The sequence below is a fragment of the Grammomys surdaster genome, unplaced genomic scaffold (assembly GCF_004785775.1).
Source record: "Grammomys surdaster isolate TR1022 unplaced genomic scaffold, NIH_TR_1.0 126113, whole genome shotgun sequence".
In the NCBI taxonomy this organism is placed as follows: Eukaryota; Metazoa; Chordata; class Mammalia; order Rodentia; family Muridae; genus Grammomys; species Grammomys surdaster.
Genome location: NW_021620921.1, coordinates 4716325 through 4784859, shown reverse-complemented (window position 1 = coordinate 4784859; position 68535 = coordinate 4716325). Strand labels below are relative to the sequence as shown.

At 43.2% G+C, this 68535-nt stretch overlaps 1 protein-coding gene across 2 annotated transcripts; it reads left to right on the top strand.

The window, feature by feature from the left end:
* The first annotated feature begins 9330 nt into the window (after positions 1–9330).
* Positions 9331–61350, top strand: Sh3bgrl2 (SH3 domain binding glutamate rich protein like 2). Of its 2 annotated transcripts, none has more exons than XM_028756198.1 (4): positions 9331–9478; positions 37587–37772; positions 53645–53725; positions 57143–61350. In XM_028756198.1, exons 1-4 carry the CDS (start codon positions 9434–9436, stop codon positions 57152–57154), a joined length of 324 nt encoding a protein of 107 aa, XP_028612031.1. In that variant the 5' UTR covers positions 9331–9433; the 3' UTR covers positions 57155–61350. The 2 variants fall into 2 exon arrangements, with proteins under 2 accessions (XP_028612031.1, XP_028612030.1); XM_028756197.1 differs by lacking the exon at positions 9331–9478 and adding an exon at positions 9571–9671.
* The last annotated feature ends 7185 nt before the right edge of the window (positions 61351–68535 follow it).

The following is a 68535-nucleotide window of genomic DNA, read 5'->3' as shown; positions in this document are numbered from 1 at the left end:
GAGGGGAGGGGAGGGGAGGGGGGGAGGAAAGGAGAGAAGCAAAAAAATGCATAGATTGTTTAATGGCTCTCAACCTGTAAGTCATGATACATTTGTGGTTGAACAACCCTTTCACAGGGGTCATCTAAGACTATCTATCTGTGTATCAGATATTTATATTAAGCCATAATAGTAGCAAGGACAGTAATTTTATGGTCAGGGTTCACCACATTATGAAGAACTGTTTTAAAGGGTAGCAGCATTGGGAAAGTTAAATGACTGGTCTGTTAAGGACCAGATAGTATCTCTGATTCTATTTTGTATGTGAATTTTCACCGAACTTTTGATTATGAAAATATTACTTTGATTCAATAACCATTAATACTTTGCCATTTTTTGATTCTTTGGTATGTATGCATTGACAACTGGATTCATTTTTTGTATCAAGGAATAGATACCTTGGAATTTCACCGCTGCAAATTTCATCATGAATTATAATAGACATAAGTGCTTTTGCTCTAAGCTGTTGGTGCCTCCCTTGGGCCCACACAGTCACTAAAGCATGGGGAAAGCCTGGCATGGATGTCTTCATTTCCACTGTCTTTTTTGCTTCAGATCAGACTCCTGCTTAACGTTGAACAGGCTTGTCAATCACCAAGGTGTGTCCACTTTAAAACAGGTAATATCTACCTTGAGTCATTTCTTTTTGGTGCTGATATGGTCAATTTCAGAGTCATTGTTCTAAACCAATACACACCTTAGAGTAGAAAAACTCCAAATCCAAGACCCCTAAAAATGAGAGGAATTTTCTCCGATGGAGAGGCAGAACCCTAGAGCAGAAGTGTCATCTCACAGGAACTAGATTGCTCTCCTGCTAATTCTCCCGATGAGAAGAAGATCACTACCACAATTTTGAGTCATATTTGAAGCAAGCTTTAATTTAAATACTGACCAGGGTGATGGACTCTGGCCAGGTCCACTCCTGGGATCCCAGAAAGTGGCAATGAATCACATTTTGGTGAGGCTTACGAAGGCAAATCCATAAGGCCACTCAGTCCAATCACAGGCAAGCATATATCATGATGTACTTCCTGCCTACATACTTCCTGCATACATGTGATCAAGCACATCCGGTGTAGTTGGGTCAAACAAACTTGTTTATGGGAGCAGATAGCACTAGGCTTGTTATCTTCCACAAATGACCTCCAGCATCTTAGGAAGTATCTTTCCTTGGGCAAGGGGCTTACAGGTTAAGACATTTTTGTTTTGTGGATCCTTAGGCACAGTGATTAAAATAAACTATAAAATAAAATGTAACTCCCAAGGGAGGACAGTGATAGCACCATAACACCTTCTTTGGACCACTTTGATGACCAAACCCAGAGATAACCAGATTCGTTTTAATTAAGGCTGCTTGCTTGTCTTTACACACCATGTGCCCCTGACGTAATTCTCTCTCTCTCTCTCTCTCTTTTTTTTTTTTTTTTTGGTTTTTCCATACAGGGCTTCTCTGTATAGCCCAGGCTGTCCTGGAACTCATTCTGTAGACCAGGCTGGCCTTGAACTCAGAAATCTGCCTGCCTCTGCCTCCCAAGTGGTGGGATTAAAGGCGTGCGCCACCATTGCCCGGCAATTCTTCATCTTTAAATCTAAAGCTCATGTCAGTGTCTCACGATAGACGGAATCTCTTTACCCACCCTTCTTGATTGTCCATAGATTACACCTAGAAAACACATTAATTCTTTGTTTTCCATCATTAACTAAGTTTCCTTTTTATCACATTAGTGCTTATTTTTAACAGTGTGTGCCTGTCTTTTGGTTACTGTGTCATGGCTCAGCAGTTCTGTACTCTTACTAGTCTCTGAACAAAGCAGTTCAGCTTGTATTACTTTGCTGTGGGCCTTTTGCTTTTATTTATCCCTCTTGTCTTCTCAGATATCTGAGGTCTGGACTTCAGCTAAAGCTTTCCAAACGAGCTGAGCAGGAATTGCCAAGTACTGCTGAGGTCTGCAGGATACCCACTGTCAGCCCCACTTACCCTTGGAGGAGATAAGGGCAGATAAGGACCGGTTGCTGCTGCTGCTGCTGCTCTTCTATCAGAACATTTTCAACCCTAGGGCTGGGCCCTATTTATATGGAAAAATGAAACAAGATGGGGGCTTTGGTACAGCCTCTAGTAGGCACAAGTGGGAAACAGTTTCTTCTTAGGTGATCTTCAAGTTACAGTTGGATTTTATGGAAAGTGAAGAAGGATTGTGTTGCCTGATGAAGCTGAAACTCCCATTTTCAAAGCAAATGTTTCCTATTTCTCAGAATAGTGTTCGGCGCATGCTTATCAGAGCATTCTCCGATGATTTTTCCATGTTCCTTTCCAAAGGCCACAGCACACAACTCCCCCGCTTTCCTCTTCCTGTCTTTGGGTTCTTTTTGTTTTATTTATTTTTTCCTTTTTTAAATAGGGAAGTATGATTTTATTGTTTTATTACAGTGGAAGAAATTGACATTTGGCAAGAGTCTATAACTTTCTCAAATTCATAGTCACAGCCTGCAGAACTATGAGAAATAACTTCCTGCTCTTTGCATCTTTTTGGACACATTGTTCTTGTTTTTTAGTTTTTGAATAATAACGAGATGTCACTACTGTTGCTGGAAGCTTGTCAGGTTTAGCCAGGTCAACTGACTTGAAGCAGAGGTGGATGAGGGTACAGAGAAGCCTGTCTTTAAGACTGACAGGTTGTTACTCAGTACTGAAAAATACCACCTCTGGCATTGGCCATCTCCTGAACTTGACATCCTGGCAGGCATACACACACACACACACACACACCACACACACACACACACGCACACGCACACACACACACACGAATTCATACCCCTAAACTGCTCCTAAATAAACAAAGGCAAAATGCAGCAAACAGTTGGAAGCAGACACTGGAGATGTTTTAACCATCTAAATGATGACTTTTCTACTGGTAATTTTGCTCATGCTACAAAGATTTTTTCCAAGGGATTCACCTACAGCTTTCAGTTTAGATAAGAATGCAGAAATATTATTAACATTTTCCTGGACTTGAAAATTATTAAAAATTGCTGAAAAGAGAGTTTGATGGGTTACTAGTGGGGAGCAGGTCTTCCACAAATAATCTGAACGAAATCAAATGGGCTGGTCTATTTCCAGCAAATGTAAGCCGTGAATAAGATGACAAATCATTTATTTCACTATGTTGCTCTCTGAAGAAGAATTTAATGAATTTTTCAAACATGTCAGATTTACAGCAAGCGAGAGATTAACACCAGATGGCCTACCCTCCATTAATGAGTACTTTATCTTGTCAAGGACTTAGTGGCACCTGGGTGAGATCAGAACACAGGTAAGCTACACTCAGAAAAGCCTTCCTCAGATTTCAGTGTTAAAGGAACTGCACGTGGTGCAGGAGAATACAACTCTAACCCCAAAGCTCTGGATGCAAAGTACGGAGTGTTGGGCCCTGCACTCTGATTGGACAGAGGTAGATACCAAGGACTGGGGAGGAATGACAATCTCCTGTCAAGTTGTTCTTTGTTCTAATTTACCCTTTTAGGAAAGAGTTGAAGAATTAAAAGAAGACTCTGTTCTTTCCAAAATTGTACGTCTTCTGATATTAAATATCAGGAAAAAAGCCAGACACAGTGGTATATGTCAGAAATTCTAGCACCGGAAACAGTGGAGACAGGAGGATCAGTTTGAAGCCAGCCCAGGCTATATGAGACTGTCTTTAACAACAATGACAAATGTACTAACATCAAATGTTCATACTTTTCATTTAGCAGGTCTTTCAAAACTTCAGGGGAAAAAACCAGTAAAAATATAATTTGATTTTCTCTAATTATGTCTCTATATAAACATCTTATACTTTTGCTGTTGTAATTGTCATAAATGGCCTTTATAAGCTTAGCATAATGAGAAATTAAATTGAATTCAGAAAAGTCATTAAGAATGTATTTCTGAGGAATCAAAAATAGTTTCTGAATTCAACTAGAACCTAAACGTAAAATGTTATGTCTATTGTAACATGGTAATTGTTTACAAGATAGTAGACTAGTAACTAAAATTTAAGAGTATTAGAAATTTCTATAATCTGTGTCACCTAGAACTACTTAAGCAATAAGCATTTTTAAGAGACTATTTTTATGTCTAGTTATCTGTATCTGTATGTCTGTGTGTGGGTGTGTGCATATGCAAGTGCCTAATGAAGACAGAGGGTAGAGTTACAGACAGATGGTTTAGGCTTCATGCATCAGTAAAGATCAAGATGACTTTGAAAAATCAGAATATTTCAAACAAGTAGGTAAATTAGATGTTCTGTGCAGCCTATTCTGCTCCTCATGCTGGAGGGCACTAATGCTGTATGAATATATGTTCACTGAGCCCTGACTGCCCTGTTTATGTCACTGGCAGAATCCCGAAGGAGCGTTACGAAGGGTCCATGCTTTCCTGGGTGCCCTGCTCCACTTCAGATGGAGGGACCTCCTTATACTAGTGCAAGAAAAAGGAGAGGGGTTAGGAAGCAGCAACTCCTGGGTGGGAACTGACAGACATGAATCTGTGGAAATACAGACTAGGAGTGAGGCCACGGCAGCAGTCTCTTAGCTCACTTAGCTCACGATTCTCCCTTTGTCACAGCATCTCCCACCCTAGGCAGTGCCAGCTTCCTCTCCTCACCCATTGTTTTAAATTTCTTATTGCTCCAGCTTACACAGGGCTTCTCGCCCCCTCCTCACAGCATCACAGCATCCTCCATCACATTGCCACTACCTTTTCAGGATCACTCCTGTAACATCCCGAGGGAGGAACTTGGTGGACCATGATGTATTTTCAAGCTCTGTCATTCAAGCCATAAGCTGCAATAGGCCGTGTCGGACCAAACATTTCTGACTACAGAGATTAAGAGGCTCAAGTGTGACCTCAAGTGTGGAGCAGGGAAGTGACCAGATCAGAACGAATTAGCAGCAAACAAGCGCAAGTTTATCGGTGCAGCTCTCAGGAGAGGTTTACCTGTTCAGGGCACGGGGACCTTGCGGCCAAAGAAACCTCAAAAAGGACCCAAGATGTATGGTTTGTATAGTCCTCGGCAAGTGGAAGAGTGACGTGTCAGGCAAGAGCTGGGTTTTTTCCCATATAAGGTCCTTGTTTGACTGCCTGGTAGTTGTTCGGGAGGGGTTGGTGCCACCGGAACTGGGTTTTGGCACCATCTGGTTAAGAGGCTTTACAATGTGGGCGGGGCTGTAGGGAGTGGCTGGGCTTTCCAGCTTCTAGCCAAACCCAGATGGATAGTGTAGTATCTGTTGCTTTTGGGTATTGGTTATCCCTTAGCTATTATCACCTTTCTTAAACCTAAATCCTCTGGGTCCTGAGCTACTGTCTTCTTGCTTCTACACTGTTCTGATTGAGCTTTTTCAATGAATGCCTTGTTCTTTTCCAATTCTCTTGTGTCCTTGTGCTTTCTTCCTTTCTAAATCATAGGCTTCTACACATTTGGATACAGCCAGACACCAGGACTGCTCAATCTAGGATTCCTGGAGCCTCATCCCATTCTAGCCTAAGGGCCTTGTCATTGAATACTAACTAAAGGACACTGGTGTCTTGTCTTAAGCATCTGAGCAGTCTGCAGGAGCAACACTTGTGATTTTGTTAATAAGATAAGATGAAGTATTTTCATGCTTTAAGATTGTTGTAAATGTCTTAAACTTTGCCCCATCATTACTTCAAACTCATGGAGGCAACCTGATCTGGCAGCAGAGCCTCTTCCTGAACACAGGAACAAGGAAGCATACACCTGTACCAATGTGTGCTTAAGATTTTGATAACTTTTTTCGATAGTAGCCCTTCTGTACTCTGAGTTTGATTTCTAAAACACAATTAAGAACATTCCCTTTTGTGAAGGGATCCAGGGACCCCTGGTTTTCTCCTTGAAATACTAAAGATCTTGGCATGGTCTAGCATGATGTCTGGGGGAGACTAAGCACAATGTGACAAGGTTGTAACTTTGACCCATTTGGTTTCCTGAATCTTGTCAACAAGCTTTACCTGCCTGCTTGAGCCAGAGATCAGACTCTAAGGAGCTCCAAGGTGCCCCTCCAGTTTGTTTTCTAATTCTGGGTCTCTGCTTTCCTCACTTGATTCCTGGATTGAGGATATATTTAGTGTTGCATATAATCTCTAGAAATCAATTTTTTTCTAACAAAGGTAGAAAAAAACCAGAGTTATTATCTCAATAACCTTTAAATCGTCCTTGGACTATTACAGATTAAATATGAAATAATTTGGGTTCTTTGTGCAAAACAAAAGCCACTCGTGATGGCTTGAGCAAGTCAGAGAATTTATGATACAGAGGTGTGTCACCACCCTGCAGTCTGTGATAACAGAACAGGCTAAACCAGAAATGGATTGGTAGGCTTTCTCTGTAAAGGGCGAGTAGTGAAAGCAACATACCAAGAGGACTGTGGAGTCCTTCCTAGTCTGCCATAAGCAACATGGAATGTATGCCAATAAAACTTTATTTGTAAAATAAAGGCAGAAGGCCAACTTGACAGGTTGAAAACCTCTTAACTCACATCCCTGCCAGGGCTGTTGTTGGTGCAGCTGTCAGTCCCTGTCTGCCTTACTGTCCTCCTCTTACTGGCTTGCTCCTTTAGCTCCTCTGGCTCTTGTGAACCAGACAACCAGACATGGCTTCAGTTACAGCTAGCTAGGATTGTGAACATCTCCCAACAGCTCATGCACTGAAGTCTTGGTTTCTACTCTGTGGGGGCTCTACTTGGATGCAGTGGGGCTTTTAGGAGGTGAGGCTTAGCGGAGAGAAAGCTAAGCAAGTCACTAAGGACATGACCTCGGAGGCACATTGAGATTCACATTCCTTTTCTCTTCCCTTGCTTTCTGGTGCTATGAGGTGTGCAGTCTCACCTCCTCCAGTCTTGGTCTCCCTAGTGCTGGGGCTACAGGCCTGTTCTACCACACCTGGCTGACCTTTCCCCTCTTTAAGTTATCCCAGATTGTTGAGAGCTTTTGGTGCCACTTCTAGGAATTGGGCATTTGTCACTGGACTCAAACAAGGAAGTAGGCTTAGATAAGAATAACAGTGACCATGGGGCTTTGTTTGCTATTTTGTTGAATTATTTCCTTATGTGATCTTTTTGCTCACTACTCTGCTTAATTACTTTCTTGTGTGATCTCCTTGTTTACTACTTCGATTGATGACGTTGTCTTTGATTTAAGAACTGACCATGTGTTTTGGATCTACCTAGAATGATAGAAAAGCAGACTGGAGAGAAAAAAAGCTGCTTCAGCCTCCATACGGACTGGAGTCATGTTATAATTTTGTCTAATTGCTTTTCTTCTTTTTCAATCCTCACTCCCTTGCTTGAGACCCTGTTGACTGAGCTGGCTTGGTCACCAGGTGATTTGTCACAGCAACAGGAAGATGACTAACACAGTTCCTCAAAGCTGTGAGTTCTATGTCACAGTTTCTTCATGCTGTCTGACTTCCCCAGTCACAATTCCAATTTGCTAACTGAGGAAATGACTTAGTCAATTTCTTTTATCCATTTTGCTCAGAGTGCTCCTGAGTTCCGCTGTTAAGCTGTTTATCTTCATTGCAACATTAATTCTATACTAAGGAGAAATGGTTCCTTTTGTAAAGACCCATGTTTATACAGGAAATAATGTATCCACGTCTGTGAAAATTATTTCATATTTTGTATGCCTTCATTTCCATGTTTGTGATAGCAAAAGCTAAATAACATTTACAGAGTGTTATAGCTACAGCAGAACTTATATTGAAGTTTTTAACATTAAAAAGAAATAAAGACCCACCAGGATTATATACTGTTACTTTATTAAATTTAAAGAGGTCTATGATGAAAGCGGATTAAGATAAGCAATAAAGGGGCCAGTGAGATGGTCCAGTGGGTAAAGACAATTGCTGCTAATCCTGACCCACACAGTGGAAGGAGAAACTCTTACAAGTTGTCCCATGACCTCCACAAGTATGCTGTGCTGAATGAATCTACACAAACAAAATATACATACATACATACATACATACATACATACATACAAACAAAACTATTTAAAACATAAGCAACAGGAAATGTTGGAAACCTGAAATATTAGCCTAAAAAAGTCCTTCACACAACCATTTGTGCCAGAAACTTGCAAACGTGGGAGACTTTATCACCCAATTTCCTTCTCTCTAGAATTAATTAGCAGCATTCCCAGACGGCTGCTAAAGTCCCCTGCTGAAATGAAGAAAGTAAATACAGTACTGTGAGGAAAACTGGTTCACTTCCACAAAACTATGAGCGGCTTGAGCCTTAGCCAAGCCAATATACAACCTGCTAAAGCACTATTCATAACCTATTAGCCACTTCAAGAAAGCTTTCCCTTTAATGGTATCCTCCTGGGATACCGCACTGGAATGCACAGCGATTTCGAAAAAGGCACAGATTTGGCTCAACTGTAAGTATCAGTAGGTGCACAGAGGCAAAGGCATTGTGCAGGATAGGGGGTGGGGTAGGTGGGTTCTGATTCCCAGTGTTGATAGGAGGATTTTCATGTCTATCGGCACTTATTTTTTTCCTACTACAATTACAGTTTTGCAAAGAAAAATAAAATCAGTCTTGTCCTCATTTGGGTTTCTAGTTTTCAGTGTCTTCAGAATAAAGGTGAAAGCCTGTTTCATTTACCTAAGATATTCCCTTTGCAAACTAGACATGGTGATGCATGCTTGTAATACCTACTAGGGAGACTGGAGAACAGTGAGTTCCAGGCCAGTCTGGGCTACACAATAAAACCGCTTCCAGTAACAACAACAACAACAACAACAACCCTCTTCCCACAGTTTTTCAGGGTTGTAGAAAAAAAAAAGCTCAACCCACTGCCACGCCTGTCCAAGCTCCTGAGCTGCCAAGGTCTCTGGGGGCTTGCCTGTGCGTGTCTCTAAAACAGTGGGTCTCTGAAGCTCCATGGCTGTTTCTGAAGGAGGATGCTCCACCCGGCTCCACCGCAAACAAAACTCAAGCTTGGACTATGTACTACCCAGCCCTTTGTCTAGTGTGCTGTTTCTTCGTAAGCTGGCTTCCTGCCACATAGCTTCCCCCGCTTCTGGATCCTTCCTAAGCCACCTGAGAGTACGATTAATTCACAAGAAGCAGGCGCGGGACGGAAGGAGCGCAGTGCCCGGTCACTCTGGGAGTCACGGAAACTACAACTCCCGTCAGTCCCTGTGGCCGCCTGGCCCCACCCGCCTCCCGCTCAGCCCGCGGCGGAGGCGCTGGGCTTTCATCCGCGGAGCGGCGGGAGCCAGACGCTTTGCTGCGGTCTTCTCCGACGGTCGCGCGGTAGTCGGCATCAGTCTCAGTCGCGTTAAGCTTCTGTGTCCGTACCAGCGGCGATCCCTGACGCAGCGAGAGGATGGTAGTCCGCGTGTTCGTCGCCTCATGCTCGGGCTTCGTGGCGGTGAGCCGAACGGGCGGGATCGCGGGAGACGCGCGGCGCGTGCGCCCGTAGGAGACGCGCGGGCAGGTGACCGCCAGGCTCGGACCCGGTGGACATGCAGGGGTCACACTCCCCGCACTGGCAGCTGGCGAGGGGAACCAGGGGAACCAGTCCCCTGCCGCAGCTGTTGGCTCCAGGGTTGCTGAGTTTAGAGGTTTGCTGAGTTCAGAGGTTCCAGACTTGGGACACCCTGTCGGCTTCTGTTTTCTATGGGAGTTTAGATTACTTTGATTTGCTGACCTGGCGTCTGGAGGAAACAGGGTTTTAAAAAATTGCTCTTCATCCTTTTGTCCCCAGCAAGTCCTTTTTAGTTTTACACCTGAGCAAAGAGAACAGTAAACCACACTTGTCCGTTAAATCGGAGTTATTTGTTTTCTTTGTCACTTTTTAGCCTTAGGGTGTTACAAATATTTGTTACATTTGTCCTTCCCTTGTTCCTTCAGTGCTGTGGTAAATTTCATTTTAAGAATAAATTGTGTTTTCTGTTTTTAGCTATTCTGTTTGTCTAGTGTTGACTTCTGTTAGGAATTTTGTTCTTTAAAAGAAGTTAAATAACTAGAGATGGCACACTTTAAGAAATAATGCACATGTATGCTGGAAAGTCCCTAAGACACATGTAATGCACATGTAGAGCGTCAATCATGTTTTATGTGATTATTAAGACTTGATTTCCTTAGTTAAGAGTAAAACTACATCTCCAAAAGTGTACTTTGTCAGATACTTAATCAGATATAGAAGAAAGTACAAGAATGGTTGTTTTAAAGTTTAGTCTGCCTGGTTGCCTGCCCAGTAGGGAGATTGTCTTAGAATTTAAGTGGGTGGGGTAGAGAGCAGAATGAAATACTACTTGGAAAATCCCCGTAAACCTCTGAAACTGTTAACTTAACCCGATCTTCATTGCTATAAGGACTTTTTTTTTAACTAGACACAGTAGTTGGGGAAACGCTGACTTACCTGAGTGTGCAGGCACGTTGTGGTTCTCAAACTCCTCACTGTTTGCTATTGCTTAGTCATAGGTGCCTTTTAAAGATTTTTCCCTCTTAAGGCTGAGCCCCATGAAGTGTACTATCTCCTAGATAGATTTATTTAAATGGATTCCTTACTATAGAGCTTTTGCTCTTAACCATGAACTTAACCTGCTTCAGTAATTATTTCAAACGCAGTTTATTGATTTCAGAAGCAACAAGCTCTAGTGTTGATCTTCGGTAGAGTTGGGAAAGTCAAAGGTAAATTACCTGTCTTCTCCACCATGTATCTAGACCTCCATCCTGAAACCTGATTTCATCAATTCTATAAACACAGGTGTATTTAGTGCCTGCCTACTGTGTGACTTGAGTCTTAGGTTTAATGTTTTGTACATGGACCTAAGTTGAGGAAACAAGTTCTTGTGTGCTGCCTAGTATGGGGACCAGCGGTTCCTTCTCTCTCTACTGTATCACGGAAGCTTTTGAGGCACTCACAATTGTGCTGTCCTTTTAAAATGCTTTCCTTCCGTCAGTTGAGTAAATGTGGGTGAAGCCCATACCAGCCTATTTCATTTGAACTGTAGACTGGTTAACTTCAAAGTGCAGTTTTTCCACTTTGGTTTTTTAACTGAGTCTCAGATCCCCATGGTCTGATGTGGTTTCATTTGATTGAGAGGTTACCCTCAGTTACCACACAGACAGAGCCTGTAAACACTAATTATTCACTTTGGTCTGCTGTTTGAAAACATACTCTTTTCAGGTCTTAGAAACACCCATCGAGTCTCCCCATTTTGTAATATAATCTCCTACTTCATGTACAGTTTTTCTGTAGAGCAGTATTGATATTTTAGGTTATATAAAGTTTATGCTTATCTGCCAGAACATTGACTTCTTAGCCATAATGAAGGTGTGTAGGTGAACTCTTGGTTGGAGAGGCTAGTGGTGCCTACAACATAAGCTATATTAAGGTTTTGTGGGAATGCTGTGATTTTCTTCTGCTGGTGTTGGGTTGACTGGTAAAACTTTTTTTTTTTTTTTTTTTTTTAATCCTGTACCCGTCTGTGACCAGCAGGTATATAGAAGAACAAACAGTGTTAATTCTCACCTTAGTTTGGTTTTAGCTAAAGTGTATTAAACTGTAAGGAAGGAATGTGACAGGAATTAGACCTATCTAAGTAAATCCAAGTGGCAGGACATTTACACAGAGTGTTTAGAGAGAAACTCCTCCTCTCCTCTGGTTCCCTTGGGCTCTGGAGCTTCCACAGTAAGAATGACTAACACGAAGGAGTGGGTGCCTTTTCATCCTCTCCAGCTGCAGAGGGAAGCCTGCTTGTACTAGGAAATAAAAATTATACCGCATTATACCATGAGCATGTTACTGTTATAGTGAGGAAGGACATTTTATTTACCTCTAAAAAAACAGAGCCATAGAAAGATCATTTAATAAATTAATTTGTTATGTATGTGTACCTGACAGGGGAGGTCTTGGTAACTTTGTCCAGAAAATATATTAATGTGACTTTAACTTTAAAAGGTTATTTTCACTCCTGTACTAAACAGCATTTGCTCTGTTCTGCCCCTATGCTGCCCAGCACTGCCCTTGATCTTGTCAGGGGAGCCTAGGAGATTGTAGGGTGTGGTCCCTGTTCCTGAGGAATCCACAGACCAGGGGAGGACACCAGCTAGAAAAGGTGTAACCTTCAGTAATAACTCGAAGCTCAAGGACATGCCTCTTCTGGGAGCATTGTTACAAGGCAGAAATGCCACAAGCAGCGGAGACATTCGTTGTTGAATGTAAGATTCGGAGAGAAGATGCTAGGATCATAAAATATGAATGTTGAGGCAGCCTGCAGAGAGAGGAGTGTGGGAGAGAGCTCCTGAGCCCATTTTCTCATGCTGGATGTGGAGGTGCATGGGGAGGAGGGGTGAGCAGCAGATGCCCCTGTGGACATCTTCAGATGACAAGGCGGACTCTTGAAGTTCCCAAGGGAAGCCTATGACTTCAGACTCCACAGTGCTCAGCGTCTTGGAGACGCTTTTAGTATCTGCAGCTTGTCTGCTGCTTGGAGCCTTTTGTCCTTCAGGTAGCAGGGAACTGCCCTTCAAGGGGAGACTTCAGGTATGAGATTTTTAGAAGGCTCTTTCCTGCTTGCCTTGGACTAAAATTTATCAAAAACAAACAGTCGTCTTTGACCCAAGATAGATGCTTTTTGCATGGATATCTTTTTTACCATTTATTAATGTTCTGTGGCTCAGTTGAGAGTTGGGAGGAAACCCAAATCTACAGAAGTGAAATCCAACCACCCAGTTTCACACAGAAGGAAACTTGGGCACAGAGGCGAAGTGATTTGCCCTAATGTCATTTATGAAGTCAGTGCACAGTGAGATGCAAGTGGAAGCCAGATTCCTGCATTGATTGGTTGACTGATGCTTGCACTTATTTTAAACATTGAAACCTCAGTATCAGGCTCTCTCTCACTGCGTGTGTGTGTGTGTGTGTGTGTGTGTGTGTGTGTGTGATGTGTACGTACATACGTGTGTGCTGCTTTACATGCCAACCTGCACAGGCCAGAGGAGAATATCAGATTTATCTGATTGTTCTGTTTTATCGTTCTCCACCTTATTTCTTTGGGACAGAGTCTTTTCCTTGAACCTGGAGCTAGGCTGGTGGGCAGCAACCCGCCTGTCTCTACCGCCCATAGCACTGGGGTTACAGGTGTGTGCAAGGCTTTCTTCCCCTGGCTTTTTAGGTAGGTATTGAAATTCAAACCCACATCCTCATGATTGTGCAGCAAGCACTCTTACCCACTGAGCCCTAACCCTAGTGCCAAGTCAGGTAGTGTTCGGTGCTGTATACCAGGATGGTCAGGAGAATAGAGCCAGCCTAAATCACTGCTGTCTTCATCAAGCTCAGAGACTTGACATGCAAGCCATGCTCTCAAGGAGGACCAGTGGTGGCTTGAGGAATGCTTTCATGAGTCAGGGGGAGATAGATAGGCTAGATGGCAGCAGTATATTATGTCTCTGAATGTTGGAGAGTCACCATTTGGGAACAAAAGAGAAGCCATTGGAAAGGAAGCTTGGATGTGGTGAGCTTGCTGTGGCCTTGTATTAAGGTGAGGTGGGCGTGAAGGGGGAGGACAGACAGACACGACTCAGAGTTGCCTAGTTCTTTGCAGCTGTGCACCATGTCCTTGTTGCTGTGCACAGCTGATTATTATCTTAAGCGTGCAATTAGCAGTTCAAGCTGTTGCTTCCCTGTAGAATGTGTTCAGTGAAGCTCTTCAGTAAGAAAGCCTCAGAACAGAGTTCTAAAGAAGTCAGGTCAGGGCGAGATCATGCACAGTACCAGGACTCTAGGCTAATGTGCTTGATTCCCATGGGAGCTCGAAGCAGATGCTCGGGCTCTCCAACCTTTTCTTGGGTCTTCACTGTCCTATGGCAAGATAGTGATTGCTGAATCACAGATGAAGAGGCTGAAGAGAATGGACTTAAACCTGATCATGTTCAGTTGCTGTCCTGACCTGGAGTTAAATCCTGGTTGGCACTTGGTTCCTAAGCTTCTAGGGTAGAAATTCTCCCTGTGGTCTCTGTCCGCTTGTACATTGTACACACAGAGAGAGAGAGAGAGAAAGAGAGAGAGAGAGAGAGAGAGAGAGAGAGAGAGAGAGAGAGAGAGGCAGAGAGAGACAGAGAGAGACAGAGAGAGACAGAGAGAGACAGAGAGAGACACAGACACAGAGACACAGAGAGAGTATGTGTGTATGAGAGAGAGAAAGAGAGAGAGAGAGAGAGAGAGAGAGAGGTTAACATCCTGCAGTTTGCAGGTTAAATCTGCACAAAGAGCTACCCTATGGGTCAGTGGCTCCCTGGCCGAAACAGTGCTACAGTGCTGCAGGGCATGGTGGAGGAGTGAGGAGCAGGCTTCAGGATGAGGTTGTGCAAGAAGTGATCACAAGAGGCAGGAATAACATGAGGGCCCAAGGGTGTGTAGGTAAGGAGAGACTGTGCATTTGTTCCCTAGGGCTGTGGGGCTTATTATCATTTTATTTTATCAGAAATGGGTTTCATTCTTGCTGCTGGAGTTAGAGATCCAAGTGTTGGTCTTCTGAGAACTGTGAGGGAGAACCTGCTCCTTGGATCTGCTGGCAACTGTTGGCATGTCTTGGCTTGTAGACATATCACTGGGATAGCCTTTTTATGTGTTTATGTGTTTATATATTCATGTGGTATGACCATGTCTGTCTTGGTGTTCAAATACCCATTTTTCCCTTTCTTTCTTTCTTTCTTTCTTTCTTTCTTTCTTTCTTTCTCTCTCTCTCTCTCTCTCTCTCTCTCTCTCTCTCTCTCTTTCTTTTTTTTTTTTGAGTTAGGCATGTTGCAGTAGGGCCTACTCTAATGACCTCATTCTAAGACCTCATCTGCCAAGATCCTGCTTCCAAATAAAGTCGCATTTACAGGTACAGAAAGCTGGTACTTCAGTATCTTTGTGATGAATCTTATTCAATCTAGAGCCATCTCCAGTCTCAGGGTTGAGCTATACAGGCTGATAGTAGAATTGTTCTCTTTAGCTGGAAAGATTCTGGGCAGGTTTCTTACACATTAAAGTTAGCAGCTAGACAGCAGCTTGCAGTCTATGTGTGAGGCTCGCTGCTGGGAATGGAGATTTATCGCCATCAAAAGGGAGCTCCTGGCCTCGGGTTTTCTTTACATTTTAATGTTTCCTAATTTTGACCATTCTACCAAAAACATTTAAATTTGTCCAGATGAGTATGACCAAGAGCATGGATTCCTTTGTGAAGTTAGGGACTTTTTAATCCACTTGTGTTTAGCTACTTAAAGAGTCAGCATTTCAAACCATCTGGCTAAGCTGTGTCTTGACATGTATTTGTCATATGAAGTTCTGGGTGGTTTCTGCACTCCAGGCAGAATGAATTGCCCTGTCTTTCAAATGTAACTTTTAAAATGATCTTTGGGATACCTAGGGAAGCAAACAAACAAAAACCTAAAATGGTCAATTGTAACTAAAATTGTAACTCTGAGCTAGAAGATGACCTTCCTGGGCCTTGGCAGTCCTTTGGTGAGAACTGATTTCTTGGGGTTAGGGTTACTGTGGCTGCAGAGTGAGGCACATTCTGATTTAAATCACATTGTGTATTCATTACTTTTCTTGGATTGACCTAATATTATTTATCCATTATGCAGAAGAGAACTTTAACTTCTCTAATTAGAAATTTAGTGAAAATCTGCTTTCTGTGTCATGATGCTTTGGAAGGTGATTTGTCTCCCTAAGGCTGCTAGAGGTGATGAGGCTTAGTGGGAAGGGATTAAATGGTCCTGTGGGGGCTACAGTAGGAAGGGATGAAGGTAGTTGTTGTAGGACCCCAGTTTGTTCATGAGCTGTAGCTTCTGTCTTTATCATGTGAATACTCTGGTTTCTACCATGATGTGTCAGAGGGAAGCAGACCTGCAGACCTTGTTACACAGTGCTGAACTGTAGGGACAGCCTGAAGTTGGACTTGAAGCCTTCGAACCTGTAAGCAAATATATATGCATATACACACATACACACACATACACGTATACACACACACACAATGTATATACATGCACGTGTGTATCTGTATGTATTTATACACTTTGCTTTCACAATGGGAAGTAAGCTAATATATAGGCAAAACAGTAAATTAACACAAAGGAAAATTTTTGATTATGGACATTTGCCTTGGGAGATGGGGGGGGTGGTCTTCTTCTTAGTTGACGTTTCACAACCTGCCATTAAGTTTATAGAAGTGGTTTTTGGTCATTGATCACCATGTGGCTGGGTTTTACAAATGCGTGGTGTTTGGAGAGATGGGAGGAAGGGAGGAGAGGAGACAGGAAGCCTATCTGTCTACTGAATAATCTGTGTCCTGGCCTATGTGCATAACATAACATATATTAGGTTATTTTCTGCCCCCAAACTCTAAAAATGAACAAACTCAAACTCGGAAAAGCATGTAATTGAATGTTTCCTTTCTAGACTCATGACAACTTTGCAGTGGGACCAAAAGCTGAATTATAGGCCCGTCTACCTATAAAGGCCCTTTGAGGGTCTGTGTTGTCCTGTAATGTGATGTGCTACCCCCTCCCCTAAATCTGACAGTTTTGGTTGTCCATCTGTCACCACTGACGACAGCTTATTCCTGAGGGAGTCTGACTGTTCAGGACTGGTTCAATGGCTGGTAGAAATTAAGGAGAGGTTTCCTGGAACTGATCTCCCCTTCCCCCCCTCCCCTCACCCACAGATCAGATACAGGATGAGGTGTGCATCAGGGTGTGTCTGCATTGCTGTAGACCTTGGTGGCTCCTGGCTAGCACTACTTTGGATCTCCCAGAATAACAGCACAGTGTTGGCCATGACTGAAGCAGCCAGTTCTGACTGCATAAAGATGTTTCCCATTGGATGGTAGCCCAGTGCTTGGAAGTGGCAGGGTTTGTTTTTTTTTTTTTTTCCTCTGTTGGATGTGGTGAGCCAGAGTGAAGGGTTGGTTGCAAATAAAAGACCCAGTTAGGTAGCTTGCTTGACAGGTCGGATCAGTGGTGTTTGGTAAATGTCATATGTAAGGCAGCAGCTACTGCTGCATTCCAGCCTGAAATAAAAAAACAAAGCAAAGAAAACAACAGCAGCCAGCTCAGTGGGATTCGGGCTACTGAATTCATGGCATCTCCTGTGGCCTGCTGCTCAGCAGCTTCTTTGCTTTAATGGTTGTATTCCTGTGAGTGTTCCTGTAAGTTCCTCTACAAGCCTGGAACCCTGATTGACATGAGTCTGAGTTACATGAGAGCAAGGGGGGAGAGGGGAAGTGTATGCTCATATGAGTACATATGTGCATGCCTGAGTATGTGGAGGCTAGAGATAACATTCAGTCGTCCCCAGGACCATCAGTCTCCAGTTTATTTCTGTTTTATTCGTTTTTGTTTTCTGCGTCAGGGTCTCTCACTGTTTGGGTCTTCCCAAGCAGGCTGGACAGATTGGCCAGCCTCAGGGATCTACCTTTCTCTGCCATACTAGGGCCAAGGTCTACAAGTATGCACCACCACTCGGAACTGTTCAGATGGATTCTGGGGATCGAACCCCAACTCTCAGGTTTACACAAAGAACATTTTGCCAACTGAGTTAACTTCCTAGCCCTACACTTTCCTAATACTTTTTATTTTTTTAAAAAAAAGAATAACTGAGTATGAGTCAACTTCCTTCATTTTAGATTGGATTTCTGTTCAATTCCTGCACACAGAGACTGATCCATGGGACAGGTTGTACACAGCATGGCTAGAGCAGTGGCTGTCAGAATCATTGGCACCACTGATGAAGGGTGAGCATGGTGGTTCCTTTTGTCAGCTTGATACAGACAAGTCTCTTGGGAAGAGGGGACTTTTATTGAGGAGTGGCCTCCAGAAGATTGGCCAATGGAGCATTTCCTAAATTGCTATTTGCAGTAGGAGGATCCAGCCTGCTCAGGAGTATGGGGCTGAGGTGTATAAAAGGAGCCGAGCCAGTCCAAGGAGGAAGCATGCTAGTAAGCAGCATTCATCAGGATTTCTGCTTCAGTTCCTGTCTTGAGTGATAGGTTGTGACCCAGAATTGTAAGGTAAGAGATGAAGCAAACCCCTTCCCTCCCCGTGTTTCTTTGGATTAGAGTTTTGTCACAGCAATAGAAAACAAACCAATGTACCTGAGTAACCTCAACCATTCGTTTGTAAATGTGTGGCTTGGACAGATTAGATTGATGCTGTGAGAGTTATCCCATAGAGTGCCAGAATGACATATGCACAGTGCTGGCCACTGTCATTCTCGTTACGTTGCCACCAGAAGCAGTGGAATAGTGTAATAGGTGCAATAAACACCATGGCCCTGAACCATGTGAGTTCCAGAAGCATCCCCCAAATGGTGTGCAGGGGACAGCCATGCTCACCAAGGGTGCATTCTGAGATCATTTTAGGAGAGTTTTGTAGTAACTTAAGTGTAAAGGGTTTTCCGTTTAAACTTAAATTAATAAGAGCATATGATTTGGACACGTCCCCTAAGCAGACCAATTACAGGGTCCTGCCATGAATTTGTTTTTCCACATTGTTAGGTGATTCACACATTGTACCATCATTTAGACCGTATCTACTCACTGTCCCAGCATCTTATTGCTATGCCAATGGTTAATATGCCAATGGATATTCTTCTTTGCTCTTAAAGTGTTCAGTTTTAGAGACCTGGTTTGACTTACAGTTTCTGAGACTTGTCATTTTTCTTCCTAAATGACATCAAGGACTAGGGGCCAGTGGCTTCCTAAGAGAGGTGCTTTGGAGTCTTGTCTGTGACGAGCAGGATGGATGATTGCTGGTGGGAGCCGCAGGCTTAGAGGAAGGAGGATCCAGGCTGTGTCCTCCAGCTGTTATTCACAGGTCTTAGATGGCATCTTATTGTGTCTTTGAGAGTTGTGTAAACAGAGACAGAGGATTTCAAGTCTATCAGTAACAGGAAAAGAAACATGAGACCCAGGTAGAATCGATGGGTAAGTGGCAAACAGTCCTTGTCTCACCCCCCACAGTGGCATTTTGCACAATTATGACTCTGAAGTTGAGATGCCTTTATAATTTGGGGCAGATACTTTCAGCCCTATCAGATGGACAGGTGGGTGACAGTAAAAGAGGTAGAGGGTGGGGGACTTCATGGAAAATACCACGGTAACAGGAGGAACAGACCTGGAATAGATGTTCTGATTCACAAAGCCCGTAGTGTTTAAAGGGTGGGTGAATAATTATTTTTCACCTGTACACAGCAGTGTGGCAGGTTTTTTTTTTTTTTCCCTACTTAATCCTTGCAAGCATCCTCTGTGATTTTTTTTTTTATGTCAGTTTTATGTCAATTTTATAGATGAAACTATCAGGGCACAAATTGGTCACATATGCTGAGATCATTCAGCTCATTGGTTCTAAGCCTCATCCTTTAGTTTTGTGCCCTGTGCTTTTTCCATTACCACATTGCCCACCAGAAGAGCCCCTGACTGGAGACTGGGAGAACATGTGTGGTGTTAAACCCTGACTAGAATAACTGGAGCATGTAGGCTTGAGCTTTACAATGGGATAGAGCAGCATTCTCGAGGGGGCAGTTCCAGAGTCCCCACTTTGCTGCTCAGAAGGCAATTATAGGCACAGTGTCTATAGGGCAGAGAAAGCAGAGGTTCTGCTTCTGCAGGAACTGATAAATGTTGAAAAGGAATATGGTTTGAAGTAGAAAGGTAGATTTCTTAGCATTAATAATGACTGCCATTTATACCACATGTAGGAAGTACCCTGGGACTTGGTGTTTATTACTTGTATTCCTTGAAGTAATAAGATGTAGTCATCATGCAGTTTCCTGTCTCTATCTCAGAGGAAGAAATCAGATTAAAGGGTAGGGAGGATAGCTTAAGGGACTGTTTAATGTTTTGGTGAGAGACATGAAACTCAAATATGCGATTTGCTTCAAATATAATTGTACTGTTGTGTGTGACAAAGTTAGGTAGAAGTCATTCATGTGTCAAATTGGAGGGAGATAGGGTAAAAAGGGAGGAGAGCGCTTGAAGGGATGTCTGGAACCCAGAGGAGAGCTTCTGGGTTAGGCGGTGGTGGAGACGAGTGCCTTCCTTTTTTCTAAGTTGGACCTTCAGTTCCTGGGAGAAGAATGTCCATGACCTGGTCAGTACTCTACAACAACAGTATCCAGGGGTCAGTATCAGTATGTTGCCACGGAAGTTCAATGCAAGAAAGGAGGCAGAAAGTGGAGGCAGTCCTGACTACTGGTGACAGAAGTCCTGTTGGAGTGTAGGTAGCCTCCTAGTACAAGGGGAAAGATGTGGCCAGCATACCTGGGAAGGCAGGCAGAGGGTAGGAATGGTTGCTTCCATTTCACATAGTAATCATTCTCTTTTGTTTGTGATTCTCCAACTTTAAATGAGCTATTAAGAATCAACCAAGGAAAGAGTTCCTGTGGTAATCAGATAATAGATCCAGAATTAGGTTGAACCCAGCCTCAGGAAGGCCTACAGCTAACACTGCTGATTAAAGCTAACGCGGACTAGACTCCAACTCTGCAGTCAGATTGTGGTGTGAAAACCTTGTTGAGTTAACAGAGTTTTGGAAAAAATGAGCAGGAATATTTTAGGTGCTGTAAGGTGTCTGCGTCACAAAAACATCATCCTGAGGCAGGTGAAGAAGTCCTGTGGTCCTAGCACCTTACCTCAGAGCAGCATGGCGCAAGTCCCTCAGAGCTATGTGGGTGGTGCTTTGATCAGGAATTAATACCCTTGCCAGGCAATGGTGTCACACGCCTTTAATCCCAGCACTTGGGAGGCAGAGGCAGGTGGATTTCTGAGTTTGAGGCCAGCCTGGTCTACAGAGTGAGTTCCAGGACATCCAGGGCTATACAGAGAAACCCTGTCTTATAAAAACAAAACAACAACAACAAAACAACAACCAAAAAAAAAGGAATACCCTTGAAGTCTCTACAGCCCCCTACCATTCCCAAATTTTCCCAACTATAAGCTTTGCCACTGAGTTTGTGCCTTTTTTTTTTCTTTACGGTAGAAGTGGGCATGCATGTCTGTCAAAATTGGGAAACCCAAGTCTACATTGATAAGTGATGCATATTCTGTGAATATGGGAGCCAGTTTTGTGAAGGAAGGAAATAAAACCCCCAAACGCTTGTTAAACATGGGTGGGCTTCATTGCTTCGTGTTGACTGCCTGACACCCTGACATTTAAACAGAAGCTGTGTGTTCACACAGTCCACATGGGTTGCTGCTGGAACAACAGTGAGCGCCCTGATTGGTGCAAGTCAAGTGCTGGCCTCGCAGTCCGGCCAGCCACAGAGCTACTGCCCTGACAGACCCTCCTCTGGGTTCTCAAAGGCGCAATGCTATTTGGGCTGGGAAACTCTTTCCCATGTGACAGCCGTCCTGTGCATTCTAGACAGAGCAATGTGTAATGTGTGCGGATTTTATCAACTAGGTCACCTTTGGCCCCAGAGCCTGACAGCTGTTTCCAGACCTCCCAAAATGCCCCCTGGGAGGTAAAAGCACCCACTTCCTGTTGAGAAGCACTGCTCTGCCTATAGGACCAAAGGACAGACGACAGTGCAATGTAAGAGGACTCAGGTTGCTTTAGAGTAAGCCAGCAGGGCTCAGTGATGCACAGGTTCAGCATGCCTGCAGACCATATCGTTGAAGATAGATGGTCTTGAACTCCTCATCCTCCTGTTTCCACCTCCCAGATGCTGAGGTCACAGACTTGTGCCTCTAAACCTGGCCCCATCTTTCAAATTTTAGCCCTGTTAGTCGTTGAAGAGGGCCATGCCAGTGTAACTTTTGTGTTGAATCTTCCTAATGACCAATAAGTTTGACTTTTTTTTTAAAAAAGATGTTCTTTTGCTCATCCTATTTTTTGAAAAGTTCTCTTGTAGCTCGGAGTTTTCAAATTCTTGCATTTTATACAAACCATTGGGAATAACGGATCAAGCCCATAAGCGGCCCATGTTTTGGAAGTTATTTGAGTTAATGAGTTGGTGTGTTTACAGGTACTCTTACTTCCTAGTGTTCGTGTTTAGGATCCAGAGTGAGTATGCAGCCATGATCCTTCCCCCTGAACATCTCTTGGTCTGATTGTGAAAAAAGAAACCAAGTATCAAGGGCAACGTGAGGTCAGGGGCGATATGAGGTCATGTGGAAGCTAAGCATAAACTTACCTGTCCTCTAGGTAAGTCACAAGGCCAGATGTGTGCAGTTGAGTGAGAGCCATATAGAAATCTATTCTCTTAAGTTAAAATCCCAGCTGTTTTTAAGATTCTAGAAATGTTTAAATGAAAGCTTCTAGTGAATAACTAAGAGGAATTTCCCCTCCAAACATTTTATATAAGCTTGTGAACTGGAGTGGATACTATGGGATTTGTTCTTTCTGCCACAGAGATGGCGTGACTTTCCTGCCCCATCGCTCTTTGCTGAGGCGTGCCCTTTTCTGCCCATATTCTGTGTGTTAACTGCAAGGCGGATGGACACTGCATGCTCAGTCTCATGGTGACCTTTTACTAGTGAGTACCTGGTTCTAAGAGATAATTAACAGAAGTGAGATGATTAATTATTTACCCTTTGAATTCTGTTTCCATTTAAAAGAAAAAAAGTCATTCTGTTAATGAGATGAAGTCTCTGTATTTGGTTCAGATAGCCTGGCAGAGTCCCATTGTCCCTCAGTGGTTAACACCCAAATGTCTGGACGCTTGACCTGTCAGTTGGACAGTCTGACCTGTTCTTGTGCTATCTGTGCAGCTTTCTCTCACCATAAATACACTAGCCTCCTCCACCACCCTGGCTGATCCTGCGGTCTTCTCTGCCTTGTCTGAGAAATCCCTATGTGACATTCAATCCCCTTCCCTCCTCTCTTCAAAGCATAGTACAGGGCTGTTTCCCCATGGTCCCCTTGCCTCTCTCCCTTCTTGCTGTCCAAAGTGGGAGGGCTCTTCACTCTTGGCCCACCACGTCATCTGTAGGGCGGCTCTCAGGGCCTTCTGCCTGTGATTTATTGGAATTATAATTGCTTCTGGGTCAGGGACTGGCCTGTGTGTCTTTTGCTCTTGCAGATTTTCTACTAGAGAACTTGGCATTTGAGTGGATATATTGAGATTGCTTCTGAAACACTGTATGTTTGTATATAAAAAGCCAATCAGGAGTTTATGAACACTCCAAAGAACAACAGGAATGAATTGCAAATCGAGTCTGCTTTAAAACGTAAAAGCTTTGGGGACATGATTTATTTCACTGCTTCTTAAATAAATGGCTTGAACAATCTGTGCTATGAAGACAATTTATTGCATTATTATTTCTATTTGAGTATCAGTCTTCAAGAACCCCCATGTGGGGTAAAGTTGGAGTCCTGGGAAGGAGGCACAGTTGACCTCACTGCCCTTAGGCCTGCCTGTTCAGCTGCCCAGGAGGATGCCCTGGCTTACACTGTAATGACAGGCCGTGTTTGGAGCTACTGCTGACTCAGACAGTTGCTGAGAACTGGCAGCTGCCTTCTTAAGGGCAGATCTGTAGAATTCTAGGGCATGTATTTAGGCTAGTGTGGATAGTAAAGCAACAGATTTTTACCCATAAATGGCCTCTGAGAATGTCAGCATGCCCCATCAAAGTATATAAAAGAAAATCCTGCCTGTTCCAGAGCGGATTAAATCAGGTTGGGTATATTTGGGTTCAGCATACTTGGCTCAACAATAGAGAACATATGTGGTGTATTTCAGGAAGATTTTTAAGCTGAGAGTGTAAAGTAAAGTAGAACAATGCAATGCTTTTGTGGTTAGATGAGTAAGCCTGATTATGGAAAAAGCCTCAGTCTCTCCTGGAGAAAGTAGTTGGTCCTTGACTCAGCCACTTCCTTTCAACCTGTAAGACACTCCCTTTTTGTCTGGAGACAGTTCATTCAAACTTCCTCTTGTGTTTCTGAAGATGAGCTTAGGTTCTCTGCTTCCCTCATCACTAGCTTCAGGCACTTTCCTCATAAGGTACTTGTCTTTTGGCTGCCCAGTGAGCCTTGTACTAGACCTGATTAGAGAGGCCTTGTTTTTGCACTTGGGTTTCTCCTTATTTTCTCAGGTGACAAATAGAACATCCTAGGAGCTTGTCAACAACTGTGGGTGTCTGAAGACATGGAGTTTTTCTTCTTTGACCCCTTTTCCAGTACTCTCTCTTTTTGTTAATTTTAATTTTTCTACTGTTTTGAGTCAAAATGAGATGGAGAATTCTGAGGCTGAAGATAGAGAAGTTTGACATAGAGACCAGAATTAAGAGGCACTTGCAAATCAAAGGCGGTTACTTTATTTACCTGGCATACAGAAGAGTACCCGGTGGGTAGAGCAGGTTCCTGAGAAGATTTGAGCTGGCTATCAGAGCTCCTGGAGGCAGTTTGCTTAGGAATGAAACATCCGGTGTCCAGCTGAAGCTGATGGCTGTTATTTCCCCTTGAGAAGTAATTCCCATTGGGTATGATGGTGCTGGCCTCTGATGCCACCACTCAGAAGACTGAGGCAGGGGAATGATGAGTCCAAGACAAGCGGCTCCCTTTCTGAGGAGGGAGGAGGGACCTGATAAGCTGATAGTGGCCAACCCACAACAGAAGCTTGGTCTATACAGTGCGGGTACAAAGCATCTACACTTCAGAGTGTTAGTTTATGCCTGCTGTGGCAATGTGAGCAGATCACAGCCTCCAATTACTGTATATAAAATATAATTATTAAAATGGTCTGCTGTCCCCCACATGATACTTCAGCTATAAATAGTTGTTAATCAGATCTTCAGTCATTCTTTGCACAGTTGCCAGTTGACTGATGGAGAGGTGAGAACAGCGAACTCCAGAAACAGGGATGCAGGGCCACGCCTCAATCCTTTGAAGGTGCTGCCACGGGCAGCAGTCCTATAGTGTGCAGTGGAAAATACCTTCGTCAGCAGGATTTCCTCCCAATGACAGGGTTTTGACGATTTTAGCAGATTTTGCTGGAACAGCTCTTCCACACAGTATCCTCTAATTAACAGGAAGCACATGTATGAGTTGTATATAATTTGCAGAGAGAATCTTGCCAAATAAAGTGGCATCGTAAATTCATATTTTATGCCTGGCTGACTTTTTTCTTTGGGAAGTAAACATGTAATCTTGATAGAAAACTTAAAGACAGTAAAGGCCAACCCACCCACACCTTTCTTCCCGTTTCTGCTAAATCTCTTCTCCAAGTGATGCAGGTTTCAGAGAAAGCAAGGAACAAGCACCGAGAACAGGATTAGAGCCCGGCACATTGCAGCCCAGAGGTGAAAGAGGAGACACCCTGATGTGAGATGTGTGGTAGGCAGCAATTCTAAAGTTGCCATCCAGAAACACACAGGATGCACAGATGACAGTGCTGATCCCATCATCCCGAGGAGTTTATGGTTAAATTGGTGGAAAGGGCCAGAAGCATCCCAGTGTTACTCAGCAGTCAGACCGTATGTCATTAAATGCCAGGTCATGGTCACTGTGGTTGTAATAGGAGTTTGATGAAAGAGATGTTCTAGTGGACAGAGGGTTTCACCCTCAGCACTGTTGAACTTTAGGTTGAGGAGTTCTTATGGAGACTAGACCGTGCATGGTAACAAGTTATGACAGCCAAAAATTCCTTTGGACATGACGTGTCTCTTTGAGACTAGGACCATGCAGTGGGGCCACCTGAGGGACCCTGTGCATTTGGGACTGAGCCATGAGGAGTAAGTAAATAGTAATAAAAGAATAGGAAGGTTGAGTGAGGGGGGAGGGGCACCATGGGAAGAACCAGCCAAGGGAAGACACAGAGGGATGTCAGAACAGCCCCCAGGAAGTGTGAGTGAAGGTAGTAAGTATGGGAGCTGAGGAGAATCACTTGGAAACTGTAGTAACTCTGCAGGGTAATTCTGCGTTTCTCAACTGGAGTGATGGAAAATGGCAGCTCCTACTGGGTGTTTGTTACTATATATTTCTAGGTTTTCATTCTCGTTTTATAAAAGTATCATTGTGTGATGGATGAGGGTCTTCAAATATAAGCACCACCAAGCTGGTTCTCTGTCGCCGCCGGCTGAGGGCCGAGACCGAGTGTGTGCTGGTTTGGATCTTGGGTGCTTAGGATGGAAGGAAGATGGGGGAGGGGTGAGGTCCATCCAGGGGGAGCCAGAAGCTGGAGTCATTCCGGCATGGAAACGTGGAATGTCAGAGATTGTTCAAGGGCTTGGCACATTTTATGCCACATTTTTAGAAAATGCTTACAGGATGAGTAAATGCCTGGGAAACCTCCAAGCAGAGGAGGATGGAACTAGAACAAAGGAAGGGTCGTTTGGTGACATTTTGACAATGTGACTGACTTCTAAAAAGGTTCATGGTGTCATTTAGTCTGTGGATTTAAGTCATCCTGATTCTTCCACATAAACTCTTTCTGTTTTCTCTTTCTCCACTTCCAGTCCTTAGTACTGGAACTTGAACCCAGGGCCTGCGTATGCTAGCTGGTACCTCACCACTGCTCTGGGTCTCCTGCCCTTGAGGTAGTTTGTTTGTTTGTTTGTTTGTTTGTTTTATGTGTATTTGTTTCATACAGGCCAAAGGAGGACCTTGAACAGGCTCTCTGTCTCTACTCCATTTCCTGGAGACAGTCTCTTATTGAACCTGGTTTGCTGTTTAGGGATAAGCTGGTGGCCAGCAACCTCCAAGGACCCTCCAGTTTTTCAACCACCACTGTGCTGGGTTACAGGCATGTGCAGTCATACCTGGCTTTCTATTGTGGTGCCGTGGATCTGAACTCAGTTCCTCGAATGTATACCGAGCACTGGTACCCACTGACCCTTCTCCTTGGAAACACTTTCTAGTTTCTGTCTCTTGAACTGTAAGTCTCAGCTTGGAATAACTGCCCATTCAAAACTGATTTATACATTTTAGAGGACAGGTGTCACTTTGTGTAGGGTGTCCTTTCTCCTTGAGGTTGTAAACACTTTTTATTTGGTACACAGTAACTTTGGCAATGCCTGCAGCTGTTTTTATGGAAACAAAGAACTTTTTTTTGTTTGTATTCTCTCCGTGTGAGGTGGAAGGGGTGGGGTGTGAGGTGGGGGTTGTGTTTTTAATTTTTCCTTCATTCCTAGATTGGCAGGTCATCAGATTGATTAGTCTACGGCCATAGACCTGCACTAGCCTTTGGGACACTTATATTGTGAAGATTCTACCTGTGACCTTTTCCCCTTTCTCCCACTAAACTGTAGTTCCCTGCTACTTTTTTTTCTGGAACAAAAATGTAGCATTGTTCAGATACTAGAGTTTTGTACAGGAATCAAATTAGAGGTTAACAGAATGGAATACTTCAGAAACATTCATAAGACAGGCATAGTGACATTTTCCTGTATTGCCAGTACTCAGGAGTTTAAGGGTTTGTGAATTTGAGAAAGCCTAGGCTACAAAGCTAGACCTTTAACAAACCTCTGCAAACTAAAGAACAAAGTAAATACAGCAAGTAATAGATTCAATTTTATTTCAAAGAAAAACAAAAATGAAAGTAACAGTGGCTTCAAACACTGGAGAGCTCAGAAGTTTTTAATACTCAACACGACCTTCTAGGCATAAGAAAGGACTTGTGACTTATGGCCAAGATCAAAATAAGAGGCTGGACGGAGACTCAGGTCAGTGGTACAGCACTTGTCCAGCCATACTCAAAGCCCTGAGTTTGATCCCCAACATGCAGCTAGGGAGAGAGTAAGAGTGAGAAAGGAGCTATGAACAGTGACATCACCAAGATGATGAAATTGAAGGGATTTATTTATTATTATTTGAGCCACCTATGTGATGTTCCAGGACTGTGCATACTGGGTTCTGGTGAACACTGTCGCTGACCCTACTCACCACCATGCAATAGAAGCCAGAACTTACATCTCCATCTTTATCACCTCCTAGGTTACGTGTTTCCCAGCCTTTCCCAGCTTGAGTGCAGTCAGCTCTTTATCGAGTGAGACCACGTGGTACTTGTTTTTCTGTGCCTAGTGCTTATTTCACTTAACATAGTGACCTCCACTGAGGCTTGTTGTTGAAATGACAGGATTGCGTCCCTTCCTGTGGCACAGCTGTATTCTATAGTGTCTATAGACCTCATTTCCATCATTCATTCACCCACTGATGTTTCCTTTGTTAGAAATCAGAGTGGTGTGTTTGGGAATGGAGCTGACATGAAGGTACAGTCCACAGCAAGCTTTATTCCAGAGGAACTCCCCTCCCACCTCCCAGCCACAAGGGCTGTGCTCCAGACTTGAGGTGAAAGCAGAATTAAGAGGGAGAGAGGAATGTTAGAGGCATGAAATCTGATGGGGCCTGAAAAGGAAAGAGGCTTTCCTGAAGGCCTTCCTTAAGAGAGATAGTGTAAAGTGAAATCGTAAGTAAGGTAGGCACCATAGGTAGTGGGGGAGGGATGACTAAAAGGGAAAGAGAACACCTCAAGAAATCCTATGAGCAGAGGGGAATATTTTTATATTCATAAGTTTTGGCAGGGTTCTGGCAGGAAGTTTCTCACTACATGATTTAGTCTCACATAGCCTTTGCAACAAAGGCCAGGCATTGTGCAGAGCCGTTCACTTACCTTACAGTTTCAAAGATGAGGGTCTGCAAGGTGCAAGGCCACAGCAGTGTCTTTTAACTATTCCAGAGAGGGGTTGGGGAGGGAGCGAGCTGCAAGGAGTGTGGCCTTATTCCTCCAGGCTGTCAGATCTGGTCTCTAAGAGTAACTAGCTTCTTAAAGGTGCAGGCCCATGGTCCAACACACCGTCGCTGTTTCCATTTCTTGGCTGTTGTGAGCAGTGCAACAGCAAACATGGGCATGCCTATGCGTGCATGTCTCTGGAACATGATTTCATTTCCTCTGGATACATTCCCCAAAGGGGAGCCAGCCATGGTAATTTGATTTTTCTTGTTGACGCTCTCTTCCATGGTGGCTGCACTGACTCTGATCCTTGTCATGAGTTTGGATGGTCTCCCTTTTGACACACTTTCCCCAGTATTTGACTCTTGTCTTTTGTGTCTACTGTGATTGAACTATTCCCTGGGCTGTGATTCTGGACTCTCTAAGGAGAAGTGACAGAGAGCCAGTGCTGTCGTGTTCGTGTGTTGGTGTCGTTATTCCACAACTTCAGTCTGTTACTCAGCTCTGACGGGTGCTGGTCTCTGTAGTCACGTTTCCCCACTTCTATCTATTCAGTCGTATCAAACATGCCTACTTTGTATTCTGATCGTCCGCATCCCCCATTCCTCCCTGCCGCCCTCTGGTCAAAGATGCCTTGTGTATTTCCTGGACAGAGTTTCTTAAGTCTTGAGTATTTGCTTCCTCCTTGCTACTGCGTCGAAAGCAATTCCTTGGAATGATACATAGTGCTTTAGGCTTTGTATCTTCACATAGCTGCAAGTGCTTTTCGGGACTGCAAATACCAGGCTTGCCAGTGTTCTATTGGCCAAAGAAGGTCATGTGACCAACACAGATTTAAGGTGAACTGTGGCTTCTCATTTGTATGCAGAGACAGAGGAAGGGAGGGTTTATTGACTTTGTTTTTCAGTTTTTAAATTACCGCAGTGTATAACAAATTTTTTTTCATTATTTTTTCAAATTAACTTAAAAGCACTTTTGATAATGAAATAGTTGAAATGAAATTCTTTTATTTATTTATTTATTTATTTATTTATTTGTGAAATACAGCTGTGGAGTAGTAGGTTGGCTTCTGGTGATTACACAGTGGTGTTTTGATTCAAAAACAAATCATTTTTGATTCTGGCTCTCTCCGTAGACTGAGATATGTCTCAGGTTTCGTTTGACAGCCTGTCCACTGTGGCACAGAGCTGAGAATCTTTCAAATTCTGTTTTAGTTTCTGCTAGTCTAAGAACCAAGAACTTGCCCCATTCTGAAAGCAGGTGCTCTCCCATGCCCCACCCACCTCCAGTCTATCATCACATAGCTATTCTCCCTATTTGTGTGCTTACCCCCCCACCCCCCACACACCCCAGAAAGTCCACGTCATCACATCCTGGTCTCTCTCTTTGTTTTCCCTGCTCAGAGGCAGACTTTTGTCCCCATTTTCCAGTAAATCCCTACGTATTGAGGTCTATTGCGTGATGTGATTTTTGTGGCATTCCCTGGGTCTCTAATCCGCAAGATAGCCTTTTGCCACAAAACCCTTTCAGTTTCTGTTATGTGCCTTTTTTCTTCTCATGTCTCTGTACCATTGTAAACACACGCCAATGGGTGTACCTCCAGACATGGCCTACTGCCCTACTTGAGATATGGCCTACTCCAAATTGAGATACATAGAAAGGTCTTAATCAGTCAAGCATCCACTCCAGGTTAGGGGAAGGAAGCCATGTGTTTGAACTGTAGAAGTAGCTGAAATAAAGACTGCATCAAATACCTACAGTCTTTTAAACCACCTAGTGAAGAATCAGCCTGCCTCCACCTTAAAAGCAATCTTACAGTAAAGACAAGCTGGGTTCATTCCTGTTTTTTATTAAACCTCTGTTTCTCAAAGATAGGGCTATGTCCCGCCTGTAACCTTAACTACAAATGGTTCTTTCAGTGCTGCCTATGACTGTTCCAGGAATGACAGTCATGTCCTTGTTTCAGGAAGTTGTTTATAACCATCTTGCAACCCTACCTGTGTTTCAAACAGTTGTATGACCAACCACCTATGACCACCTTGTTCTGCCCATCCTGTGACTATGTCTTTGTTTCAGGAGGTCTGCTCCTATGACCCTGCCCATTTGGCCTGCCAAATCCCGAATTTGGAAATCCTCTACCCTCCTCCCTCCCCAAGCTATAAAGGCCTGCCTTTCCCACATCCAGTGCTGACCTCTGAAATCCCACCTTACAGTGAGGCAGCCTGTGACATGAATAAAAAGCTTTCTTTAATTAATCTCTTGCTTTAATTAATTTGTCCATGGTGATTTGAGTCAGTCAGTGGCCTTCTCCCATCTTTGGGATTAACACTAGAAGTCACTTGATGGTTTTACATAAAGTCACATCTTGGACAAAGAAAGAAAAGCAAGCACGCTTGAATTAAAAAAAAAAAAACAGTCCGGCATAATCTTAACTGTATCACTGTCTCCAGCCCCCAGTGAACCCATAGACAAGGTCCTGGGCTCATCTGCACTTTAGGCAACTGAGGCTGGGAGAGGTGCTAAGTCATTTTCATAAGACTCCCACCCTGCAGGACTCTCATTACAACCAGGCCAGTCTGTTCCTGCCCTGCCACCCCAGGTGTCTTCCCTGTCCTCTGTGTGTGCTCAATTTGTCTGTAATTAAACTCGCTTGCCCACAATTGTACATATTAAATCCCAATTAAAAAAACAAAACAAAACAAAAAAAACACATCTCACTTAAGTTGATAATGCCTCGTCATTTACAAGTGAGACCAGAAGTCCCACGGAGCCACATAAGCTATGCACACTTGGAACTTAAACAAAAGATGACACGTCTAGAAACCTATGGATGGACTCTGACAGGGCTGCTTAATCATATAAATTAGCCGCCGCCCTCCTGGGAAAGGACTAATCCTACTGGAGAATGGAGTTTATTGGAGGCTGCTGCCCAACTGGAACCTAAGCCGGAGTCCAGTGCAGCGTGATTTGTTCAGCCTGTCTTCTGATCCACTCTGCAGAGGTTGCTGGGGCCTGTGAAAACCATAAGCGTCTTTCCTTCTGTTTACACGGATCACTGAGTGACCATGCCTTGTCAGCAAAACCTGTAGTGCAAGTCCAGACAGCTCACGGCTGAGGTGCCTAGGGCTGTGTCATTAACGCTGGGGTGCAGGCACAGGGAGCTCTCTGCAGATCCTGGGGTGCACAACTGAAAGGGAAAGGTTTGCCATATAGTGGTCAGGAAGGTTGCTTGCTGTCAGTCATGTCTCAGGAATTTGCTGTAGAAGCATTTGGTATAGAGTCCCAGGGTGGCAGTGAGGAGTCAGTACTACAAAGCAGCACACTTCCTTCATATTCCCTTAGCATCAGTCTGCAAATCCAGCCACAAATGAGTGAAAACAAAGCACCAAGTTATGTTCTTGTGTTCCAAAAAATAATTAATAATAGAACTTAAACAGGAAATGTTTAAACAGGAGTGTTATATAGTTAGGACTGACTTTTTCAGTAACTGTCAGTAGAAGCACTGTGTTCTCTCACTTACAGTGTCCAGATACCCCTGAATCATTGCAGCTGTTTGTAGTTAGGTAGAAGACCCTAGAGCCACTGCCTTTAAATTCACATAGTCTTAAAACTGAGAAAACAGAGTGTTAGTCAGAAATATTATATTGGGTTGGCTTTCAGTTAAATTCGATTGCTGCTTTGGTTTAAAGAGCTGCTCTGCTGTACAGAGCTTCAGTGGGGATAGCAAACTTGCAGTCAGTAGTTCTCATGGAGGACAGACTGTGTCAACAGGCCCTGAGTTTGTAGAATCCGCACTGTGGAAGAGGTCAGACCAGCAGTAAGGGAACAACAGATAAAAGGTTAGCACATGTAAGTTATGAAGTGCCCATACGAGGTGAGGGAGGGCTGAGCCCAAGGACCTATGCTGCCATGAAAATAGTTGCTTCTAGCTACCCATGGAAACTTTGCATGTTCATTAACAAATATGCATTGTATCCCTGCTGTATGCAATGTACCGTGTACCATGCTGTGGACAGAACAGGCAAAACTGCCTGTCCTTGGTGAGTTTATATTCCATGTGAAGGGGAAAATGGGCAGACATAAAACAAGTGCTGGCAATGGGAAAAAACAGAGAGCTTCAAAGGGAATAAAAAGTTCTAGAATGGCTGGTTTAAAACTTCAGTGGATAAGAAGGGCTCACTGGGGATGTGAACCAGAAATTTTAATTGTTTGTGATATGGTCTTTGAGACAGTCTCATTATGTAATACTGGCCAGCATAGAATTCTCTGTGTAGACCAGACTAGCCTCAAACTCACAGTCTCTTTGCCTCTGTCACTCAAATGCTGAGTGGCTTATCTTATTATGGTTTTGTTTGCCTAATAGGGAAAGTTCAGAGTAAGGCAAAGGTTGGGGTGGCAGCTGTAAGATGTCACCAGGGACCTAGCCTCCTGCTTTCCTTTCATAGTCCCTAGCAGATGGTGTTTGTGTTCACATTTGTGAAGTGTTTTCTGTATCTCCAGGTAACCGTGTTTGCTATTAGGCAAGGAAGAAGACAGTGGGGAGGGCATCCCACTGTGTAACCCAGGCTAGTCTTGAATGTTCAGTCCTCCTTTCTCAGCCCCCTGCGTGCTGAGCTGGCAGACACAGCCACACCTAGCTGGGATTTGTCTCTAATGCATGGGGCTCGCTGCCTTACATCTCACCAGCCAGAACTGTGTTGGGGATCACTTCCTGCTCCGAAGACTCTGGGGAAAACTGTCTTCTGTAGTTGAGCAAGGGCTGTCTGGAAGCAGACCTCTGTTATCAAAAAGGTGGGGTTGTTTGCAATGGCTTCTAAGAGTATTTGAGTGGAAACAAGTGTGAGCTGCATGTACCTTCTAGCTTGGATGAATTGACACAGATGCGTCACCCACCGTGGTCCTACAATTTACCCCTCTTCTATTTGCCCAGCAATGAAAAAAAAATTACTACTTATAAAATGTGAAGCTTGGAGAGAACAAAATGATTTGTGCGGAGGAGGTGGTTGTGAATACTGGTTCTATTTGGATTCTAGTGCCCTGACCTGCACTCCCTGCTGTCACCTGGAGGCCACCCATCAGGATGGGTGTTCTCTGTGGTGATCATACCCCCCCCCCCTCGCCCCATGCAAGCCAGGGCGCCACAGCTCCACAGCACCTCTGCAGCTTATAAACAGCCAGCATGGTGTTACTCATCTTCCTTCCTGCATCCAGAGTCACAACATCCTCTGGGATACTTGGTCCTTTGGTTAGATTTTCCTAACCCTGAATATTTGGCTGATTGACTGAGCAGTGTTGGCTAATCTTCTGCAATCTCAAACCACCCTCCTCCCACCCCTGTTTCTTCTTTCATGTCACTGTAAGTAACCAGGAGGTCAAAGACAAAATGCTTTGAGATGGCTTCCTAGTAGTTGGGGAAACTTTACTGCCTCCTTCTCGTTCCCCTCCCCAGGCAGTTCTCTGTGAGATTCTCCTCTGTCCTTGGGACTGTCTCTTAAAATTAGTTTCTTTTCCTTAACAGTTTTGAACAGTCACACACTGGTAATGTCCAGAAGATTTTAGAGTAAAGTCCTGGCTCCCGTTGTCTCACAGCTCCTCCCCATGTTCCACTTTGTCCCTCACTTTATCTTCAGTCTCCCAGCACCTCCTGTTAGTTTTTTTACATGACCTTCAAAAGTTTTTCTTTTCAGTAGAACAAATATGTTCCCAGTTTTCTTTATTGCTTTTCTAAAAAAAAGTAAAAGAGCCATGTCTACAGGTTTTTAAACCTATTGATTAATCTTGGAGATCTTTCCAGGATAGTGTTAACAGTTCACAACAGGGCTTCTTCTGCTTCCGCTTCTGCTTCATTCTTAAGCTGGACAGTACTAAAACTCTCCTTGAAGCACAGACCTGGCTATGCCCCTTTTAAAAATACAGATCAGCTCTCTGCTGGGTAGTTTTATTTCAACTGGACACAAGCTAGTCATCTGAGAAGATGGAGCCTCAGTTGAGAAAATGCCTCCACAAGATTAGGCCATAGGCAAGTCTGTAGAGCAGGGGTTTTTTTTGTTTGTTTGTTTTTTGTTTTTTTTTTTTTTTTAGTTAGTGATTGATGGGGAAGGGCCCAGTTCATTGTGGGTGGGGCCACCCCTGGGTTGGTGGTCCTGAGTTCTATAGGAAAGCATGATGAACAAGCCAGTAAACAGCATTCTTCCATGGCCCCTGCATCAGCCCTTGCCTTCAGGTTCCTGTCCTGTGTGTTGGATGAGACTGTTTTATAGAACTGTAAGTGAAATACACCCTTTTCTCCCCAAGTTAGTTACTTTTGTGTTCATCACCGTAATAGTAACTGTAACTAAAGCCATCTCTCTTACCTTTACTCTGTACAGTACTTCATTAGTCATCGCTGTTGTCTGGGACCTATCCCTTTATTTCTGAGCATTTTGTCAGTGTTAATGTCTTTGGATTTTAGTATTCTGGGTCATTTTTACACAGCTTTGAGGTCTTGGCCATAAGGGGGGAGGAGACTGAAAGCTGGACACTCTTGAGACACTGCTTATGGTCCTGTGGACTGCTGTGGCCTTGGTGAAAGCAGATTAGCAGGGCTCAAATATCTGTGTAATTTGACAGTTTAATGTTCCACATAGTGCCTGTTATGGTAGCACATGCCAGTTAGATGTGCTGAAGGTGCAAAGGCAGGGGGATCCTGAGTCTCACTTGTAGGGCTTTTACCTGGAGTAGTATTGGCAGATACACTGGGGGCATTTATAAAGGTGCTGTTGAGGACTGTTTGTGTACCCTCAGATGTATGTGTTTAAATCTGGTGTCTAATGTGATGGAATCAGGAAGAAGCTGTTGGGAGGTGAAGAATGAGATTAGTGTCCTTAAGGATGAGGCTCCAGGGAGCTGCCTTGTCTCTGCTACCAAGTGGGGTTCATAGAGAAGGGTTCCTTCCATCCGTGGCCCAGGAAATGGCCAGATACCTGTCCTACTAACACTTTGATCCTGGGCTTCTCAGCTTCCAGAATGAGGAGAAACAGACTTCCCTGTTTCATTACAGCCACCACTACAGACTGAGACAAGATTTCATCATTCATCACATGGTGCTGTTCTAGTAGCACAAGTTACAAATACAGCAAGTAACCAACAAGATAACGTGCCTAAGTGTATTACATGTACGAAGTATGAAATGCTGTCACTCGTAACACACTAGTAGTCTCCAGCCAAGGTGCCTCAGGCAGCATCGATCGTCCATGAGTGTTGTGATGAGAACACTGTTCAGAACCTAGGATGCAGTGACGTCATGCCATACCTCATGGATGAATGCTGCTGCCTCAGGCTCATTACATGTTGAGTTTAGAATTAATATTTGACCTGTTGTGAGTCTAAAACCTATTACTAGTTTTTGCCACTCCTGCCCCTGACCCCATATGAGGGTTAGAGCAGTTTTAAGAAGCCGAGCTCTGTTTACACTGCTCTGGATTTTGGCATGTGTTGCCTGGGTTAGTAGGCCTGTTGGCCATTGCTTTATGAGCTCAAAGTTTAGGACTTTTTATATTCAGGAAGTGGATCATGAAAGACCTGCCCCGAAGTGTGCTTGGTCCCTCAGGGCAGAGTGAGGATTACAAAAGGAGGATATAAGGCAGGAGAATGCCACTGAGTGTTTTAAAGCACGCCAGCTGTCAGACCTTGATCAAACACTGGGGAACCACTCTTGACCTTGGTTTTCTTAACTGTAAAACAGAAGCAATAAAATCACTTTCTTAGTTTTCAAGCTGAGTGAGTAAATTTTTTTTGCCCTCAGGTTAAAACAATATAATAACATTTCTGAAACTAAGTATCCCATGTGAGGGAAAACAGTCATCTTTTTCAGAAATGAAAGATGGCTTCATTATCTATTTGGATTTATACCATCACACAATAATCTCAGATTCATGCATATGAGGTTATCGATGTGTTGTTTGGTAGCATTTTGTATGTATCTGGATAACTGCCCCGTCCTGTTAGTCAGTGTTGACCCAGTGATCAGAGAGCCATTTGCTTGTAGCATATTACAGATTTCCAGCTTCAGAGTCACACACTACTGGTGATTTCTAAGAGGATCTGGGGAGAGAGGTAGAGGAAATCTGTGTGAGAATTTGTTCTTCAAGCTTTGGGCTGTTTGTTCATTCCTTACATTTTTATTTTAAATGCTTCTTCTTCAGTCACTTTGAAAAGGCAGCCATGTTTTATGTGTAATATGTTTAAGACATGTTTAAAACATTGAATATTGGCTTCCCACCATTTGAGGACCTGCTGATGCAGCTGAAGCCGCTGAGGAACACACCTGACCCCTAGTGACTGGAGAAGGAACCATGGCGGGTCGGAGGAATAAAAAGGGTTAAGACAGAGTTGGCAGAAAGATGTTTGTGGCTTAGTCTCACCCAGAAGTAAGGAGTGGTGTTTCCTCTTGTGAACTGATGAAAGAATTATTTCCTGGTCATGAATCTAGCTGTGGAATATCCAAGAGGAATAGCAGGATTGCTGCTCTCATTGGTCACTGAAGTGTCCATCCCAGATGGGATATGCGTGGCTTACAGTGACCCTCCAAATGGTCCTAGGCTGTGGGAGCTTACCTGATTGTAAATGTCAGCTTCTTGCACGGTGGGAGATGGGGAGTGGCCCATCCTATCTCACCTGTCCCCTCATCCTCTGTCTTTGCAGGTGTCAGGGTTGAGCCTCAGCCTTCTGGGATGTCTGGGTGTGGGAGTCATGGCATTAGAGCTGGCTCAGTCCTGACCTAGACTGACATTGAGGGCAGTGTGCATATTCTGTCTCACCACGGGGAATTTAGAATAGGCTCATCTGCAAATGCACGCATCACGTAAGCATCTCTCTGTGTTTATTTTCTCTCTAGATCAAGAAGAAGCAGCAGGATGTGGTTAGATTTCTGGAAGCCAACAAGATAGAGTTCGAGGAGGTGGACATTACCATGTCAGAAGAACAGAGGGAGTGGATGTACAAAAACATTCCCCCTGAGAAGAAGCCTGCGCAGGGCAACCCTCTGCCACCTCAGATATTTAATGGGGATCGATACTGTGGAGTAAGTGACTGCACCGCTCCCCATACTCTTTCCCTTTGTTACCCATAATGCTCTGGGTATGTAACCCAGGGCACATTTGGATCCTTTACAGTAAAGGCAGCAGCTTTGGGCAGCACCTGTTCAGGGTCACAGGGCTAGCAGAGAGTTGGAGCTCAGAGCATTTGCAAATTCAGCAGCACAGACGGGGGCTGTTAGAGAATTGTGTGGTGTGTAATGGAGTTCAAGGGTGTCTGTCAGTCTTCCCTCTCTGCTTTGGAAGGGAAGTGGAGAGCATGTGTTTATTGTGTTCTGACTTTTCAAGCATGTCTCTTCATTAAAACATTTGGGGGCCAGACTGAAGAAGTAATTATTCTTGAATCATTATTCCCCACTGATAGCTGATTAGAAAACAGAATTCATATTCAAAAAAGATTATCAGCAGAGGGATTGCTGTGAATATCTGAAATCTGTTTTGGTGCCTTCCTGCTGGGTGGCATATGAGAAAGTGAAGTCGGTTTGTCTAGTTATCCACCTAGCTTATTTCTTAGGTTAAGAAATAAAATCTTCCTGCTGAGTCGGTTGGGATTTGACTTTTACCACAGCTTTAAATGCTGCACACAAGTGTTTATTTGGGGACTGCAATCCTTTTAAAAAGCAACAGTGCAGAGAGTCACAGATGCCGTAGGTGGCCGGGTTGTCATTAGGGCGGAGAAAGGGTAATAGTATGTTTGGCTGTAGAGCAGAGAAGAGAGTGAGAAGTCAGACACTAAGGCTGAGAACCACCTGGGCAGAGCTGCCGCGCTCCTGTGATACACAGAGTCCTGCAGCCATGACACTTGTCTGCCTCGTGTTGTCCGTGGCATCTGTGGAAAGTTTCCTGTCACCTAAAGCTCAATTCTGTGATCTTTAAACTCACTACATTCTGAACTCCTCAACTTGTCCACCTCCAGGATGGTGGGATTGCAGGTGTGCACACTGCCAGTCTGAGTTTTCCAAGTTCACACCCTTGTCTGCAGGTGCACTACCTCAGAGCCACACAGCTGTTGTTTGCGGCTCTTTGATCAAGGGTTGTGGCTGTTCCCAAAGCTTTTCTTACATAAGTCATCACATGAAGATGAAGGCTAGGAGTTGTTAGAACATCACATGTTCTTACTCTATTAGAGGGGGGTATAGAAACGAAGGGTGCATGCTATTCATGATGGCCAGTGCTGATGCTCTGCTTGTCTCAATGACCAGAGTGAGGGACTAGTAGTAATGCATATAAACTGCCATTCAAAATAAAGCTATCGGGATTGAGTTTGCCCCAAAGGAATTGCAGGTTAGGGTATAAATTTTAAGTCATTGTGACTAGGCTCAAGTATCCAAATTAAAACCACCACAATTGACTTGTTTTTGCCTATTATAAATGCTTACTTCTTCCTGTAGTGTAAAAACTCTGTGCCTCAAGATTTAATGAATTCTTAGAAAACTTTCCTCATCCTGCTGCCCCTAGAAGTGTCTTCCCTGTAAAAAAAAAAAAAAAAAAAAAAAGTCATCAAGAGCCTTGAAGCAAAGAGAGTCAAGTTAATAGGGTGGATGAGGCGAAACTGGTTAGATCACCTTCTGAAGCATTGGGTGTGTGACAGGAGGCAGGGCATTGCTGTGTGGAACGGGATCCTTTCTGTGGACAGCGCAGGGAAGCCTCGCAGCTTGCTGTGCATCTCATCCATTGAGGAGCTATCTTTCAGGTGGAAGGGTCCCACCATGTTCCATTGGGGTGATCAGCTGGGCAGAGACCACCAGTGACCTGGGGGCTTCTCAGTCCAAATGCTAAGCTGGCTGTCAGTCACATATCACAGTCCAGCGAAGAAATGGTTTCTTGTTACTTCATAGAATTAAGAGAGGGCAGTGGTCCAAAAACAAAAACAAAAACAAAAACAAAAACAAAATGGTTCCTGTCGGAAACTGCTTTCTGACAAGTTGGCTCATAATAGAGCTGACTCATATAATTCATATTGCATCCTTATATTTGGAGAAACTATACATTTGCAAACCTAAAAAGAATTGACAGCCTCCCCCTCCCCCCCACACACACCTGTCTCTCATCAGTTCACGAGGCTCCCACTTAGCAAGCTTTTTCACATTTCCAATTAGCTTCAGGGCAAAATGGCCACCATTTGGCCCACACTGACCTTCTCTCTGTGATGATAAGAGGATGGGCTTTAGCAATCACTCTCAACTGGTCATTGTCAACTCCGTGGCCACCATATGCTCCTCATGTTCAAGGTTCTGGTCTCTTTTGCAAAAGTTTGTTGAAACATTGCCTAACTCTATGCTCATGAGCACTTCCCAGACAAACATGTTTTTGTGTTCAAAGTTGTCTCTACTCCTCAGCCATCCATTTTGAGCTCAAATAAGAAATCCCTGAATTTGCTTTTTTGTCTGACATCATTTCCATTTTATATAATACTTGTAAAACAGACATATGGTAATAAATCATTAGGAAATGAAAGGAAGAGAGAAATGGGTGTTAAAGTTATCTATAACATAACCACATTTATTTAAAAATATTACTCCAATATCAAATGAGAAATTACAGCAATGGAAAAACCACAGTGAGTTTTGGACCAGCCTAATAAAATAATACGTCAGAAAGCATAACACAAAGCCAGTAGCTGTTTCTCCCTGGAACGCTGCTGGTGTGAAACAGCCTTTGTTTTGTTTGTGAAGTCCTTTCTAGGCATAGAATTCTTGGTGGAGAATGACTGCTTCATTCTCATCTGGTCCAGAGACAACTCAGATGTCAAATGCCGGTTCTGTGGTCTTATGGGTGTTTGTCAGGTTCTGCTCTGCAGAATTGGAAGGTTTGTGGCATACATGTGCATTCCAGAATGAAGTATTTTCTAAAGCTCCTTGGTGAGTGCTCAGGAAGTTGTAAGCACACTTTGTACATGCCCTTCCAGTGCTTCCTTGAGAACATCCTCCTTGCCCCATTCTCTTTAGTGCCCATTGATTTAGATATTGGCCTTTAAGACTGATTTTGATCTGTGTTTATCTTTTCTTTCTATCGCCTGCCTCTTTGACATTGTGTTTTCTGGCAAGGTCTCTTGAATTTGTGTCTTAATCTTTGTAGGGTATATTATGTCACAGACACAGACTCTGTCTCTTGTTCTGTTTCTTTCCCTTTTAAGTGTTTTGTTTTATGGTATGATGCAAGGTCGTAACTCGGTGAAGACACTCAGTGTAATTTCTCTGAATTTTTCTCCTGTAGCAACCCTTGTCCTCATCCACATGGATCTTTTCTCCACTCCCCTACCCCCCACTACTCTCCCCTTCCTCTTTCCTATTTTTCTTCCCCCTTTCCTCTTCTCCTCTCCTTTTCCCCACTTTTTCTCTTCTTTTCTCCATCTCTTCCTTTCTCCTGTATTGGTGCTGGGATTGAGCTGAAGGCATTATACCCCCTTGGGTCAGTAACTAAGGTCCCCAGACCCCCAGATTGTTTGGCTGGCTTTTTTCCCCAATGCTTAGGTCATGTACAAACCTTTCTGTTCATGTATAGAAATCCGCATGTTAGCAGCCTGTTAGCCTACTTCCTGTGGGTTCTGTGCAGCATCTGTAGGTCTTTTCTCAAGTGACCTTCTAACTTATCACAGAATGAGCTCTCAGTCTCTTATTTTGGGAGCATCATCCTGCCTACAATGCTTTAACACTGGCAGGATGAGGGAGTGAGAAGGCCTTTCTCATGCATTTTGTCACATCTCTTTCCACCCACGCTCTTCAGTGTCCACATTTGTAAAGCCTTTACTTCCAGCAGACATGTCTGTTCATTATACCGCCAAACTCCTTAGAGGAGAGTGAGGCACCTTGGGAACTGGACTGCTGTTTGTATAGTCTTCCCATCTCGGCAGCCCAGGCCCTCCACGGTAGCCAGGGTATCCATTGACGGTGGCCTACACGCCATAATTCACTTCTGATGTTGCTGTCGTTGCACACTGAGGCATTGCTGTCAACTCTGTAATATCTGCCACCACCTCCCCATTCGCTGCCTGCCGGTGTTGATATTTAGGCTATTGATGCTCCAAACAGTGTCAAAAATGAGCTTCTGTTTCTGTTTGTGGTTTTGGTTTGGTTTTTCAAGACAGGGTTTCTCTGTGTAGCCCTGGCTATTCTGTAACTTGCTCTGTAGACCAGGTTAGCCTTGAACTCACAGAGATCCTTCTGCTTCTGCCTCTTGAGTGCTAGGATTAAAGGCATGCCCCACCTTGGCTCTCTTTCTAGTTTTAATCTCCCTGTGTTGTTGACCTTTGGAGAGAAAGGTGCTAGAGATATAATTGTTTCTGTCTTGGTAGAGTGATCTGCAAAGAGTTTAGAACAGAGGTTTGAATAGGGTGAATGAAAGTAATGTTGTAAAATAAGATTAATTTTATTCTTCTTTTTATCTCTTTCTAACCTCTTAGCCTTTCTGTTCCTTTGCTCCACAGAGTGTGGGGGACTTGTTCAGGCAGGCTATGTAGGAGTTGGCTTCCATATTGATTAAACTGTACGGGATCAGTGGATGCTCTTCTGCCTCAGCAGCAAACATCCCTGGTGGGGGAGGCAGCAGCTGCTGCCTGGTGTCCTATCCTCCATCTGCTCTAATAGGAGAGTTAAAGATGATGTCTGTTCCTTTCTAGGTCAAATAATGATTGACCTTCACAGAGAGTCAGTAAGACAACTAACAATAGATTTCATTTCTCTACCTACTTTTGTACACCTTGCTTCCCAGTGCTGGTTAATGGGGGTCTCATTTGATTGGCCGATTTGTGGACACTGTTTCGTTGCAAGTGACAGGATTCAAACATTCTGCACAGGATTCCCTAGAAATCTCTTACTTGGTTTTAAGTGGATGAGACCTAAAGTAAGCACCTACTAAGCTCCTTGGTGACTAGTGTGGACATTTGACTCCCCTCTGTTTAGGATGTGGTCATCCTGTCTTCTGAGAGTTCTCCTGTGCTTGAACAAGCTCCCATGACAGTCAATCCTCCCTCCCTGGAATCGAGGGAACGATGGAGAAATATGGGAGCTATTGAAGGCTCATTGTAATCTTGCCTATGCCCGAGGGATGGGACCTACTTCTACTTAGCTGAGGCTTTGATAGCTGACCCTGGGGCATGACCCGAAGATGTTCTTGCCTCCCGGGGCAACAAGAATTCTTCCTGTTTTTTTAAACGGTTTGTCCAGGTGCAATGATTTCTTTTTCATCTGGTGGTACACCTCCATAAATTCCTTCCAGCAGCCAGCAGCCTTGTCAAGTATCACTCCAAACTGGTGTAATTGCTAGCTAGCTAACCCAACTGCTCTTGATGCGCCACAGCATCTCAGCGTGAGGCAGGAGTCTGGTGATGGGACCTAGCCCTCCTGAACCTGCCAACACTGAGGCCCTCTGATACCCTTTAATGCCTGATTTGGATTCTGGAAAGCTTAGCCCTTGCGTTTGAGGTTTTAAGCCCTTTTCTCTCTCTGAGCTGACGTGTGTGGAATGTGCTGAACGTGAGCATGCCTCTCCACAGAAGGAAAACATCCCCCTCTCATTTATCTCCTTCCTCCCTGTTAGTATACTGGTGGTTTGGATCGTTGCATGTGTTTATTTCTTGTTTAAAACTTTGTTGTGTAGTGAAACACATAAAATTTACCGCCTCAGCCATTTTAAGGTATGCAGTCCATTATTGAATTGACTTGCATTGTTCTGAAATAGACCTGGAGCGTTTTACCTTGCAGAATTGGAGTTTTCAGTCCCTTAGGCAGCAACTCCTCTTTGCCTCTTCCTCTAGGCCCTCCTAACTACCATTCTTTTATATCTGTGAATTTGAGTATGTTATAAAACTCATGTGCGTGGGATTATGTGGTATTCGTCTGAGTGGCTTCTTTCATTAAGCTGGTATTCGTTCATGTTGTGCTATTGTCTAAGGCTGCATAGCATTTCATTGTGTTTACGTCCTGGTTTTGTTTATTCACTCATCATTAGTCTTTAGATTGCTTTTATTTCTGTCATTTAGAACAGTACTACCATGAGCACAGGCATTCAGATACTCTTCTAAGAGTCTGCTTTGGTTTATAACTAGAGGTGGGATTGCTAGATCACATGGAAGCTTTGGATTTATTTATCTCCATCCTTTTGTCTGTCTGTCTGTCTGTCTGTCTATCTATCTATCTATCTATCTATCTATGGAAATAGCCAAGGAGCCATTTTCGTCCTTTTACACCAACAGTACCAGGAAGTTCCAGCTTTTCAATATTCTTACCATCGTGCCTTATTCTTTGTGTGTATGTGGGTTTTTGTTTTTTTTAACAGTGATCATTCTCATGGGTATGAGGTGATCCTCACTGTGGACTTGATTTGTATAACTGATAATTAATTTGCTGACTGGTGATGTTGTCTGCTGTCTATTTGCAGATTGTCTTTTGCAGAGTATCTGTTCAATGCCTTTCCCCCCTTTCAGTCATTACTAGGTTTTGCTGTTGAGTTGGGGGTATTCGTTGTGTGTTCTGGGTGATTATCCTTCAGCAGTACCTGATCTGCTGGTGTTTGCTTTGCCTTTTCATGACACTGATTTTGCTTCTTAGTAAGTGAATTGATGGACCAGTTGTCTGGCTTTTGCATCTGTCACCTGTACATATCCATAGGTCACCCCTGAGCTTTCTTTCAGGAATTGTAAAGTTTTGGGCCATAGATTTTATGGCCTTTAATCTTCTAAGCTAATTTTTGTCTGTACTGGAAGGATGGGGTCTAACATTATTTTTGTTGCCCAAGGACATCCAGTCTTTCCCATACTGTTTATTTAGGAGACCATCCTTCCCCTACTGAGTGGCATGTGTCATCATTACAGCATAGATTTATGGTTTCTTTTGGGCCTCCCTGTTCTGTGTCACTAGTTAATATATTTTTCTATCCACCAATGACGTACTGTTTTGATTACCATGGCTTTGCAAAATAATTTGTTCAGAAAGTATCTTTTTCTAACTGGGTTAGCTGTTTGGGCTCCTTTCACATTCCTTGGGAATTTGGGGGCTTTTTATTTTTACTTTTTCTGTTTCTAGGGAGAAAAAAAATATCCTTAGAATTTTAATAGGATTTTACTCCATTGGTAGTTGCCAATGGATAGTAGTCATACCTTAACAAAATTAAGTGTTCCAGCCTGTGAACATAGAATTTACCGTTATTGTTTGTGTCTCTGGTTGTTTTCATCACGTTTTAATTTTCAATATACAAGTCTTCATCTTCCAGGCTAGGTGCGTTAGGAAGCACTGTATTCTTCTGAAGCTGTTCTCGGCCTTCTTTTCCAGCCCTCCATTTTTCCTGTGTGTAGAAATACGGATGATTGCCAATGTGGAAATGCAGCTGACTCTTCCTGTGTACGAATGCAGCCGGCTGTTCCTCTGTGCAAATGCAGCTGGCTGTTCCTATACACAAATGCAGCCGATGGCATACACAAGTGCAGCTGACTAGAAGTATGTAGAAATACAACTAACTGTTCCTGTGTGCAAATGCAGCTGACTGTTCTTGTGTACAAGTGCAGCTGACTGTGTATACAGGTGTAGCTGACTGTTGCTGTGTACAAGTGCAGCTGACTGTGTATACAGGTGTAGCTGACTGTTGCTGTGTACAAGTGCAGCTGACTGTGTATACAGGTGTAGCTGACTGTTGCTGTGTACAAGTGCAACTGACCGTATACACAGGTGTAGCTGACTTTTAGTGTATACAAATGCATCTCACCTTTTTGTGCTGATTTTGTGTCATGCAGCTTTGCTGAATTCAGTTTTTTCCCTCTTTAGAAAACTAGCACTTAGAAACTCATTCAGGATTAAAATCACAGTAATTAGTTTATGGCTTAACCATCAAGGAATAAGACACGATAGCATTCAGTAGTCAAGACATTCGTGAGAGTCTGGCTGCAGATGCCCTTGTTCGGTCAGGCATCTGTTGACAGTGGAAACAAGGAGTTATTTGTGAAATACTGCTAGTTATTCAAGAGTGAAGTCCTTTATTCATGTCAGAACTTATTGACAAAGGAAAGGCTACCTAAGATACAGACAAACTGGCCTTTCCCATGAGACAGTTTAAAGGTTATTTTATTTATTTATTATTTATTTATTTATTTACAGTCCAATCATTGTTCCCTCCTCTCAGTCCCCACTCCACAGTTCCTCATCCCATTCCTCCTCCCCCTTGCCTCTGAGAGGGTGTTTCCCCCATTAATGTTTAAAAATTGTTGGCTTTTTTATACTTTACAGATGGCATTTATAATGTTAAATATATGCACAAGCATTAGGCACATTGCTAACCAATCAGGGATGATAAGCTATTGCCCAGTTTGTTTCAGTGACCTGGGGCCCTCTATGGCCTCCTTCCCACATACTGCCTTGGGTATTGAGGTGACCGTTACCTGAGGTTGGTTGAGTCTGGCTAGGTTACTGTCCAGCGGTATGTGGAGTATTATCCCTAACCCCCTTCTTCTTCCTATAAAAGGAGGTGAGCCTACACTGACCACAATGGAGCACACCTATGTCTGCAGCTACCGTGGTTCTCAAGTACAGTATCTCTGCAAGACCATGATGCATTTCCATTTTATAAAGCTCAAAGCCATATGCATTAAAAGCAAGTTGCTAGAACCTGCTTGTAAACTTTTACAGGGAAATCCATTAAAATCACCACCGTTAGAAACTCACCTGTCTCACACATATTTTCCTGGCAAACTTTACATTATTTTAAAATCCTGCTGTATTTCAGCACCATCTGTGAAAGACAAGTTATCTAACCGAGGTGGGTCTTCTCCATCAGCTGCTTGGCTACACATGTGCATATGTGGCCCCTTCCACGTGTAGTGGGGACCGTGGAAGAGCAGGGCATGATTTTGATTCTATTACTGCCTGTCGCTCAGCAGCCTGTATTGGTATTCCTTGCAGCTTTTTCTCTTTTCTTACCATAGTTTTTATTCTGCTCTCTATAAATGTTTAATCTCCCATTTTCACCTCACTGAGATGTTTTGCCTCAAAACCGTGCAGTGACGAGTCCCTGGGATGTGACTGTCACGAAGATGCTGACTCGTGCTGTGAGTGCTGAGAGAGCCTCCGTCCTTAAAGTCTGAGGCCACCCATGTTGGCAGTCATCTGAACTCCTGTCCAGACAGGCAGTTTTCTTTCTGTTCACATAATTCTTCTGAGCCATCTGCAACTAAAGGCGGAGAAGAAAGTATAACTGTGCCGACAGTACAGTCACATTAACATCAGTGTTGAGACATCAAAGCCTGCTTATGAGAGGATCAGAAAGGAAGGTTCCTTCCCTGCCCTTCCCCCCATAGGCTCCCTCCAGAGCAGAGCCTAGATGTCTCCTCCTCAGGAAGCTTTGCCTCCCTGTTTTCTGCTTTTTCTGTCTGTGCTTCTTATACTAATCTATATCCTTTGATTTTAAGAATTGGATGGTATTTATCTTTTTCTTTGAGAGGCTTTCTTACAGTTTCCCATTCCTTCTCCACTTTGATATGTAAATACACATTTGTACATGTCTGCTGCGAAGTTGGTTACCCGCCCCTCTGGAGCCATAGCTGCTGCATAGGTGTGTCTTATATTGATGCAGTTCTGTAAACACTGTTTTACAAAGCTGTTTAGCAGTGTGAACAGCCACAGGGAAGTGTGCCTACCTTACTAAGTCCTCAAAGCTTACAGAGAATGACGCAAGTGTCAGAATCAATGAATTCTCGTCATAGGGCTGAACAAAACTCGCTCTACTCCTCTTTGGTAAAGATGCAAGGAAGGTACTTTTTCTTCTATTTCTTTATATTTGCTTAGACTTCTGTCTGAAAACAGTATTCTCATAGTATGATACGCCGATCTTGTAAACATTCTAATTGTCTTTTTTTTCTTAACTTTCATTTTTACTGGATAATTACATTGGCCACAGAATTCTAGATTTAAAACTATGTTCTGTTAGGACAGGCAACTTCATTTTCTGTATTTCCTGCTCCAATTAGAAGAACCCACATGTGCTGCAGTAGATTCTCAGCTTGGCCTACTTCTCTTGCAAACTTTCAGGTTTGTGTCTTGTTGGTTTCCTTTCTCTCATAACCTCTGAGGTATTCTCCTCTTCTGGGCTAGCTTCCTTAGGTTGGCTTAGTTCTGTCTCCGGAAGCTTTTCCTTGAGGTCTTTTGCTTGTTTGTTTCCTCAGATGTGGAATCTGCTGCCTGAGAACTTGGTGCTGAGCAATTGGTAGGATTTAAAGTCTGAACATTAGTCCCCTCCTTTAGGGAAGTATTTGTATTTCTTTGACCCTCTTCATTCTTCTCTTGTTCACCTGTAGGATTTAGTTTTATTTGTTTAGTGGTCTTACAAAAAAAAGAGAAAGGAAGGAAGGGAGGGAGGGAGGGGAGGGGAGGGAAATTAATAATTGCACCTCTTGATCTTGACACTGCTCTGTGCATGCAAGCGGCATTCTTGAGTTTATTTTCTAGGTCACTAGCTGGATGGAATTTTTTTTTTCATCTCTACATCATTCTGTTTTTACATTTTGTATTCAGCAATCAGATTTAATTTCTAGTAACCCCTTTGCATTGTTTTATTTCTCCTTTAAAAATAATGTCTTGTTCCTCTTATGGATATAGCATCTTAAATGTTTCCAGGGATATTGATTCAAAGTATAACGATTTTTTTCTGTGGCCTGTATATTCCCAGCATTGCCTCTGGCTGTTGGTTTTTGACTTTTTCTTTTAGGAGCCAGAGTGATACCTCCCCCTCTGCCCCCAACCCTGGGACTTTCACAGACCTGTTTACTTTGGGTAAGAGAGCAAAGGAGATTGTATAAGGGGTTGAACCCTCTGGACTGCTAACAAAAGAGAGAGATAGAAAGGCATGAAGGCCAGAGTTGCCCTTCCAGGACAAGACTCTCCATCTCTCTGTCTCCTGAGTGTACAGAGTGACCCCGCTGGCCTTTCCCACTTCTGGAGCCTAGTATATGTTCTTCAGAGAATCCCAGTTTTATCAGCAGCACCAGGATAGACGGACTACCCCTAGCCTTTGCAAGTACACCTCGTGCTGCTTTGGTCTGTTTTTTCTACCCCCTCTCCCCCAGCACCGTGTTAGCTTCCGAGGCTCATTTTCTGCAGGAGGCTGCCTTATACCTCTGTTCTTTGGGGTTTAGTTTTTCCCAGTGTTTTCTCTACCAGTCCAGTTGAATTTGCTATACATTTTAGGTGGTGATTAAATTTTACTGCTGGTCGCCTTCCTAAGCACAACTCTGTCCTGTTGCCCTGGCCCCTCCTCATTTCAGGTGGCATCCAGACAAGACAGTTTGTGACTCACATGCCCACACTATATCCTGAACCAGTGTGGTCAGAAATATTAAACATGATTTCAGAACTGAACATCCTTAGTGTCTAGCGTAAGAATTGCTGACTGGAGCTGTTTTGAGATGGCTGTAGCTTACCTATCCACCCTGCCAGATTTGGGTCTGCCAGCTTTTTTTGTTTTTATCCGACATCAAAGTTTCATAAAATAGAATATAGCATTAATAGCCTGTAGTCCAAAAATCTAGAAATTCTGCTTGGAGGTTGCCCTCAGGCTTGAGAGGAAAGTTTAAGCAGGAGCCTCCATCTGTCTTAAGCAGCAGCAGTTCCAGTGGCCTTCAGAAGGCAGATTTTAAAACAATTTCTTCTGTTTGGAATAAGCCCGCTTTTCCTTTGACTTATGTAGACCGACTGCTGCCTCCGTTCCCCTGCCCATGTGTTGTGTTCCCAGCAGCCCTCTGTTTGCCTATGCCCTTGGCATATGGAAAAAATATGGCTCTATCTCTCACTTGCCATTAGCTAAGTCTGGGGAGACCACACAACCTCTCAGAGTGGCCACTGTGGGCTTTCCTGACTACTCTCTTAGGGAACACTGAAAAGGCAAAGAACTTGAAGATCTTTGTCTCCAGTGCCTGCGTAGTCCATAATGGCCTAATCAGAGCAGAAGGGTAATGTCCTTTGCTGGGCTTTGTGGAAGAAAGAGGCTATTGTTAACGCTACTTGCTGCAGATTTTATTACGAGCCTATAAATGTCTCCAACATCAGTTTTCACTTGACTGCAAACAAAAGTGTAGGCTACCTGAGTCTTTTTTCTTTACCCCTGCATTTCTTTAAATTCCTCCACAGCTCTTTAGACTCACTCTTCTTAAAAGCATTTAGGAAACCATCCCCTCGGTGTGTGAGATGTGTCCAGTTATGCTTGATCTGTGAAGCCCAACCTTTTCTCCCATCTCTAGCCATTGCCATCAGAAGCGGTGACTTTTCGTCCATCCTTTATCTTAAAGGTAATGAAAAATGTATCGGCTGTTGAAACCAGGCACGTCCACTTTGAATATGATTTCTGCATTTTCACCCTTTGCAGAGTCAGTATTAACTGATCTTTAGAGCCTGAAGTCACAGAGCAGATTATTCTGCAGTGTGCAGTGCGGTCTACAGAGTGTGTTTACAGACAGCGGCTTCAAAGGGTGCCTTGAACTGTAGGGAATTCAGTGGGTCTGTTTTAGAAGCTTTGTGTGAATTTGTAAAGCATAATACTTTTCACCTTTGGGAGGGATTCTGACACAAACACATACACATAACACATGCACACACAGACACACACAAACACACATACATAGATGTATGTAAAATTTGACAAGTGAAATGCCTTTGATAAGAAAGCATTAACTATTTTATTCATTAGGACACATGGCCTAAGGTCATACTATAAGAAGCTATATTTTAAGAGGAAATTATTTTTTAAAATTCTGACTGTGGTACTCTTAAATGATTTCACATCATACTGTTTAAGTGCGAAAAGACTATGAAACAATTAAAATGTTCTAATTTTTAAATTTTCAATAATTTGTTTTATCCAAACATGACTAAAAACATATTTATTTTTGTATACTTTAGGATTTGGTAGGCCTTTGAATGTCAGAAAGCAAATGTTTTTGTACTGTTTCAGAACAGGCAAAATGCTAACACATGACATACTAGTCAATAATTAACACAGTTGATATGCTGACTTGACATAGGTTTTACTGGTAATCTGAAATGTATCCAGTACTAGCCAAATACTGACTTAAAGAATTGCTTTCTGGGCTGTCTGGATGGCTAGCCAGGTCTAGAAAGTCTAAATATCTGACATTTGCAATTACCTTTGTTGGTGACTAACACTTGTAAGGACAGCTTCATTTCATTATGGATAAATGGGTTATTGGTACTGTTGCATGTTTTTCCTACCTCTAAATATTTTTAGCTGTTTTTGAAAATTGCATGTAAGTTTGTTTTACATTTAAAGTTGTGGTTTGGGGAATTATGATCATTTTGAGGTTTATAAAGATTACAACTTGAAGTATAAACATTAAATCCCCTTGCCAGTCTTTTTACTCTTTTATGTAATGTTTCCGTGTTGCTACTGACCTCTCTAAAAAGCAGAAAGAAGGGAGTAGCCAACTATTCCAGTAGACATCTGGAACCACAACACGCCCAGGCAGAGCCTTACTCCTGGACAGCTTCCAGCAGCTCCAGTGGCTACTCCTTTATTTCCTAGGAATCTGTAATTTCAGTGGACTTCAGTAGCACGCGGTGTAGGAAAGAAACCTGGAGAGGCGTAAAGGGCCAGTCAAGTTTGTGACTTGACAGGTTGCATTATCCCCAACATTATCCATGACTAAGCCTCTTAGAAATGAATCTGTGATTACCAGACTGTCAGCTGAAGGCTTAGGCAGAGTCAGGATATGTACAGCCTTCAAGGCCATGCTAAGTTTCTCAGGCATGCTGTATGAGCACCAGAAGTGCCCAAGAAGAGATGTGACCATGGGTGGTAGGGTCCAATTGATTTTTTAAAAATCAGCGTGTCCCTTGACAGAATATGACATTGGGTAGAAATGGGTGGGATTAGGCAATGGCTGTGATAATGAGGCTCTGTGGTTAATGTCCAGCTGGGGTTAGGCTGCTGAAGGCAAATCTGAAAACTGAGGAGGCTTACGGGATGTGTCAAGTAGTGGAGGGAAGAGAAAAGGCCTGCAGTGCTCACTTGTGTAAGACGTGCAGTGCTCAGTGCTCATTAGAGAGGTGCTGTTCTCTGAAACTGAAGACTGGGAACTGAGGTTTCCTCATGCTGAACAGTTTGATGAGTCCATGGATCTGGAATGTAGCAGAGATCAGAGCCGGAAGTGAATTCCAATAGAGGAGATGCCCTCAGAAAAGAATGTATGAAGAGCAGAGGCAGAACATGGAGAAAGGGTCAGATCATTGAATTTTCTCCAGTGACTGCAGGATGTTGTCAGTGGGTCCTCAAAGGGGATGCCCACTGACCAGGGCTGTTGAGCCTGAATCAGTGAAGCAGTGTTCACATTTCAGTAAAGGCTCAGCAAAAAGATATCTAAGCAAAGCTTGGCAGCTCTGTAATAAAATGTGTAATGTTCTGGTGCCACTAGCAACCTTCAGCCCCTCGTCAAGCTCTGCTTCCGTCAGTTGTCTTGTGTTCTCAAACAGTGTGTTCAGCTCTACTCCAGGTTCCTATCATGGTACAGCCAAGAACCACTGGACTCCTTACTTCTCTATCATCTCCATGTCGGATCCAAACCCAGCCCTCGGTTTCTACCTCTGGGACACGTCTCCTGCCTGCGGCCCTGTCCGTTACCTCCACTGTGATGCTGGCTGGCACCACTGCTGGTCTATATTAGCAAGTGCCCCCTTAAGTTTCTCTCTACTTTTCTCAACTCTCCCCTTTTCTGAGACATTCTCCAGTGCCTATTGAGTGTTATTGTAGAAGTGACGTCATTTATTCCCTTGTTGAAAACTGTTACACAGCTTCCTTTGTATTTAAGGTAAAAACTGTATAAAACCCAGCATAACTGCTGACAGGCAGCCTGTCAACTCCCTGCCTTCCCATGCTGCCCTTCCCCAATGTCCTTATATCAGCCATTTGCATGCCAAACTATTAATCCAGGAGACTTCTGCTTAGCATACGGAGCCATTCTCTTCAGATATGTGACTCTAGTTTTGTGCATAAGCAGCAGAAGGAGTAGCCACTGTAAAATCTGGGGCCAAGAGGACTGCAGGTAAGAGTCAGAGCTACGTCTAAAGCTATGAGACTCACGCTAGGGGCTGTCCACAGAACCAAAGATGATCATCCAAACATTTTTCATCAAATGAGACTTTCTGAGGACGAAGACTTTCTTCTACAAGTTGTGGACTCATTTAGATTTTGGATGTTCTTAAAAGCCCCATAATAACACTGGCTCAGCTCATGCCCAGTGACCAGGATGCATGGGACCATGGCCAGTTCCCTCCTGGGCTGACGCTGTACAGAGTACAAAGAGCATGAAGGTCAAGGGCGGTGCTGCAGACAGACATCAGCTCCCTGCTCAGTAGCTGTCCCACTTGGCCACTGTGTTTCTTTTCTCAGAGCCTACCACAGTGAGCTGCAAAGGCAGAGCAGAAGCCTTCCACTAAGATGGACTCCTGCAGACCCTTGTCACCTTTCTGATGACCAGTGATTTTTCTTTAAGTCTCGGATAGTAAAGTATCAAGCATGGCATTGAGATGTGGCTTTCCTCATTAGTGCCTAGGGTATAATCTAAGGTCATGGGGAGTCCATGCAGATAAATTCTAGTTTGACATACAAGGAAAAAGGGGTGTTTGCTCCTTTATTTCTTTTGCCAAATCCTGTCCTAATTCTGGATTTAAAACAAGAAAAAGAAAAGACTTGTTACAACGGGCCCTTTCAACTCTAACACACTGAATCCAGTGGGTGCATGCAGGTCTTCTTTGGCTTTGACAGGGCAGTGGTACATTTTCTTCCATGTAGGAGTTTTTGAAAGCATCAACTGTACAACTAACTGCTTGCCATCGCTCACTGGCTTTATTCTCCTTTCCTCTTTTTCTAGGACTATGATGGTTTTTTTGAATCGAAGGAAAGCAACACAGTCTTTTCATTCCTAGGCTTGAAGCCACGGCCAGCGTCCAAGGTAGGTTAACCTTGTGTATTCAAGGTAGACAAACCCTCCTGGGCTTCAGCACGTATGGTAGGTAAGCCCGTTGGACTCTTGCTTCAGAGTTTATCTTGCTGGAGCAGACCTTAGGGACTGAGGTTGAATGGGTGAGAGGTGTGTATATCTGCCCTACTGAATTTTCAGTCTCTCGGGTATATATATAGGCTGCTGTGTTACACTCAAAATTTTTAACTTCTTTAAATCAAAATATTAGTTTACTTTTAATTTATAGCACTGTTCTTTGAAGAGGAATTTAAGGTAGCAAAATAGGTAGCTAGGTTTTATTTAAATTATAAATTCGCATTATGTTTTACCCCCATGTCTCTACCTCTTACATTTATGATTTGTTTGATCACAGATAATATTTGCAAAATATTGAAAATATTTGGGGGGAAAATCACATCTGTACTGAACATGTACAGCTTTCTCCTTATTTCTGTTTGTTTTGTTGTTTTTTGAGACAGGGCTTCTCTGTGTAGTCCTGGCTGTCTAGCACTCTCAGACCAGGATAACCTGGATCTCACAGAGATCCACCAGCCTCTGTCTTCTGAATGCTGGGATTAAAGGCATTCTTTTGAGACAGTGCTTTTCTATGTCTGACTGTCTTAGAACTTATGTCTGTTGGGCTAGCCTTGAACTCACAGAGATCCTCCTTGCCTTTGCCAAGCACTGGGCTTTCCTGTCCTTATTTTTCTTAAGTAGTACAGCATAATATCTGTTTGCATAGATGTCTTGTTCAAAGCATCTCAGTCACCTGGGGATGCTTCGAACCATGGGGCTTGGGGAGGGGGTGCTGGAGAGACTAGAGAATCTGAGGTCCTGCTGAGGACTTGCGATGGATCACCCACAGATGCCAAGGGGCGGCAGCTTTATGAAATGTCAGAAACAGAGCCACATTTAAGAGGCATCTCTGGAATCAGACCCGAAAGAGATGTCGCAGTTCCTAATCCAATCTGAATGTTTTTAAAGCCTCTTTATCAAGTCATATCTTTTGGGAAATGTGAAGAACTGAGTCTGTCTTGTGTAAAGACTTAGGAATAATGGATCTTTTCACAGCCATATAAAACACAAGATTTACTTTAAAAATAAAAAAGATCCCTACCAAGTAAGTTACTAGTGTGGTTATTTCATTTAAAAAGACTAGATTTTTTGTTGTTGTTTTTTCAATACAGGGTTTCTCTGTGTAGTCCTGGCTGTCCTGGAACTCACTCTGTAGACCAGGCTGGCCTTAAAAAGACTAGTTTTGTGACTAGAAAAGTAAGGCTTATTTTCTGTAAAAATGTGTAAAATAGAATATTAAAACCACTACCCAGAGCCAACCACGTTGACCCTTTTCCAGTGTGCCTTCCAATCCTCATATACATAGTATTTGAGGCTAGGCTATATAGCTCAAGCTGGGGCTGAGTTCTAAAGTGTCAATTTTAATTCAGCTGAACCTGCAGTGATTCTGGACACTTTGTCTAAGTAGCAGGTCCTCTAAGGCTGCCTGCGATAGGTACCGCCCTTGTGTAAGGAGGCAGAGGCTTGCAGTAATAGAAACCCTGCAACAGCAGCAGCACCTGCAGCAGAGCCTCCACCGTGAAAACATGCTTTGTTTTACATCTCAGGCCGGCAGATGGCTTGTGGGTGGTTCCTATGCACACGTTTTTTAGCAGAGGCACACCCACACAGAAAGTATTTACAGGTTCTTCAAACTATTTTTATACAAGTGAGACATTTGAATATTTGTTAGGAAAATTACTATTTGTATAAAATATTTCACCCAAAGATGTGAAACAGTCCAGATTTTCCTTCAGAGAACTGGCTGTTGGAGCAGTGCGTGTGGTGGGGAAATCCTAGGGCAAGGGTTACCTTACAGAGGCAGGAACCAGCAGGCTGTGTCAAAACATCATAGAAAATATTGTGTGCACACCATCTCTGTTATTTTCTCCAAAGGCTCAGATTCTTTAGAGATTCAGCAGGCTGGTGTTTTTAGACTTTAGACCAGTGGTTCTCAATCTGTAGGTCATGTCCCCTTTGGGAGAGTCAAATGCCCGACCCTTTTACAAGGGTTGCATATCAGCTATGAAGTAGCAGCAAAAATAATCTTACAGTTGGAGGTCACCACAACATGAGGAACTAGTCCAGGGGCGAAGTATTTGGAAGGGTGAGAACTTCTGCTTTAGACGGTGAGGTCAGTCACTACAGTGCTTGTTTAGCATGCATGAAATCATGTGTTCAGTCCCGAGCACCAAGCTGAGCATAGTGTGACATCTCTGTAACTCTTAATACTGTGGAGATAGAGAGTGGGAACCAGAAATGTAAGGTCTTCCTCAGTTCTATAGCAAGGCCTTGGCCAGACTGGGCTGCTTGAAACCCTGGCTCAAAACAACAGTGATAGAATCAGACAATATATTCTTTTTAGCATTTGTAAGAAAGTTACAGTCCATACAGGATCCATGGATCATGGGGTGATCAGTGTGATATCTGGTCTTAGTCCATTTGAAGTTGGTCCCTCAAGCCTGGGAACAGAGTTCCTGAGCAGGAGCCATTGGGACAGAGCACAGAGATAAACGGAAATGTGACAGCTAGTAAACGTCCCCCACTGTTTGTTGCTTATTTTTACGTTGGTTATAATTCATTATAAAGTGTGTAGTTTAAGACTTGGACAATGTAGGTACAGATGTGATAAAGCAAAGTGACCCTTGTCCTCCCTCTGCCACCTGCACCATATACACATAAACGGAAGCTAGCCGGCAAACACAGAAGCTCATCATTAACATCTGTAGTTGCCTCACAGGGTGGTAGGAGAGTGTGTTGATAACCCAGAGGCAGGAGTGTATTGACTCTGACTGAGCTGTGCTCCAAAGTAGACAGAGGGAGAAGGAGAGAGATCTCTCAGTAGTGGCCTAACAGCCACACTGGCTCGAGACATACTGTTTGTCTTGCATTGGACTGTTTAAAGTAAAAGGTAAACAAATTGCTAACATGTAAAGTTAAGGTTTTCCACTTCTGTCAAAATGGAGAGAGGTGGATATAACAGGACGGACTGGAGCATGGAGTGACAGGAGTCAGCAGTGGCTGACCTCCATGATATTCCCTGACTGAGGAAGGGGTTCATTCTCCAGCAACTGTCAAGTAAAAAGCACAGCCGTGTTCAAAGGAGACTTAACTGGCTACTGAAAAATAGAGTTTTTCTTTGCCTGTTTGCAGGTTGGGTGGGTATGACTGAAATTGAGGCTCTGGCTTAAAAGCCAGACACACTCGAATCAGTAACATAGGAGTAACATATAACTCATTATAACCTCTCTCATATCTGTTCCTGACATTTAAAAAACAAAAACCACTGCCAAAGGCAAATGTCCTTGCCAATGCAGTGTAATAACCATGCCTTTCCCCTCTTCTGTTCAATAGGCTGAACCTTAAAGGTAAAGAGTAGAAGGTGATGGAGTTGCATTTTGGAGCATCCCCTGGTACTCAGCACACACCTGCTTACCTGATGCATCACTGTGACAAAGCCACACACATAATCAGTAACTTCGCCTGGCCTGGAGAAGGTGTCTTTGGAGGACATGGGACTAATGGGGACTGCATGATTGCTCTGAGCCGATCAGGACTATGGTGGTGGATTCTCTTTATTTTCTGATTTGTCTGCAGTTGCCTCACTCACCTGAAAGTACTCTCCCCGGTGATAGGTCAGCTTCCTTAATGACTGACAGATAATTGGGCGGCACTGTCAGGGAGAAAACACTGGACCTGCCCTATGTTTTATTAGAAACCGGTCTTGCAGAATCCCATTCCTCTCTAAGCTGCCTGCATCCCATCTTTGAAACCATTTTGCCAGGATGGTAACGTCATTGAATCCGAAAGAAGAAAGCAATGCTGGCTGACAGAGGACTCTGAGGGTTCTTGTTGTAGAGTCACGAATGTCAATGTCACTACTCTGGTACTTTGTAATAATGCCTGCTGGAAAAGTTAGATGCAGTCAACTCTGTTCTTTGATGGAAACCCTCACCCTCGTTAATTCTCCAGGCTTCTCCAAGTGCTTCCAACACCACCACTGCAATATCAAATGATCATAGCCAAGTTACAGGGCAGAAAAGAATTGCTGTTTTGGCAAGTGTCTCCTTCTTTATCTCTTGTAAGGGGAAAGTTTCACTATTTGCATAAGACTACTTGAGAGATATATTTTAAGAAGTGCACCACTTACATATAGTAAGTGAATAGAGTCTGCTCTGTCAGTATGCAAAGGCGTTTTCAGCTCTTGTAGTTTGCTTACACACACATGCACATATATTTTTAAATACAGCTCCCCAAAGTAACAGCTGCTCGTTCTATTTTGTGAAGGTATTATATTTTTGGAGAAAAGAAATGCTTGGTTAGATATATTTTATGAACCATTGACGCCAGTCCTGCTGGGGCTAGGACTCAGTGGTAGGACATTTGCTCAGCACACACAGATTCTGCAGTCAGCTCCAGGACACTGGAAAGGAAGAGACACCCAGATTGCTGTCTACTGTGACTTCCCATGTCACCTACCTTTGTCTCTACCCTCCTAGTTCATACTTCACTTCACAGTCTTAGGCTTTTCAGAATAACACAGACACACATACTTGCTTGATGTAGGAGCACAAGCGAGATTTCAGAGCAGCACAGACAGGCAGGGGCTGTCTAGAGCATGGTCCAGAATGGTTCTTAGGCGAAGTCCCTGCTCCTTCTGGGTGAACACTGGTGAACACTGAAGTTCGATTTCACCGGAGCAGAGATTATTTTCTGTATCCTGGTATATCTAGAGTTAATTTCACACATAGGGATCACCTTGAATAGGATAAAGGGCTGACTGAAATCTCCACCTAGCCCTAGCAGCATGGTGCTGGGCCTTTCGCTCTGATTCTGAGAAGGAAATATTTGAGAAATTGAAAGATCAAACAAGCAGCCCTTTCTGTTACCTACCCCCATACCAAGATTTGCTAAATGTGGGCTGTTCTGCAGTATTTTTTAAATGCTGAAGCTGAGATCTTGTTGGAGTCCTGTTGCATCAAGGAGAAAGGTAGACAGCTTTCTTTAAGAATGGACCAAATGATTGCTGCACAATTTCCTTTCCAAGGAAAGCTTGTCAGGTTATAGTATTAGTGGCTAGTTGGCATTAAACAAGATCCAAGCAAAATTCCATTTGATAAATCCCAGGGAGTTTCCAGAGTTTTATGTTTTGTTTTCCCTCTCCAACTGGATGTTGTGCGTGAATTTGTGAGTCTTCTGACACGACACATTTCTATTTAAAATAGAGTGATTTTTTTAAATTCTTTGTGAAATCAACCCAGGTTACATTGATCCACTTACTTACATTGAGTCTACTCTTGCCAGTGAGTGCCAAGAACCAGTTTGGCAAAGTGAAGTCTTAGCATGTTTTACATTGTAGGAGCAATAACCTTACAATGTTGAGGAGACAGAGAAAGCGACCACGATGTGTCATACAACTTTTTAATTGTCCATACCATACCTACTATGACTGTGTTAAGTGTTAAACACACTGGATAGATGGTCTTCTTAAAATCGCTATCACAGTTGCATATCGTTTCCTTGCCATGATTCTTCTGGGAGCACTGGGAAGTCAGCCAAGAAAAATGAGATGAGAGGTAGTGACTTGTTTTAGTGTCCAGAAGGCCAGTATGGAGTCAACCACAGTTCCCAGACAACAGTGTGTGCAGAGCATGCTGGGTCTCATATGATTTCCAGTCTGCCTGTCTGACTGACTTCTCTCCTTTCCTTCTTTCTTTCCCTCTTTCTTTTTGTTGTTGTTTGAGAGATTCTTGCTATGTAGACCTAGACCTCACTTCTGCTTCTGCCTCCCAAGTGTTAGGATCACTTACTTGCTGAAATAGTTCTTCTGATTCCCTTTAATTAGCTTGCCTTTAGACTGGGTCACCACCATCTTCAAAGCCTGGGAAAGAAATGCAAGCATGACTGTAATGCCAGTGGCTCTCAAGGCATAGTGTTGACTTCCTGTCGGCCTGTGGGACAAAGGGATTGTGCTGCTGCTGACCAGACGGTGCCATTTGAACATTAGCTGAGCGTGAAATACCATACTGCTAGGTATCTACAGACCAGAAGACAATTTAGTTCAGGAAATACTTTGCCAAATTCTGGGGGTTTGTTAAAATCAAAGAGAAAAAGGAAATATTTTGCCCTTAGATGCTAATATTATTTTAGGCTTTCTTTTCCTGCTTTATAAAGTTAACCCAATATTTACATTTTCATATTGTATGAATTTAACCATCTGAATATGTTTTTCTTTTGTTATTGAAAGGTACCAAAGGCTTTTTATATTTTGTTTGGTTTGTTTGATTTTATTGTGGGGTTTGGTTTTTTTATAGAAATAGCTTTTATATAGTCTTGTCCCCAAGTGTCTGGGTCTACTTCAGTCTGTGTAAATGGGTTTTTTGTTTGTTTATTTGTTTTGTTTTTTACCTCAGTTTGTTTGTGTTTGTCTCTCAAGGCATTGGTGAAATCTCTGATTTTTTATTCTGCATTAAAGGAGAATAAATTCCAAAAAACATGCATTATAAAACTGGAGTTGTTTGTTCCCATTCTCTCTCCTTTTCCAGCTTTTATTCTGGAGTTAGCTGGTTCCTTCCTGTTGTGCTAGGAAGCTGTGTTTCTACTCCCATCCGTGAAAGGGTTAAACAGTTACAAGCACAGAGTTCCTGCAGTGACTCACTGGAGAGAATGTGGTTTTGCCTGGGCACACTGGGAGGAGAACAGACCCCTCTCTGGCCACCCAGGACTAAGGTGGGGTTACTCAGCAGCTGGCCTAGGTGTAGCATGTGCTCTCCCAGGCACACTGAACCACTAGCGGTTTGTCCTACACTGGTTGCAGAAACCAGTAGAGGTGGCCACAACTTCTCACTCTTGAGCTTCCTTAGCAGAAGAAAACATTTCTGAAGCCAGAGGCTAAGGCTGAACTCACCAAGAAACAGCTGCAGAACTTAAACTCCAGGACAGATGGAGGGTGGAGGAAGAGGTCAAAAGCAACCAAACTATAAGCTGGCAAAAACATGTCCGCTCATGAAACCAAATCAGCAGAGAGCCCTGCCTGTTTGTGACCCAGATTCCAAGGGGAGGGCTTCCTAGTTCTAGACACACAGGCCACGTTAGCACACTGTCTTTCCTGCCAGCATGAATTAAGCCCTCACAATGTGATGGGTCCTGTCTGAGCAGCACAATAGGATGAGGCCAGCAAATGAGGGTAGAGGGTACAGCCACAGTCAGTGGCAGGCCAGGTAAGTTGTCTGCATTGGTATAGCTCATTGTCAGAAAGGTTAATTTTTTTTTTCTTACTAAAACCATCCTGACCTGTTAGATCATGCAATGGACTATCTGCATATATACATACATTTCTACTGAAGTATAAAGAGTAATAATAATAACCCCGTATGCCTCCTGCCTGCCTTACTGCCTTTCTCCCGAGGCACCCCATGTGCCCTTTCCTGACCTTCTCTTTCTCCCTGTTGAATAGAGAAAGCCTCACCCTGTATTTGTGTGGATCGAAAGCCTTCCTGCCCTTAAGCGTTTTTGTCTCCATGTATGTATTCTTAAAGAAAAATAAACAGAGTTAAACCAGATACAGTTTTATTTTTGCTTCTTGCAGTGGAAACATTCATTGTTAAGCATTATTCTACTATGTGAATATATAGCATCTTTTTCTCCAGTTGCTGACAGTTGAACATTGCTGTGAATATTCTCTCATTTGACTTCTGGTGTAAGTAGGAGACGTCTTACACCGCAGTGGAGACACACCTTAAGTAGTACTGCTGGCTGTACAGAAAGCATACATTAGCTTTAAGGACAGTGACAGATTGCTTTCTCCAGCTATGGCACTGGTTTATAACTCCCACCAGAATGCTAGCATTTTTAGAACTACAAATCATGAACAACCTGTGTGATTGTTAGACAAATTTGTACCAAGCGTATAATGTAAAATGGTATCTTGTGGTTTCATTTGGCTTTTTTTTTTAATCATTAGTAAATTGAACATGTTTATTGTGGGATTCCTGTGCCAAACTTCTCTGCTGCTTGGATATTTTGATATGTTTTTAGTTATTGAATGTTCTGTTGGCATCGCTGGGGGTTGAACTCAGGACCTTGCGTATACTAAGTAAACATTCTACCTCCGAGACGTACTTCTAGCCCATGAGTCAGTTCCTGAAGAGAAACCAGGAATAAACCATCCTCTGAGGCTTTTTCCAGAAATGTGAAGTGCACGTCAATGTTTATTCTGTTTTTAGGAAATAAAGGTAAATATGTTGATTGGCAGCCTCTCCGTCAGCCATGAGATGTGCTCGAGGATGTCTCTAGGAGGCTTTCATCTCTGAAGGCGTCGTAAGGCTCATTCGTCATTTTGTTGTTTGGCAGGAAAGCCATGGGATTTATGCTCTGATTCAGTTTGCTTTACCAGATTTCACCAAAAGAAATAATGCTCATGCATGCCTGTTTGCTTAGGATGTCAACATACAGTGGACATGAAGCCATGGGCTAAGCATGGTGTGACACTTAAAAGAACAGCAGAAAAGTCACCGCTAAGTGACAGGGTTGTATTGAGCTTGAGCTCAGACTTGGATAGTCAGTCCCAGGCTGAGTAAAGATCTAGGCGGTGCTGAGCGTAACCCAGTGAATGGCAGTGGCAACCGTTTCCATGTATGGGAACTGGAATGCAGGCTTCTCTTCCTTCTAAGGAACAGTTTCAGTAGACTGGACACTGACATTTTAAAGTCAAAAAACCTGTGATCATAAATAGAATAAAAATTAAGAACTCATTATAAAACAGATCTCTACACTATTTACATAATATAGGGCCCCATAATAAAAATCCTTATATCCAAGCCTTCCCCTGAAGACACTTTAAAGTAAGTGTTGATATTCACCAGTATTCAACAGAATGAAGCTCTGTAGTTCAGGATGCTGCTGTCTGCCATACCAGCAAGCCCCATGAGTCACTGAGCCTTTGAAATGTACCTACTTGGGTTTGTGACATGGTTTAAGTATAAAGATATTTCAGATTTTATATTTATTGTAAATATTCAGATGAGCTTGTGGGTAATTTTTGTATTGTTTATACATTAAAATATACTGAATATATTAAATCAAATATTAAAATGATTACTTGTTCCCTTAAATGTAGCCACTGGGATAGTTTAGGTTTCATATGAGGTTTCCATTATTTCCCAGCTGGACAGCGCTGCTCTTTATCACTCTTTTTGCCTGAATTTACAATAGAAAAATAAATACATCTGAAATATTTTCAGGTCTTGATAAAATTCTTCCTTCATTTTTAATACTGAAAGAAACTGCACACATCTTTGGAAACATGATTTTCTGATACAGCTGCCAAAATGACTTTTTTATTCTGCTGTTTGCCCCTGTAGCTTGAAGCATATTTTGTAGTGAAGAAAGTGTCTTGTCCTGGACATTGGCAGTGCCATGTGTTGTCAGAATGTGTGACATCTCTCTCTCTGAAGCCTCCTGTTTCCCGTCATCTCACAGAGCTCATGTCTGGAGTTGCCCTGTGTCTGAATTAGGTCACAGTGGCGTTTTGTATTTTCTATTTTCAAGTGGGGGATGTAGTGACTCATAGAGATGCCAGCTATAATCTTCAGAACTGTGGTGAATGTTCCTGGGGCATAGCCCTCAATTCCTGTTATTTACAAAGTTAAAAAAAAGAAAAGAAAAAGAAAAGAAAGTGTATGGATAATCTGCCTTTTAGATATTTCTTTTTTGGCTGTGTACCAGAGATTAAAACAAACCTGCCCAGGGTTTTAAAGTACCTTCTGCTATTTTCTTAGAATACTAATTTTGAGGTAAACCTATAGTCCTCTTACCATTTTTTTCTATTCTTTCTATTTCTTTGGGAATCTTCCCTGTAGTGAGAGCGAATTAGCTGAATAGTTCTTGCAAGCCTGAGAGACACCAGCCGTCTGCATTCTATTGAGTTCCAAGTCCTGTTCCTTTGGGGCCCATAATCTGCTGGGTGAACGAGCTATGTACCTGTGTACAATTTTCCTTTCTTGTGTGAACAGAGTAACATGGTCAATATAAATATTATTCTTGTTAATCAACTTTATGTTATAAATTTTATGACCCCACTTCTTTCATCTGCTTAAATTCTCAGAGTTTTCTCCCTGCTGACCTGTTTCATGTCACTCATTAGTAGATTTCAAGGACTTGGGGTCTGGGGCAGTCCAAAGCATGGCTCCATGGCAGATGCCAAAGATGTCATCGTGCCTGAAGGCCAGCAGTTTGGCAGCAAGAGGGCATACCCTCTCCTGTCTCGCCTCCCATCTTTGTGATAAATCATTCTTGAAGTGCTCTCAGAAGTATGGGCACTAGCTAGGGTGACAAGATGCGACAGCATGGGAACCTGTGTAATCCCACAGCTTTCCTAGTAAGTGTTTATTACCATTCCAGCATCCTAATCACGGATGAGGAACAGAATATTGGCAAGCCATCCAAAAGGTGGCTCTGCAAACAGGATTTTAGCTGCTCCAATGACTATAGCATTCACACCTGTGGACAACTTCTGACCAACAGCAAGACAGTTTCTCCAGTCAGGACTCACCTAGGACACCATACTGCCTGTTAATGAAAGAGGCCAGTGTGACCAGCTGTCCTAGTACAGCTTCACTTGAACCCCAGTGTGCAAATAATTACATCTGCAGTGAGCGCAAAGAAACACCGCTGGAATCTAGACAGCTGCAAGAATTCTGCCAGACCCATACAGTGACGTGGAGGGGTTGTCTACCTCAGGAGACTTCCTGTCAGGAAGGTAGATGTTGGTCAAGGTCGGTTTTCCCATTAATAACAACCGCTCATTAGTGACTTGGCAAGGGGCTCTTTATTGATACTATTTTCAGTATGTTATAATTTACATTCTGGTGATTTGCTTGTGGAGTTAGTATCATATGGTCATTTGTACTATATAGCAGAAGGGGAAAAAAGCCTCCAAATAAGGTTTGTAGCCAAGGCCTGAGAATCCATGTTAATTCTGTGTATGTGTGTGTTTGTGTGTCTATGTGATGTTGTATCATGCTGGGGTTGTGCCAGGGCTTTATACATGGCTCCAAGCACTTCCACCATGCAACTATGTCCCTAGCCTTTGAGCCTTTCTTCCCCTTTGTACCTTGACTTATGTCTGTGAGTTAGTGAGCTTTCTAAGAAGTAGGTGGGGGTAAGACAAACACTCCTTTTCCTCTTCAACAATGAAGGGCAGAATCACCAGTTCATGCCCAGATGCATTAGTCAAAAGACCAGACCCTGTTCTTGTCATCTAGGACCATTTTGTGGAGTTTGCTGATGGTAAGTTGAATGCTGAAGTATGTGTGCTGCTGTTGGAGAAAGTCTAGCACGTTTGCTATGCTACTGTGAGTATAAATGTTGACTGTATAATATCACAGACATAGCTTCTCTGATGTTTTCAATTGTCTTTAGTTTGCCCTGCTTTTGTACTAAGAGAGTCATTATTTGTGTGCCTTCTTTTTGCTTGTGGTCCATAAATTTGTCACGAAGCTGACTGTCAGATGAAATATGTGCAGTGTTAGAGTGTGCAACAGTCTATTTGGTAATTGACTATATGGCCGTGTGCTAAGAAGTTCTGATTTTTTTTTCTTACTTTATCACTGGAACTTTGATTCCTTATCTTTTTTTTTCTCCTACTGACAGCTATAAGTTTGAAATATGTTGTGTTAGCCTAAGACCAATTAAGAGATAAGAACCACACAGTGATTTAAACAAAGGAGATGAATAGAAAAAATTGCTGAACTCTGATTTAAAAAATTTTTTTTTCTTTTTAAACCCTGTCAGATCTAAGAAACCCCTGGGGGTGAGAGAGACTATCCAAGAAGGGGAAACGTGAAGGGAGGCTGTCCTTCAGACGTCCTTGAAGGAGATTCAGTAGCAGTTCCTGGACGGTAGGAAGTTTTCAGGTCAAGCAGGAAACAGCCCATGGAGTACAGGCTCACATGCCTGCAGTGAGGAGCCATGCTTACAGAAGGAGCAGGTGACAGTGTCAAAAGGAGGCCTGGCGCAAGCTGTGTCCATGCCAAAGGGGTTATCACATTCCTCAGACCTAAGGTGCAAGGTCACTAAGGAACTATGTAGTCATAAGCTACCTATACTGCTGACCTACTGTGCAGCAGTCAGGCACAGTAGGAGAACCACTTCTCACCTAGTACCCCTCCAATATCCTCTACTGAAAAGACTAGCACCTGCCCTGCCAAGAGAGCAGTCATTCGTGGAATTCTCTCTCTTACCACAAAGCAGCAATTCAAAAGTGAATTTGCAGCTAAAAGAAAATAAATCAGTGACTAAGACATGCCACCAAGGAATTCTATAGAAGGAATCTCTTAGTGACATCTGGAGCCAGTCGTGTTAAGAGCTAAAGGATGAGATTGCCAGTGTCTGTAAAACCCTGCTAATTTAAGTAAAAATGGCTTACAGGAAATATGTGTGCCTTGCTGGCGTGACCTCATTGGAGAGCTAGTGATTCCCTAAGCTGAGGAATGGGCTTGTCACAGACACAAACACATCTGGAAGATACAGAATTTAGGCTTGATCTGATCCTTACTTTGATTGTGTACCTTATTTTCAATAAGCCATTGAAATTTGATTTCAGCCTGTGTGGATTACACACCTGTGATCCCAGAATTCAGGAGGCTGAGGCAGGTGGGTTGAAAGTTCAAGGTCAAGCTGGGCTACATAATAAAACCCAACCTGTATTTGTTTTAACTAGAAAAAAAAAAGAATACTATGGTGCTGAAGTATATATGTAAAACTTAGAATGTAATTCCTCATGTGATCAGGAATCCATGAGAAGCACTAACCTGTTTTTAGAGCATTAGCATTAGCCTAGTCCCTTGACTTCCAAAACAGTAAATACAAAACAAAAACAAAAAAACACAATAATTCTAAAGGCCCTGGCTCTTAGAGCCCGACCTTGGGCACACTTGTATGTTCTCATCACCCCTCCCCTACTTACTCCTGCAGCAAGTAGAAAACAAACTGCAAAAAAACTGAAAGAAAAAAATGCAAAAAAAGAAAGCTCCTGTGGTGACACTCACCCTGACTCAGGTCTAGGTATCCAGTGAGACTCTGAGTGGGTAGATGGTTGGATTGGTAATGCTGCCACAGAGGAAATGCAAAGTCAGAAACAAATGACTAACAGCATAATTGGCCATGAGTGATGCCTGGTCAATGCTGTGCTCACCAACACACTTGAGCCTTGGTCTGTCCCTGGTCTCATGTGCATCTTGGGGATTTGTGTGCCACTAAGACACGTTGACCATGTCAAGAGTAGCAGATCCATATTCAGAAGGCCAGTTCTCTACCTTGATGAGCACATGAAAGTCACTCTCAGCATGGCTTGTCACAGAGTCCTCATTGCACAGGCCAGTGTGCCTGGGAGAAGCGCTGTAGGAGGGGAGGCTGCACTGGGCCCTATATACAGTAGGCTCCAGGCTGTGGATTATGTGGTTGTCCACAGGTAGTGCTGAATACTGCTGTTGGCAGGATGCTGAGTGCCTTCATCAGAGAGCCCAGAATTTGTCAGACATTAAGTGCAATGTAAGCCATGTAGGGAGATTTGGGATTTTTATCTTAGCAAAGCGTTATTTAATTGAACAGCCTGATTTTTCTTTTCAGTGGCTGAGGAAAGCTTGCTGTTTCTGCTGTGCTACATAAATACAGCCAACCCGGAGACTTCTGTACTATCTGCCTTTTCAATATAATCAAAAGTCATTTAATTTCATGCATATTTTGTAACCCTTAACTACCCAGTCAATTTAGACAGTGACAACTTCTGGGTTGTTGCTCTGACTCAAAAAGACTCTGGCCTTCCTGGGTTTCATACTAGCCTCAGTTCTAAAGTCAGAAATCAGTAGACACTGCTTATAGAAGCGTGACAGGATTCTGGCAGTTTAGAACTTACTAGATATAGCCCTTAATATATGAGCTAACTGCTGTTCTGTATTTTTCTTAGGTAGAAAAAGTGGGTGGATGATAAAAACAGCGTGTTCGCTTGTCTTCCAGTCACTGCAATTATAGTCAAAGTGAAGTTCTGTGCCTAATAATAACTTCGGTTACATTGAAAGCCAGTGAGAAATGACTACATATATATTAAATGTAAGATCAGGGAAGCTCTCATATTTTGATTGATGTATATGTATATATATTATATAACATATAATATGTAATATATATATATATATATCAGTAGATAATTGTCTCAAGTTTTAGTTCTACTGAGTTGTGGAGACAAAGCCAAGAAGTATCTTTCAACAGACTTTTCCTATGATTTACCTGACAACATTTTTCATGTTGTCTGGGCCAAGGCTAAGAAGCATGACCTTCAGCAAGTTACAAAATCAGTGTAACCGAAGAGAATAGCACCCAGACAGTGCTGTGGGGCTAGAGAGATGGCTCACCAAGTAACATTGCACACAGTTCTTAAAACAGACTCGAATTCCGCTTTCTGCATCTGCACCTCACCCGGCCCATAACTCCAGCTCCAGGAGATCCAATGCCTCCAGCCTCCACCTACAATCATGTGCAAATACCCACACACATGCACACAGTTAAAAATAAAATACATCTTTAATAGTGAGTGATGCTAGCCTCAAAAGGAATGTCGCAGCCAAGGGCGTTCGCGGAAATTGCCACACTTTATAATTGAGACAGAGTCCCTGCATCTGGTCATATGGAGGAAAGGATGGACGGTCATGAGACAGTATCATTCTTGATGGCAGACTTTTCACCTCCCT

Coding starts and splice junctions, on each gene's coding strand:
- Sh3bgrl2 (XM_028756197.1), top strand. CDS start 9,573: ATGCAGGGGTCACACTCCCCGCACTGGCAGCTGGCGAGGGGAACCAGG. Junction 9,672..37,586: donor CAGGGTTGCTGAGTTTAGAG/GTTTGCTGAGTT, acceptor TTTTCTCTCTAG/ATCAAGAAGAAGCAGCAGGA. Junction 37,773..53,644: donor ATGGGGATCGATACTGTGGA/GTAAGTGACTGC, acceptor CTCTTTTTCTAG/GACTATGATGGTTTTTTTGA.